The sequence below is a fragment of the Symphalangus syndactylus genome, chromosome X (assembly GCF_028878055.3).
Source record: "Symphalangus syndactylus isolate Jambi chromosome X, NHGRI_mSymSyn1-v2.1_pri, whole genome shotgun sequence".
NCBI classification, from domain to species: Eukaryota; Metazoa; Chordata; class Mammalia; order Primates; family Hylobatidae; genus Symphalangus; species Symphalangus syndactylus.
The window spans coordinates 108,750,843-108,822,931 of record NC_072447.2 but is presented as its reverse complement, the minus strand read 5'-3'; the positions used below and the strand labels follow the sequence as shown (position 1 = coordinate 108,822,931).

General features: G+C 38.4%; 1 pseudogene; it reads right to left on the bottom strand.

The window, feature by feature from the left end:
* Positions 1 to 36,611: 36,611 nt before the first annotated feature.
* LOC134735979 (large ribosomal subunit protein eL20-like) lies at positions 36,612 to 37,270 on the bottom strand (annotated as a pseudogene).
* Positions 37,271 to 72,089: the final 34,819 nt, after the last annotated feature.

The following is a 72,089-nucleotide window of genomic DNA, read 5'->3' as shown; positions in this document are numbered from 1 at the left end:
AGAGAACAGCTGATCCTGACAAAGAGATTCTACCAGCACAGTGCACCAGCTCTGCTAAGGGACAGACCGCCTCCTCGAGTGTGTACCTGACCCCCGTGCCTCCTGACTGGGAGAGACCTCCCAACAGGGGTGGACAGACACGTCATACAGGAGAGCTCCAGCTGGCATCAGGCCAGTGCCCCTCTGGGAGGGAGCTTCCAGGGGAAGGAGCAGGCAGCAATCTTTGCTGTTCTACAGCCTCCACTGGTGATATCCAGGTGAAAAGGGTCTGGAATTGACCTCCAACACTGCAATAGACCTACAGAAGAGGGGCCTGACTGTTAGAAGAACAAACAGAAAGCAATGACAAGAACAACATCAAAAGAAAAGACCCTCCCACAAATACCACATCCAAAGGTCATCAGCCTCAAGATCAAATGTAGATAAATCCACAAAGATGAGGGAAAAACAGTGCAAAAATCCTGAAAATTCCAAAAGCGAGAATGCTGCTTCTCCTCCAAATGATTGCAACACCTCTCAAGCAAGAGCTCAAAACTCGAAGGAGAATGAGATTGACGAACTGACAGAAGTAGGCTTCAGATGGTGGGTAATAATAAACTCCTCTGAGCTAAAGGAGCATGTTCTAACCCAATGCAAGGAAGCTAAGAACCTTCATAAAAAGTGATAGGAACTACTAACTAGAATAACCAGTTTAGAGAGGAACATAAATGACCTGATGAAGCTGAAAAACACAGCACGAGAACTTTGTGAAGCATGCACAAGTATCAATAGCTGAATCGATCAAGCAGAAGAAAAGATATCAGAGATTGAAGACCACCTTGCTGAAATAAGGCATGTAGACAAGATTAAAGGAAAAAAAAATGAAAAGGAATGAACAAAGCCTCCAACAAATATGGGACTATGTGAAAAGACCAAACCTGCGATTGACAGATGTACCTGAAATTAAGGGGGAGAACTGAAGCAAGTTGGAAAACATGCTTCAGGATGTTATCCAGGAGACCTTCCCCAACCTACAAGACAGGCCAACATTCAAATTCAGGAAATACAGAGAACACCACCAAGATACCCATGAGAAGATCAACCCCAAGACACATAATCATTAGATTCTCCAAGTTTGAAATGAAGGAAAAACTGTTAAGGGCAACCAGAGAGAAAGGTCAGGTCACCTACAAAGGCAAGTCCATCAGACTAACAGTGGATCTCTCAGCAGAAACCCGACAAGCCAGAAGAGAGTGGGGGACAATATTCAACATTCTTAAAGAAAAGAATTTTCAACCCAGAATTTCACATCCAGCCAAACTAGGCTTCATAAGGGAAGGAGAAATAAAATCCTTTACAGACAAGCAAATGCTGAGGGATTTTGTCACCACCAGGCCTGCCTTCCAAGAGCTCCTGAAGGAAGCACTAAATATGGAAAGGAAAAACCAATAACAGCCACAGCAAAAACACACCAAAATATAAAGACCGATGACACTATGAGGAAACTGCATCAGCTAATGTGCAAAATAACCAGCTAGCATCATGATGACAGGATCAAATTCACACATAACAATATTAACCTTAAATGTAAATGGGCTAAAAGCCCCAATTAAAAGACACAGACTGGCAAATTGTATAAAGAGTCAAGACGCATCGTTGTGCTGTACTCAGGAGACACAACTCACATGCAAAGACACACATAGGCTCAAAATAAAGGGGCGGGGGAATATTTACCAAGCAAATGGAAAGCAAAAAGAAGCAGGGGTTGCAATCTCAGTCTCTGATAAAACAGACTTTAAACCAACAAAGATCAAAAAAGACAAAGAAGGGCATTCCATAATTGTAAAGGGATCAATGCAACAAAAACAGCTAACTATCCTAAAATATATATGCACTCAATACTGGAGCACCCAGATTCATAAAACAAGTTCTTAGAGACCTACAAAGAGACTTAGACTCCCACACAATAACAGTGGGAGACTTTATGCTGGGCATGGTGCTTATGCCCATAATCCCAGCACTTTGGGAGGCTGAGGTGGGCAGATCACCTGAGGTCGGGAGTTCGAGACCAGCCTGACCAACATGGAGAAACACTATCTCTACTAAAAATACAAAAAAAAAATAATAACAACTGGGCGTGGTAGCATGTGCTGGTAATCCCAGCTACTTGGGAGGCTGAGTCAGGAGAATCGCTCGAACCTGGGAGGCAGAGGTTGCAGTGAGCCAAGATCGCACCATTGCACTCCAGCCTGGGCAACAAGAATGAAACTCTGTCTCAAAAAAAAAAAAAAAAAAAAAGTGAGAGACTTTAACACCCTGCTGTCAATATTAGATCAACGAAACAGATAATCAACAAGGATATTCAGTACTTGAACTCAGGTGTGGATCAAGTGGGCCTAGTAGACATTGACAGAACTGTCCACCCCAAATTGACAGAATACACATTCTTCTCAGTGCTGCATGGCACTTATTGTAAAATCGACCACATTATTGGAAGTAAAACACTCCTCAGCAAATGCAAAAGAACTGAAATCATAACAAACAGTCTTTCAGACCACGGTGCAATCAAATTAGAACACAGGATTAAGAAACTCACCCAAAACCACACAACTACATGGAAATTGAACAACCTGCTCCTGAATGACTCCGAGGTAAGTAACAAAATTAAGGCAGAAATCAAGAAGTAATTTGAAACCAATGAGAACAAAGAGACAATATAGCAGAATCTCTGGAACACAGCTAAAGCAGTTTTAAGAGGGAAATTTATAGCACGAAATGCCCACATCAGAAACTTGAAAAGATCACAAATCAGCACCATAACATCACAACTAAAAGAACTAGAGAAGCAAGAGCAAACAAATTCAAAAGCTAGCAGAAAACAAAAAATAACTAACATTAGAGAAGAAGTGAAGGGGATAGAGACACAAAAAAACTTCCAAAAAATCAATGATTCCAGGAGCTGGTTGTTAGAAAAAATTAACAAAATAGATACACTGCTAGCTAGACTAATAAAGAAGAAAAGAGAGAAGAATCAATAGACACAATAAAAAATGATAAAGGGTATATCACCACTGATCTCACAGAAATACAAAGTACCATCAAAGAATACTATAGAAAATCTAGAAGAAACGGATAAATTCCCAGACACATACACCCTCCCAAAACTAAACCAGGAAGAAGTCAAATCCCTGAATAAACCAATAACAAGTTCTGAAATTGAGGTAGTAATTAGTAGCCTATAAAACAAAAAAAGCCCAGGACCAGACGGGTTCACAGTCGAATTCTACCAGACGTACAAAGAGGAGCTAGTACCATTTCTTCTAAAACTACTCCAAACAATTGAAAAAGAGGGACTCCTCCATAACTCATTTTATGAGGCCAGCATCATCCTGATACCAAAACCTGGCAGAGACACAACAAAAAAAGAAAATTTCAGGCAAATATCCATGATGAACGTCGATGCAAAAATCCTCAATAAAAAATACTGGCAAACTGAATCCAGCAGCATATCAAAAAGCTTATCCACCACAATCAAGTTAACTTCATCCCTGGGATGCAAGGCTGGTTCAATATATGCAAATCAATAAACGTAATCCATCATATAAACAGAACCAATGACAAAAGCACATGATTATCTCAATAGATGCATAAAAGGCCTTCAATAAAAATCCATTCAAATTCAAATCCCTTCATACCAAAAACTCTCAATAATCTAGGTATTGATGGAACATATCTCAAAATAATAAGAGCTATTTATGATAAATCCGTAGCCAGTATCATACAGAATGAACAAAATCTAGTAGCATTCCCTTTCAAAACAGGCACAAGAGGGCCGGGCACAGTGGCTCACGCTTGTAATCCCAGCACTTTGGGAGGCTGAGGCAGGTGGATCACCTGAGGTCAGGAGTTCAAGATTAGCCTGGCCAACATGATGAAACCCCATCTCTAATAAAAATAAAAAATGAGCCGGGTGTGGTGGTGGGCACCTGTAATCCAAGCTACTCAGGAGGCAGAGGCAGGAGAATCACTTGAACCTAGGAGGCGGAGGTTGCAGTGAGCCAAGATCATGCCACTGCACTCCAGCCTGTGCCACAGAGCAAGACTCTGTCTCAAAAAAAAAAAAAAAAAAAAAAAAAAAAAGAAAGAAAGAATGAAAGAAGAAAAGAAAAGAAAAGAGGCAGAAGACAAGGATGCCCTCTCTCACTACTCCTGTTCAACATAGTATTGAAAGTTCTGGCCAGAACAATCAGGCAACAGAAAGAAATAAAGGGTATGCAAATAGGAAGAGAGGAAATCAAATTGTCTCTGTTTGCTGATTACATGATTGTATATTTAGAAAACCCCATCGTCTCAGCCCCAAAACACCATAAGCTGATAAGAAACTTCAGCAAAGTCTCAGGATACAAAATCAATGTGCAAAAATCACAAGCATTCCTACACACCAACAATAAACAAGCAGAGAGCCAAATCATGAATGCACTCCCATTCACAATTGTTACAAAGAGAGTGAAATACATAGGCATACAGCTTACAAGGGAAATGAAGGACCTCATCAAGAACTACAAACTGCTGCTCAAGGAAATAAGGGAGGACACAAACAAATGGAAAAACATTCCATGCTCATAGATAGGAAAAATCACTATCATGAAAATGGCCATACTGCCCAAAGTAATTTATAAATTCAATGCTATTCCCATCCAACTACCACTGACTTTCTTCTCAGAATAAGAAAAACTACTTTAAATTTAATATGGAACAAAAAAAGAGCTTGTATAGCCAAGAAAATTCTAAGCAAAAAGAACAAAGCTGGAGTCATCACACTACTGACTTCAAGCTATACTACAAGGCTACAGTAACCAAAACAGCAAGTAGTGGTACCAAAACAGACATCTAGACCAATGGAACAGAACAGAGACCTCAGAAACAACATCATACACTTACAACCATCTGGTCTTCGACAAACCTGACAAAAACAAGCAATGCTTAAAGGATTGCCTATTTAATAAATGGTCCTGGGAAAACTGGTTAGCCATATGTAGAAAACTAAAACTGGACCCCTTCCTTACACCTTATACAAAAATTAACTCAAGATGGGTTAAGGACTTGAATGTAAAACCCAAAACCATAAAAACCCTAGAAGAAAACCTAGGCAATACCATTCAGGACATAGGTATGGGCAAAGACTTCATAACTAACACCAAAAGCAATGGCAACGAAAGCCAAAATTGACAAACGGGATCTAATTAAACTAAAGAGCTTCTGCACAGCAAAAGAAACTAGCATCAGGGTGAACACACAACCTACAGAATGGGAGACAATTTTTACAATATACCCATTGGACAAAGGTCTAATATCCAGAATCTATAAGAAACTTAAACAAGTTTACAAGAAAAAAACAACCCCATCAAAAAGTGGGCAAAGGATATGAACAGACACTTCTCAAAAGAAGACATTTATGCAGCCAACATAAATATGAAGAAAGCTCATCATCAGTGATCATTAGAGAAATGCAAATCAAAACCACAATGAGATACCATCTCACCCCAGTCAGAATGGCCATCATTAAAAATCAGGAAACAATAGATGCTGGTGAGGCTGTGGAAAAATAGGAATGCTTTTACACTGCTAGTGGGAGTGTAAATTAGTTCAACCATTGTGGAAGACAGTGTGGTGATTCCTCAAGGATCTAGAACCAGAAATACCATTTGACCCAGAAATCCCATTACTGGCTATACACCCAAAGGAATATAAATCATTCTAGTATAAAGACACATGTACACGTGTGTTTATTGCAGCATTATTTACAATAGCAAAGACATGAAACCAACCCAAATGCCCATCAATGATAGACTGGATAAAGAAAATGTGGTACATATACACCATGGAATACTATGCAGCCATAAAAAAGAATGAGATCATGTCCTTTGCAGGGTCATGAATGAAACTGGAAGCCATCATCCTCAGCAAACTAACACAGGAACAGAAAACCAAACACCGCATGTTCTCACTCATAAGTGGCAGATGAACAATTAGAACACATGGACACAGGGAGGGGAACATCACACACTGGGGCCATTATTGGGGATGGGGGGTAAGAGGAGGGAGAGCATTAGGACAAATACCTAATGCATGTGGGGCTTAAAACCTACGTGACGGGTTGATAAGTGCAGCAAATCACCATGGAACATGTATACCTATGTAACAAACCTGCACACTCTGCACATGTATCCCAGAACTTAAAGTAAAAAAAATAAATAAAAAATAAAGAATTGTGTATATTTGAAAAAGTTATTTTAGTTCACTTGTATATAAATAATAATAGAATCAATAATATTCATAGCCAGCATATATAGGATGCATTATTTATGTTTAAACATAGCCCATAGGTCAATGTGGTTGTTTTCTTTTTTAATTTTTAATTTTTGTGGGTATATAGTAGGTGTGTATATTTATGGGGTACATGAGATATTTTGATGTAGGCATACAATGTGTAATAATCACATCAGGGTAAATGGGGTGTCCATCACCTCAAGCATTTACCCCTGGGGTTTCAAACAATCCAATTATATTCTTTGTTATTTTAAAATGTATAATTAAATTATTATCGACTATAGTCACCCTGTTATGCTATCAAATACTAGATCTTACTCATTCTTTCTGTTTTTTTTTTGTTTGTTTTTACCCATTAAACATCCCCATCTCCTCCACAGCCCCCCACTATCCTACCCAGCCTCTGGTAACCATCATTCTACTCTCTGTCTCCATGAGTTTAATTGTTTTAATTTTTAGCTCCCACAGATGAGTGAGAACATGCTGTGTCTGTCTTTCTGTGCCTGGCTTATTTCACTTAACATAATGACCTCCAGTTCCATCTATGTTGTTGCAAATGACAGAATTACTTTGTTTTTATGGCTGAATAGTACTCCATTGTGCACATGTAGAATGTGGTTGTTTCTTGATGTGGATAATAAACACTATCAAACAGAATGGATCATTCCATTAGTCCCTTTCAGCTGACCCTTTAATGTCACATGCTTGATAAACAGTGACATAGATCCGATTTAATCACCATCACAAGCAGGCCAAGCATGACTGCAACTACAATGTTACGTCTGACTGTAGAAGATGAGATCAAAGTCAGTGGAACTTAAGAAAGTTATTTTGTTTTGAAAACGTGGCTAAAATTTTACCCACAGAAGAACTTTTTCTAATGCACTGTTAACATTTTAGGTAAGGCTTCAACTGGGACAGGTGAGGGAGAGAAGAAAAGAAACAATTTTAATAATACCTTTGTATCAGTGGTACCAGTATTAGTGGCATAAATTTCTATTACATCTAAGTGGGAGATATTGAAATTTTTATTTAATTTTGTTAGTATGCTTAGCTCTGTACAAAGTTTTGAGGAACTGGGAGTATTAGGAAAAATGTAAGACACAGTCAAAAAAATTCAAATCTAAATGAAATGTCATTACAAAAATACATCAAGCAACTAGCAAGTAATGAATAAGACCAATGTGGGACATATAGTGAAGAGATAAACTTGGCCACATAGGGTGGAGCCAAGTTGTAGAGACTTAAACACCAAAGTTAAATGTTTTTTTTTTTTTCCTGATAAGATCAGTTTTTAAAATCCATTTAGTTAGCCTGGAGATACGTTTTACAAAGAAAATCACAATGCTCGAACATAGTTGTTATATAAAACAGGTAACACAGAGAATCACTGACCCTCTCTGTGTCTCCAACTTAGCGTTATTACACGGGTTTTTGAGAGTCAGTATTCAATCAAAGCCCAAAGTCATACTATAATTCAATGCCTCAGTAATGAAAACAATAGATTTTTTAAAAAGTGATTCTTAGGCCTTAGGAAAAGTATATTTATAGAATGAAGGAGTAGGAGTAAGATTAAGCTAATGTAATCAATGATCAATCTAACAATGTTTTTTTTTCTGTTTTTAAAGAAGACAAACATTGACAGGGATTGATTTTTGACTTAATTTCCCATTTTTAACAGCAAATACTAGAGCCTTGTCAGAATGAGACTGAAGACAGGTAAGTTTTCATGGAATTAAAAGATGAGAAAAGAACCAGAGGATAAATGTTTCAAAAGGAGTGAGGGGAAACACCCAAAGAAGCAGCTTGCTTTTTCTTGTTGGGTGAGGGAAGGGAATTGCAGCAATAACCACCCTTGACTACACAGACTTGATTTCATGCCTGACTAGGCATATTGACATAGTCCTGGTGGGCAAGAAGAGTACAGGTTGCATTACCCTGCATGTTGTAGATCCAAGAGCAAAATGGAAATCAATAATCAATAAGAAATTCTACCAACTCTTTGCATTCTTTATATTTTTATTCATCAAGTCTTTGTGAAGTGTTTGTTTATATCAGAGGCTATGAATGAGAATAACAACTCTCAGTGACTGCAAGTGAATCATTTGTTTGTGTGTAAAATATTTATAACTGATTTCCTCTTGTCTTTCCCACACAGTTTTGGGACCATTTTTCTCTGAAGTTTTGTGGTGGGTGTTCAGGGAATGCAAATTGACTTTATCAAGCCAATAATAATGTAGACAAAGAGCCAAAGGACAAGCTAGATAATAGAATATTAAAACTGTCCCAGAGATAAATGACCAGAAAGGGTGTGGCGTGGACAAGGATTCTGAATAGAATAGAAAAGGGACTAAGTAATATGAGAGTCCTCATTAAATCAAATCGGGAAAATTTTATAGAAGTAAGTTTCAGCAATGTATTGAATAACAAGGAGGAGTGGCATCACAAATAAGCAGAAGAAAATAGATGAAAGTTTTTATACACCAAGATAGAATCAGAACACTTTTCAATACTTCAGTAATTACTTAAGAGTTGGGGTTAGCATTAGGGAGTGGTCAGGCTGTGTCTTAAATGAACTATTTAGTTCCAGAGATAGTGACTTTGGTTTAGTTGTTGACACCAAAAGATTAGTGGTTCCTTTGTTTGGAGTAGCAAACTGAGATTCAAATAAAAAGAGTTGTAGATTATGAATAAAGAAAACCAAATGGATTACCAAAACCAACCAACCAACAAAACATAATGAATATATTTGTATAATATTAAAGAGGCCAAAGAACAAAGAGGAAAATATTTCAAAGAAAACATAGCAATGCTGATTCTTAACTGCATAGATTTCTCCTCCTTTTTACATTGATTTGGCTCTCCCAATAGTCACTTATCCTCAGTAGATAAGCCAAACCCCAGTGTGTGAAAACCTGACTTAGACAATCTTTTTTAGTAACAGAAGTCTTTATGCTCCAACTATTTAATAACTTCCCTGAATTGTCCTCAACCAATTCTTGCTATACTCTTGGCACAACTAGCCACTGCTCATGAGTCTCCTAGGGCAAACCTCTTCTGTGGGTCTCTTACAGGTTTCTGGTAGCACCATATGCACACCAGCTGCTTCTAATTAACCCAGCCAGTCTGGCTCTGAGTGGATGATTCAGAAGGTTGGCTTTAAAAAAAAAATAACCAAATGACTTTACACGAGACGAATTCAGATTTAATACAGTTAAGCAATTTCATAAAATGATTATAATTTAAATATGAAAAGATTTCTTTGTGATCTCCCTGAAAATTAGTTTCAGCATTCAAAAATAAACAGCAATACCTTTGGCAACATAGTAAGACCCGTTTCTACAAAAAATTTGTAAAAATTAGCCAGGCAGAGTGGTGCATGACTCTAGTCCCACCCACATGGGAGGCTGAGGTGGGAGGATCACTTGAGCCCAGGAGATTGAGGCTGCAGTGAGCTGTGATCACATCACTGCACTCCAGTCTGGGCAGCAGAATGAGACTCTGTTTCAAAAACAAACAAACACTTACACTGTATATTAAAATGCAAGTGAGTGCATTTTAATGCAGATGACAATGAACAATTCATAGAAATGACAGAAAAAAATGTGCAGAAGTAGTCTTCTACTCATAAAGAATATCTGATGTATATTTTCTACACAAATTATCATTCTTATAATTTTCATTTTATATATTAAAATATCCTAAGTGTAAACTTATAAAATTCAAAAGAACAAAAATGGAGTAAGATGAAACTCTCAGGGGAGCCAAAATCAACTTTTTTTCAACTGATGTTGAGCCCACGTATATAAATAGATATACCTTTAAAGCAGTGAAATCCAAAGCAGAACCAAATTAGCAAAACAGAAATTAGATTGAGGTAATAAGAAAATGCATTGTTTCTATGTTTTTAAAGGAAAGGGAAAACTGTCCTTTTTTCTGGTGAACCTCAAGAAGAAATTCTTCCCTAAGAATTAATTTCAAACTCAAATGTTCCAGTTTGAAGTTGCACTATAGTCAGAACACCTAAGGAACGGAAATTCTAACCTGTTCCTGGGAAATAAGCAATTTGCTTCATGAAAATCTGTCTAAGGTAGAGAGAAGAAAGCTGTCCATTCTATACATCATATTCTCAAAAGAAATGATGCCACCTCCTCAGGAAATACTTCCATTTTTTTTTCAATCTTCCTTCTCAGAAAGATATAGGCAAGAACAGAGCCTCAAGTTTGTAAGGAAAACCAATGTGAAAGCAGATAGAATGAAATCTCCCACAATGAACAACTGGAGTTTGAAATATCAGATATTAGCTACTTTTAATAATATTTCTGAAACATCACAATCACTGTGCCCCATAATTATGTATGATTATTTATCAAAAAATAAAATAAAAATAAAGCAAAAACAAAAAAATTAAATGGCTGTAGCGAAAATATATTTATCCTCAAAACCTTTTTTGCCCGGCAGGAATACGTATCTGTTGATTTTTACATTAGTATGACAAGAACATTTCTAAAGCAGTATGTATCCAAGACTATAAAAGCTGAGGTTCACTTGCTAATGCATGATATAGAAATTTCAAGTAACCCTGAACAGAGTAGATGGATTCCTACATAGGCAGACAAAGGAAAAGAGACACTCTTGAAAAAAAAATTAAAAACTGTTTCGTTTCAACCGCATATCTAATGGCAAGCCAATGGTATGCTTACACAAGGCTAATAGACTCCTGCGGGCTTCAGTTACATGTAAGCAGAATAGTAAGGAGAGATCAGAAAATGTGGAGAGATAAAAGTAAAGGTTTTTTAAATGTAGGAACAGTCTCAGAGTGATATTTTAATTAGATGACACATGAAGAAAGCTACCCGCAACGGCTTTTGATGAAAAGTTTGTAAAAACTATATGGACTCCCAACTAAGAAAAGCAGGACAAATTACAGATGGAAAATCCTAATCAGCGTGTGTGAAAGAGATCAGTGATCAGAATAAATGCATAATATTTAAGAATCAGTAATAATGATAGCTGTAGCCAAAGTTCATTTTATTTAAAAATTTAGCACCAACATACACTAAGAGGCAATATAATGCTGAAACTCATAGGAGATTCTAGAGTTGGATTACCTATGTGTGACTCCCTGCCCTGCTACATGTTAGCTGTGTGACCATGGGCAAGTTACTTAAAGAAACTAAAGCACAGGGAGGTTATCTGTAAAATGGAAATCATAATGATATTCTATCTCATACAGTGTTTGTAAGGATTAAATTATTTAATATGTTCAAAGGACTTAGAATAGAATCTGACAAATAATTAGCACTCAGTAAATGTTTGCTAGTTTTAAAATATTATATTTCCTTAAAATCTTTAAATTTAGTGATTTAAATTGTCCCATATTTGAAAAAAATCTTTGATAAAATACTCTTGCAGAAAAAGGCTGTTAATCAAACCACACGGCATAATGAAATAAACACTCCTAACTATAGCCTTCACTACTTATAGACAAAATACCTAAGAAGAAACATAGTTATTATTGTTTAATAATTATCTTGAAAATCAGTTCAAAGTGCTACATAACTTTCCTGTGATAGTCATTACAAGTAACTATGCTAGTAAATAAAGCAATGAGAAGGCCCTAGAGATACAAAAACAGTTTCTGACACTTCCCTTCCTCGAGAGATAAACACTCTAGATGGGAAAACAATACACACATGCATACACAATACCAGCTGCCCTGCCAAACTGGATATGAGCAGTGCAGAACTAATGTAACTTAAATTACTGTAGGAGTGTTGTCATTATCAGCAATGGAATTAGCTTTTATTAATTGCCATGTGACACTGTAACAGGACATAAAAGAATCTGTACACGTATTTTTCCTAATTTCCTCTTTATTATAGACCCATAAAATAGTCTTAAGATCCATTTGATAGAAGGAGTTGAAATCCAGAGAGATTAAGTAAATTGACGATAGTCACCTAAATAATAAATGGAAGAGCTTAAATATGAACTCTTTCTGACTCTACACTGTAACATTATGGATGTCATATATATTAACAACATGGACAAAACTGATGGCTGAATTTTCCTCGGGAAAGTTATCTGTAGGGATGCATGATAAATGCATTAAAAACTTATAAAATTTTCTTGGGGACATAAGACTGTAGCATCCATGATTTATTTCCCGGTGAAAACAATATCACACACATATATCTTGAATAAAAACACTGCTGCTTTCACCTAGTAAGATAGTGACAGGAGTGACATAACACCAAAATAATTAACAGATACCATTCTGCATACCATAGTGATATATTTCCTCAACACTGACCTTTCTCTTTTTTCTTCCTCTTTTTTGAGGAAAGCAAAAAGAGTTGAGTTGTACCTACCTGCAGGTCTAAGATTTGGTAGCCATGAATTAGCTGAATAAAACATACTTCTGAATATGTCTTACTCAGTCTTTGCCCATTCTGTGTCCCCTGATTATCCTGTCCTTTCACACTTGGTTACATCTGTTCACTGCCAAGAGTTGGATAAACCACTTTAACAACCTGTAAAGGTAGAGGATCTCCTCTATCATTCTGTTATCAGGAGACAGGACTAGTTTGCCTCATGTAGTAAAAACAGCACAGGGAGCCAGAATAAGGAATACCAGAGTTTGAATCCCAGCTCTACTCTTAACCAGCTGCATGACTGTAGGCAGATTCCTTAACCCGTGTGAGGTTCAGTTTTTCCATCTCTAAATCAGTAATAACGATGTTTGCCTCACTGGATTGTCCTAAGCATTTAACAGAATGCTATGTACAGAGTACCTGTCCATGCACTAAGTGTCAATAAGAACTGATTCACTCTTTCATCTTCTTTATGATTAGACCATGTGACAACCGGTACTTTTAATCATATAGAGCCGTATTTCAAGAGCATGACTTCACCCATTGCATATCCAAAATGCTATACATTAAAATGTCATGTTATGATGCTGTTCTTATGAATCCATTGAATGGAAGAAACAATCACATTTTATAAATGGACAAAGGTTGAATCAGATTCTTTCTTGGATAAAAACAGATTTACCAAGATGGCCGAATACAAACAGCTCTGGCTGCAGCTCCCAGTGAGACCAACATAGAAGCTGGGTGATTTCTGCATTTCCAACTAAAGTACCCAGTTCATCTCATTGGGACTGGTTAGACAGTGGGTGCAGCCCACGGAGAGCAAGCAGAAGCAGGGTGGGGTGTCACCTAACCTGGGAATCGCAAGGGGTGGGGGAACTCCCTCCCCTAGCCAAGGGAAGTCATGGGTGACCCTGCAGTGAGGGATGCTGCTATCCAGCCCAGATATTCCCATGATATCCAGCTTTTCCCATGGTCTTTGCAACCCACAGACCAGGAGATTCCCTTGGGTGCCTATACCACAAGAGCCCTGGGTTTCAAGCACAAAACTGGGCAGTCATTTGGGCAGACACTGAGCTAGCTGCAAGAGTTTTTTTTTCATACCCCAGTGGCACCTGGAACATCAGCAAGACAGAAATGTTCACTCCCCTGGAAAGGGGGCTGAAGCCAGGGAACCAAGTGGTCTTGCTCAGCAGATCCCAACCCCACAGAGCCCAGCAAGGTAAGATCCACTGGCTTGAAATTCTCACTGCCAGCACAGCAGCCTGAAGTCGACCTTGGATGCTCAAGCTTGGTTGGGAGAGGGGCGTCTGCCATTACTGAGACTTGAGTAGGCCATTCTCCCCTAACAGGGTAAACAAAGCTGCCAGGAAGTTTGGACTAAGCAGAGCCCACTGCAGTGCCACAAAGCCACTGTAGTACTGTAGTCAGACTACCTCTCTAGATTCCTCCTCTCTGGGCAGGACGTCTCTGAAAGAAAGGCAACAGCCCCAGTCAGGGACTTATAGATAAAACTCCCATCTCCCTGAGACAGAGCACCTGGGGGAGGGGGCAGCTGTGGGTGCAGCTTCAGCAGACTTAAACATTCCTGCCTGCTAGCTCTGAAGAGAACAGTGGATCTCCCAGCACAACACTCGAGCTCTGCTAAGAGACAGACTGCCTCCTCAAGTGGGTCCCTGACTCCCGTGTCTCCAGATGGTGAGACACCTCCCAACAGGGGTCGACAGACACCTCATGCAGGAGAGTCCAGTTGACATCTGGCAGGTGCCCCTTTGGGACAAAGCTTCCAGAGGAAGGAGGAGGCAGCAACCTTTGCTGTTTTGCAGCCTCCACTGGTGATATCCAGGCAAACAGGGTCTGGAATGGACCGCCAGCAAACTCCAGCAGACTTTCAGAAGAGGAGCCTCACTGTTAGAAGAAAACTAATAAACAGAAAGCAATACCATCAATATTAACAAAAAAGACAACCACGCAAAAAATCCATCCAAAGGTCACCAACAGCAAAGATGAAAGGTAGATAAATCCACGAAGAAGAGGAAAAGCCAGCATAAAAAGACTGAAAATTCAAAAAACCAAAATGCCTCTTGTCCTCCAAAGGATCACAACTCCTTGCCAGCAAGGGAATAAAACTGGACGAAAAATTAGTTTGACAAACTGACAGAAGTAGGCTTCAGAAGGTGGGTAATAACAAACTCCTCTGAGCTAAAGGAACATGTTCTAACCCAATGCAAGGAAGCTAAGAACCTTGAAAAAAGGTTAGAGTAATTGCTAACTAGAATAACCAGTTTAGAGAAGAACATAAATGACCCAGTGGAGCTGAAAAACACAGCATGAGAACTTCGTGAAGCATACACAAGTATCAATAGCCAAATTGATCAAGTGGAAGAAAAGGTACCAGAGATTGAAGATCAACTTAATGAAATAAAGTTTGAAGACAAGATTAGACGAAAAATAATGAAATGGAATGAACAAAGCCTCCAATAAATAAGGGACTATGTGAAAAGACCAAACCTACGTTTGATTGGTATACTTGAAAGTGACTGGGAGAATGGAAGCAAGTTGGAAAACACACTTCAGGATATTATCCAGGAGAACTTCCCCAACCTAACAAGACAGGCCAACATTCAAATTCAGGAAATACAGAGAAGACCACAAAGATACTCCTTGAGAAGAGCAACTCCAAGACACATAATTGTCAGATTCACCAAAGTTGAAATGAAGGAAAAAATGTCAAGAGCAACCAGAGAGAAAGGTAGGGTTACCCACAAAGGGAAGCCCATCAGACTAACAGCGGATCTCTCTGTGGAAACACTACAAGCCAGAAGAGAGTGGGGGACAATATCTAACATTCTTAAAGAAAAGTATTTTCAACCCAGAATTTCATATGCAGCCAAACTAAGCTTCATAAGGGAAGGAGAAATAAACTCCTTTACAGACAAGCAATTGCTGAGGGATTTTGTCACCACCAGGCCTGCCTTAGAAGAACTCCTGAAGGAACCACTAAATATGGAAAGGAAAAACCACTACCAGCCACTGCAAAACGAACCAAAATGTAAAGACCATCAATACTATGAAGAAACTGCATCAACTGTTGGGTAAAATAACCAGCTAGCATCATAATGACAGGATCAAATTCACACATAACAATATTAACCTTAAATGGAAACAGGCTAAATGCCCCAACTAAAAGTCACAGACTGGCAAATTGGATAAAGAGTCAAGACCCATCGTTGTGCTGTACTCAGGAGACCCATCTCATGTGCAAAGACACACATAGGCTCAAAATAAAGGGATGGAGGAAGATTTACCAAGCAAATGGAAAGCAAAAAAAAAAAAGCAGGGGTTGTAATTCTAGTCTCTAATAAAACAGACTTTCAACCAACAAAGATCAAAAAAGACAAAGAAAGGCATTCCATAATGGTAAAGGGATCAATGCAACAAGAAGAGCTAACCATCCTAAATATATATGCACCCAATACAGGAGCAGCCAAATTCATAAAGCAAGTTCTTGGAGACCTACAAAGAGACTTAGACTCCCACACAATAATAGTGGGAGAATTTAACACCCCACTGTCAATATTAGACAGATTAATGAAACAAAATTAACAAGGATATTCAGGAATTGAACTCAGCTCTGGACCAAGCCAACCTAATAGACATCCACAGCACTCTCCACCCCAAATCAACAGAATATACATTCTTCTCAGCACCACATAGCACTTATTGTAAAATTGACCATATAATTAGAAGTAAAACACTCCTCACAAATGCAAAAGAATGGAAATCATAACAAACAGTCTCTGAGACCATAGTGCAATCAAATTAGAACTCAGAATTAAAAAACTCGACACCGCACAACTAGTTGGAAACTGAACAACCTGCTCCTGAATGACTACTGGGTAAATAATGAAATTAAGGCAGAAATAAATAAGTTCTTTGAAACCAATGAGAACAAAGACACAATGCACCAGAATCTTTGGGACACAGCTAAAGTAGTGTTTAGAGGAAAATTCATAGCACTAAATTCCTACGGGAGAAAGCAGGAAAGATCTAAAATAGACACCCTAACATCACAAAAGAACTAGAGAAGCAAGAGCAAACAAATTCAAAAGCTAGCAGAAGACAAGAAAAAACTAATAAAAAACATAAAAACAAATTCTAAATAGTATCCTCAGAAACATTCCAAAGACATTTTCCTCATTAAACTAAAACTGGGTAATATGTAAAAGGCTGTGAGAGATATGGAGGAGAGTTGAGGCTTCCTTATTTTCAGTCATCCCAGCTGTTTCAGTCAAGGGCCATTTTAGGTTAGACAAAATCCATTCAACCTTCAAGCATGCATAAACATGTCAAAGAACTCAGACAAGATCAACAAAGGAGCCTCCTCAATTTGCAGTTGATTGCAGACAGATGAGTTTAGCCAAGACCATAAGAATGAACTACCTAAACTTAAACTGTACTTTCATGAGCAATATTAAATGATCATTGTTTTAAGCCTTTGGGTTTCAGGTGGTTTGTTATGCAGGATTACTGGAGCAACTGATATCTGCAACTGATAATATATTTTGTAATAGGAAATTACTAAAACTAACCAATATGACCTCCACTTCACCAGTTACGTTTATTAAATGACTTTCATTTGACCAACTAAATTTAAAAACATTATGTGATCAGCTTAAACTATGATCAAATTATGGTGCATCTAACAATGATATATTCCAGAGCACTTAGAGAAATTCATGTTGTGTTATTGTTTTGTAGCCTTAAAATGATTCCAAACACTTATATGATTTGCTACATGAGTGACATGTTTTGCTGTGATAAGCCCTCTCCCCTCAAGAATGTTAGGCCACACCTTATCAGGCCCCATATCTGAGCTATTGACCTCAACTACTGGAATCCAAAATACATATAATCCTAAAAGTTTCACAGACAGTTTGAGAACTTAGGCCCTAGCAGGGCTGCACTGTTAGTGGCCTCTCCAAGAGGGAGAGCTCATGCTGTCAGGGCCATACCTTATTTGCCTTTGAGCTAACCCCCAAAGCTTTGCCCACCAACACCAGAACAACCCTTTAGCATCTATGAACCTCTGCTGTGTCGGGTCAGATCATCTCCCCTGAGAACCCCTGGTATAAGGCACACCTCAAACTTTAATTAGACTATACTTTCCACAGAGGCCTGCTCCCATCCTAAATGAGCAACTAGACTTTAATAATTTCGGAACTCACTGTGTAGTTAATGTATTTCGTCTATAGGGTATATTCCCTATGAGACTTGTTTTTGTTATCCTCCCCATTTAAGCTTTGTGAACCAAAAGAAAAGAGAAACAAACTGTATGGCAATAAATAGTGTGATTTGAAAAAAAAGAAATAACTAAGATCAAAGCAGAACTGAATGAGGTAGAGACATGAAAAACCCTTCAAAAAATAAATTAATCCAGGAGCTGGTTTTGTGAAAATATTAACAAAATAGACCATTAGCCAGACTAATAAAGAAGAAAAGAGAGAAGAATCAAATAGACACAATAAAAAAGTATAAAGGGGAGATCACCACTGATTCCACAGAAATATAAACTACTATCAGAAAATACTATAAACACCTCTACGCAAATAAGCTAGAAAATCTAGAAGAAATGGATAAATTCCTGGAAACATACACCCTCCCAAGACTAAACCAGGAAGAAGTCAAAACCTTGAATAGACCAATAACAAGTTCTGAAATTGAGGCAGTAATTAATAGCCTACCAACCAAAAAAGCCCAGGACCAGACTAATTCAGAGCCCAATTCTACCAGAGGTACAAAGAGGAGCTGGTACCATTCCTTCTGAAAGTATTCCAAACAATTGAAAAAGAGGGACTCCTCCTTAACTCATTTTATGAGGTCAGCATCATACTGATACCAAAACCTGGCAGAGACACAACAAAACAAAATTTCAGGCCAATATCCCTGATGAACATCGATGCAAAAATCTTCAATAAAATACTGGCAAACTGAGTCCAGCAGGAGATCAAAAAGCTTATCCACTACAATCAAGTCAGCTTCATCCCTGGGATGCAAGGCTGGTTCAACATATGCAAATCAATAAATGTAATCCATCAATAAACAGAAACAATGACAAAAACCACATGATTATCTCAATTGATGCAGAAAAGGCCTTTGATAAAATTCAAATCCCTTCCTGCTAAAAACTATCAATAAACTAGGTATTGATGGAACGTATCTCAAAATAATAAGAGCTATTTATGACAAACCCATCACCAATATCATACTGAATGGGCAAAAACTGGAAGCATTCCCTTTGAAAACTGGCACAAGGAAAGGATGACCTCTCTCACCACTCCTATTCAACATAGTACTTTAAGTTCTGGCTAGGGCAATCAGGCAAGAGAAAGAAATAAACGGTATGCAAATAGGAAGAGAGGAATTCAAATTATCCCTGTTTGCAGATGACATGATTATATATTTAGAAAACACCATTGTCTCAGCCCAAAAAATCCTTAAGCTGACTAGCAACTTCAGCAAAGTCTCAGGATACAAAATCAATGTGCAAAAATCACAAGCATTCCTATACATCAGTAATAGACAAACAGAGAGCCAATCATGAATGAACTCCCATTCAAAATTGCTACAAAGAGAATAAAATACCTAGGAATACAAATTACAAGGAATGTGATGGAACTCTTCAAGGAGAACTGCAAACCATTGCTCAAGGAAATAAGAGGGGACACAAACAAATGGAAAAACATTCCATGCTCATGGACAGGAAAAATCAATATTGTGAAAATGGCCATACTGCCTAAAGTAATTTATAGATTCAATGCTATCCCCATCAAGCTAACGCTGACTTTCTGCACAAAATTTGAAAAACACTACTTTAAATTTCATACGGAACCAAAAAAGAGCCCATATAGACAAGACAATTCTAAGCAAAAAGAACAAAGCTGGAGGCATAACGCTAACTGACTTCAAAGTATACTACCAGGCTACAGTAACAAAAACAGCATGGTACTGGTACCAAAACAGATATATAGACCAAATGAAACAGAATCGAGTCCCCAGAAATAACACCACACATCTACAACCATCTGATCTTTGACAAACCTGACAAAAACAAGCAATGGGGAAAGGATTCCCTATTTAATAAATGGTGTTGTGAAAACTGGCTAGCCATATGCAGAAAACTGAAACTGGACCCCTTCCTTATACCTTATACAAAAATCAACTCAAGATGGATTGAAGATTTAAATGTAAGACCTAAAACCATAAAAACCCTAGAAAAAAACCTAGGCAATACCATTCAGGACATAGGCATGGGCAAAGACTTCATGACTAAAATACCAAAAGCAATGGCAACAAAAGTCAAAATTGACAAAATGGGATCTAATTAAACTAAAGAGCTTCTGCACAGCAAAAGAAACTAGCATCAGAGCGAACAGGCAACTTACAGAATGGGAGAAAATTTTTACAATCTATCCATCTGACAAAGGGCTAATATCCAGAATCTACAAGGAACTTAAATTTACAACAAAAAAAACAAACCACCCCATCAGAAACTGGGCAAAGGACATGAACAAACACTTTTTAAAAGAAGACATTTAAGTGTCCAACAAACATATGAAAAAAAGCTCATCATCACTGGTCATTAGAGAAATGCAAATCAAAACCACAATGAGATACCATCTCACACGAGATAGAATGGTGATCATTAAAAAGTCAGGAAACAACAGATGCTGGAGAGGATGTGGAGAAATAGGAAGGCTTTTACACTGTTGGTGGGAGTGCAAATTAGTTCAACCATTGTGGAAGACAGTGTGGCGATTCCTCAAGGATCTAGAACTAGAAATACCATTTGACACAGCAATCCCATTACTGGGTATATACCCAAAGACTGTAAATCATTCTACTACAAAGACACATACACATGTATTTTTATTGTAGCACTATTCACAATAGCACAGATTTGGAACCAACCCAAATGCTCATCAGTGATAGACTGGATAAAGAAAATGTGGCACATATACACCATGGAATATTATTCACCCATGAAAAAGAATGAGTTCATGTCCTTTGCAGAGACATGGATGAAGCTGGAAACTATCATTCTCAACAAACTAACACAGAACAGAAAACCAAACACCACATGTTCTCGCTCATAAGTGGGAGTTGAACAATGAGAACATATGGGCACAGGGAAGGAAACATCACACATCGGGGCCTGTCAAGGGGTGGGGGGCGAGGGGAGGGATAGCATTAGGAGAAATACCTGATGTAGATGACAGGTTGATGGGTTCAGCAAACCACCATGGCACATGTATACCTCTGTAACAAACCTACACATTCTGCACATGTATCGTGGAACTTAAAGTATAATAAAAAGTTAAAAAAATAGATTTACGAGCAAATAGACAAAAATTATTTGTTGTAATCACTGTGATACTTTTGCTCAGTTCTAGATACTCAGTTTCTTTGCCAGAAATTTACAAGTTGTCATATTGCTTTCAGAAGGGATATAATGCAATTGGTTATCAGAATACATAAGAATTGGAGACAAGTTAATTGGGAAACTTGGGACCTTGTTAAAATAAGTTTGTGTTGTAATTTCACTTTGATTTTTTACCAGAAAACTTTTGGACTGATACATTTTACTTATGATTATTTGTTACGGAAATAAATTAAGCACTTGCTTATAAAAAGAAACAGGCTAATAATGGAAACAAAAAAACTTATATGAGAGTATCAGAGTGTCCAAAATTGAGATTAAATATTTTACAAACATTTGCCGGTTATCACATTAGGCATTTTTACATAAGATATCTTATTTAATCACAAAAATGAGTAAGGAGAATATTATTCGTATCTTACAAAAGAGAAAACTGAAATTCAGAGATGCTAAGATATTTGTCTGTAGACATTTAGTGAGTTTCTGGCAGTGCTATAGCTTAAACCCAGAGATTCAAACATTAAGCACAGTATTCTTTTTATTCTACCACAGCTGCTATGAAAATCAGAAACGTTGTATTGAGTTAGACCTATGAGTTAGACTAGCTCTCAATGCTGGTGCTGAGGTCACAATGTAGCATGGAGGCAAGGCTCAAAACCTGCTGCTCTAGGATGAGAATTAGTCCAGGGCTCAAGAGTCAGAAGGCAAAGCTGAATCAGCAGTTGAGACAAGATAATAAATCAAGCAAGCACACACAGGTCTAAAGGCACAAAGAACAAAGTGTGACAGGCTAGACCAAGCAAAGTATGGGAACCAAAAAAGCCTAAATCCTAGAGAGTAAGGCAAATACATAGGAGTCTAGAAACTCACATAAACCAAATGGCTGGGCTCAGTACTCAGGAGAGCAGATACATGGTACCAATAACAACGGATGTTTAAAACCAGTGAAACCCACTTCCTGGCCAGGTAACTTCTTGTAAACTTTAACAACAATAAGAGACAGTTGTGGGAAAGAGTCTAATAGGTATCTCTTTCTGATACTGATCTCAAATGACAGATTGAAAATTTTAAAGCACATTCCATTTTTCATATCTAATACCAGTCAAACTTTTCTTTATATCTAGAGAACACAGGGTGGAAAACTGATCAAATATTTAGATTTCTATTGGTTGCATAAAGACCACTTCAGGAAAGATTTAAAAACACACGTTTATGGGAAATTTTGCAGGATTAAAAAAAAACCCTCATATTTATACTTAGAGATGAATAGGCAAAAAGCATTTCAAGATACTATGGACAAAATCAGCCCTCAAAAAGAGGCACTTGTTTCTAAAGGAATAATAGCCAAAAGCCTTCAGCTCATTGTATTGAGAGCATAACATCACACAAACAGTGTAAATCACAAAGCATTTTTACCGCATAATGTTATCATATGGAAGCACATTTTGCTAAGGTAAATATAATTAATGGGTACACTTCATTTCTCCTTTAAGTACACATGTTATAGGGACAACATGTACTAGGAGAGTGTTGGCTACCTGTCCAGGGATGTGCTGATCAATGAATCTCAACAGAACTAGATCTACCCAATTCTTAGAGTCATTTCTTTGAAGTACAGTTGCTAAAATAAAAGTACCTTATCTTTTCATCCATATGATAATCAAAGAAATCTCCCATCCTCCCATGATATAAAAAAAATTGGTTAGGGTAGATAGGCCAACCTAACCAAATGCTTTTCCGGACAGTTTCTGATTCAGGATAGTTTGTCTTAACAATTGTTTGACATTACAATGGGTATATTAGGATGTAAACCCATCATAAGTCAAGGAGCTCCTTATGACTTAGGATGGCGTTACAGCTTCTACTGAATGTGTATTGCTTTCCCACCATCATAAAGTGAAAAAGTCATAAATTGAACCATCATAAATTGGGAACTATCTGCTGTGTTGTAGTATGAAACACATTTTTGACTTTATATTTTCAATTTATGATTGGTTTATCTGAACATAATCCTATTGTAAATTGAGGGGCATCTGTATATGCTGGAACATGTTTTTGCCTTTGTTTAGGATAGGGCACTCTAAATGCTATCTGCTCACCAAGGCCTTTCATTCCATGAAGGCTATTGGCTCTGTGCATGCTCAGACTGTCTTTTCCACATGCAAGCCAGCTTGGGCTCTTGAGTTAATACAGTAACAACAACAACAATAAACATAACAGATACTATTCATTGAACACTTACATATGCCAGGCATTGTGCTATGTACTTTATCTCACAGAAATATAGGAAGTATCCCTGCTCCTCTATTGTACCCTGGATCCCATTCCCTCCTGTTTTCTCTTCTTTAATTTCTCCTTTTTTAGTGTATTGTCTCTATTGCAATATAAACATTCACTATAATGTTCTATATTATAAAAAATAGATCCTTCCTTGATGACTCATCCAGGCCACCATTCAATTTTTCTATGCATCTTCATAACCAAGCTTCTCAAAGGAGTCAAATTCAATTGATGTTTCTATGTCCTGATTTTACACAGTTGATTACTCTCTTCTTGAAACACTCTTCTGTCTCAATTATCATGAAAGGTAGATTTCCTTCTTACCTTCTTTCCTTATCTATTCATTTTCTTTACTGATTCCTCACCCTCTATGCCCCCGAGATTGATCCTGGGCTCTCCTCCCTTCTCTTTCTAAATTATGTTTCTTGGTTATGTCATCCAGTATCATAATCTTAAAAATCAGAATACTGACTTCTCCCAAACGTACATTCCTGGATCACAATTCTGTGATCTCCAGACACAGAACAACTGACTTTTTTTTTTTTTTTTTTTTCCAGGCGGAGTCTCACTCTGTCGCCCAGGCTGGAGTGCGGTGGTGCGATCTTGGCTCACTGCAAGCTCCGCCTCCTGGGTTCACTCCATTCTCCCGCCTCAGCCTCCCGAGTAGCTGGGACTATAGGTGCCCGCCACCACGCCTGGCTAATTTTTTGTATTTTTAGTACAGACGGGGTTTCACTGTGGTCTCAATCTCCTGACCTCATGATCCTCCCACCTCGGCCTCCCAAAGTGCTGGGATTACAGGCGTGAGCCACCGTGCCCAGCCAAAACTGACTAACTATATACTGATATTCCACAGGCATCTCACACTCAACATGTCAAAAAACAAAACTTGTTATTCACTAAACACACGCCCAAATCTATTCCTCCTTCACTTTTCCCCATCTCAATGAATGGCACTACCACAGGACCAGTTGCTCAAGCTTGAAAAATAGGAGTCATCCTTGATCCTTCCTTGTATCTCTATATATATCATCTTTTTATTAATAGTACTAACAGCATTAGTTTCAGTAATAAGAAGAGATAGTCTTTCTTAAACATTAATTAAATGTCAGACACTTTGCTTATTATTTTATCTGTATCCATTTAATCTTCATACCAAGGCTTTGAGGTAGGCACTATTATTGTTCCCATTTTATAGATAAGAAAATTGAAGTACAGAAGGTAAAGTAACTTGCCTGAAGTCATACATCTACTAAATGGTAAAGCATGGAGTTGAATCCAGCTCCAGAGCCCGTCCACTGAGCAACTACATTAGGCTGCCTTATTTCTGTTTCATTTCTAGTGTGTCTCTGCACTTAAATTTCTTGGATGGGCAGTGTTGGGGCTCAGAAAACAATACCCCAAAATTAAGGCCTCAGGAGCAGCCTCAGATACGAAAGTTTTTCTTTAACCTTCTGCTATCCTCCTTTCTCACAGTTCCATTCTCCCTCAAGGCTTGCCATAGAAACTAGAATCACCCTCCTTCAAGGCAGGTCATGGAAACCAGAATCCGTGTTCCCCCAAGCCAGCCGTAAAATCTAAAAATATTACTTTAACTTTCCCTCTGACTTTCTGTGGCAAAACCAGCCATAAAGAAATTATCTGACCTACTTTGTTTGGCTGTAGCTCATGAGACCCTTCCATTCCAGAGAGGGTCCTGCCCCATGCCCAGAAGGAAGAACCGTGTGCTCAGAGAGGACAAGAAGAATCTAGACAGACAGGACTTGCTGGGTTTCCCCACACAACCTATTCATTAAATTATACACTTTTTGTCCAATCATGTTTCTACACAGCTGTCCATACTTTGTTGAACCTAAGCATAAAAATTAACAGTTCCCCTGTATCTTTTGGTCTTCATTCTAAAGGATCCCATGTACATATGTTAAATAAATGTATATGTCTTTTCTCCTATTATCTGCTTTTTGCAAGTTGATTTCTTAGTGAAACTTCAGAGCAGCTACCAACTTACTTAGGGAAACAGCCTTCAATGAAAATCTCCCTGTGATGCAATTAACCCTCTAAGATAGGCAATACTACACATATGGAAAGTTAAGTTCAGAAAGGTTAAGTAACTGTTTAAGGTCATAAAGCCATTAAGTGTTGAGCTTAGAACCCAAACCAACTCTTCATGATTCCAGAGCCCCCAAATTTAACCACTGGGCTATACCTCCTCTTTTCTGAGTTTTCTACACTGACTGATTCAAACTGCCTATCATACATTTTTCCATCACTACATTTGACTATCAAATCATAACTAAGCATTTATTGTGCAAAGAAAACTTTGCCTCAGGATCATAAAGTCATTAGCAGTTATTCTCATTTTTTAAAGCTATGCTTCTTTTTAAGTCATTCTGAGAGAGATGAGGTCATTCTAGGAAGGAAGGACTAATCAAAGACTAAGGAGACTGATGAAAGCATTTTGTCTGAAGGGCTCACTGCATGCCTTCCTCTATGTACAATTATGGGAGTATTGATTCACTATCAGTAGGGCAGAAACTCAGGAGTTCTTTCTCCAATAATAGAAATAGAAAGCTTGTATACATGTAGTCACTTTGGGGGTGGTTAATCTAAACTCCTTTTGTAAAATAACCCAGGATAAAGAGTACAGACTATAGTCATGAATTAGAATTACACTGTAGCCCACATAAAAATTAAATCCATGGCTCTGACCAAAGCAAGTTAGGGAAAAGTCACGAGTCATATAGTATCCTCAACAAAGTTATTTTTTTTCTAAGCAGGCCACATGTCAGAGCACTGAAGCATCAGAAGTGGAATTAGAAATAGAATATAAATTAAAGAGGTTCTAGGGAATTGGCTACAGGGAACTGTAAAAATATTATCTTTAAACTTAAATTTTAACTAGCATGGAATGAAATATTTTAGAAGTCTTCCTAAACAGATTTTTTGCCCCAAAACTGTATATATACTGTGATTGACTCTATGTATTTTATTAAATTATCAAAAACACGTATGATGTCAGTAGAGGTACAAAGGGAAAAGGCTAGGAACCAAAAAAAAAAAAAAAAAAAAAATGAGGGGGGTGGAATGTGTCCCAGAATGAAACAGAAGGCTATAAAGCAGAGGGTGAAGAAAGCATTAAACAATTAGCTCTGGGAAAAGAAGGCTAAGTTTAAGATTATTCACAAAACTGTGTCCATGGACTTTATCTTATACTATGTATTAAATCACAGAACTAAACAGTACTAACTTTCACTCTAACAGAAACACATTACATGTATAAATGTATTCATATGCATTAAAAAACATAAAATTATTTTAAAGCAGCATGACTAGGCTCTCAAGCCATTTGTCTCTCATAAAATATAAATTATTTTATATCTTCAGAAGCTCATTGGCTTTCGCTCGGTGTTTCCTGCCCCGTATCTCCTATGTCACGTACATACTCTTCACCAGAGTTTGTCCAGAGTTAGTTGGTTCTTTGAAGATGGAAGGGTACCACAGTCCAAGGAATTCAGGCACCCTCAAGAAGCTGAAAAAGACAAAGAAACGAATTCTCCCCTAGAGTTTCCAGAAAAGAATGCAGCCCTGCCCACATCTTGTTTTTTTCTCAGTGATACCCATTTTGGACTCCTGGTTTCCAGTGCTGTAAAATAATAAATGTGTGTTGTGTTAACCACCAAGATTGTTGTAATTTGTTACAACAGAAATAGAAAACAAACATAATCCCCTTTCCCTATCCCAATTATTTGCTTTCTTAGATTTTTCTTTTTTCTCCACTATTGAACTCCTACATCTTCAACAGAGAATACTAGCAACTCCATCTCTCATCTTTGTTATACAAGCACAGGCTGCCAAGACCAAAGAATGTCTTCTTCACATACTGCTCCCTGCTCCGCACTTGCCATTTATTTGCAGCAATTCAAAGATCTGATGAAGTTAATTTGAGGCCTCAAGTGACATCTGTCCCTTTCATTTATACCATCTTCCTACTTCCCTATATTGCTGTCCTCCCCTATTATTGTCCTCTCTTCCTCCTGGGCTGCTTCAGAGGGCATAAGAACCAAAAAGAACTCATTAAGAACATTTCTTGGCTCTCACTTTCTTTGATGTAGAAATAAGGCAAGGGCATTCTTGTATAATGCAGACTGCCACACAAAGGAGCAGAATTTGACACAAAGAAATAGATGTTTCATCTAAAGCCATGCCTACATACAGGTCTACCAGTAGAAAGACAACTGAGGGAGGGTGACAATAGAATCATTGTCAAAAATTCTACTGTCTTTTAATAATCAAATAAATGGTAGTGGGAATCTAAAAGTCTTCCTCTATGTTAGATTGCTTTGTACAATAAAGTGGCAGGTCTCGTTAAATCAGTCAAATATCCATTGAATGGCTAAACTGCATGCCTGCAATTTTGATCATCTCTAAGATAATAAGATATAAGTATGGTTATAGTCCCTTTCCCAAGAGAATTTCAAATCCTGTTAGGGAAACAAAATCAATAAATACTAAATATTCAGAAACTAATTCAATACAACAAACCATCAAGAGGCAAATCATATGGTTCTTATTCACAGTGGGGATGTATGATACAGTTCAGAGAAAGGTCAGATTAGTAAAGGCCAGAGTAAGTGGAGAAAACTTCTTAAATAGGTATCCAGGTAAGAAAGCCAGTTTTTCTTTGCCATTGACTTGATTCCTTCAGCACAAATACTATTTGTGAAGGAGGATAAAGATGTCTGCAGAGGTGCATTCCTGGGTCAGGGCTAGCCTATCTGAGTACAGCTCCTCTTTCCCCGTTACTGAGAATAGGGTCCTTACCCCTGGTACCCATGCTCAGAGAGATGGCTAGGATAACTGAATAAAAGAGATGGAACAAATGGAAAAAGGCAGTAGGGGAAAAAACAGTCTAAATAAAGAAAAACTAGAAAGACCAAGGAGGAAGGAAGTGACATCCACCGACCTTCAAAATGACAATTACGGACTCTTTGTCAAAGCTCATAGCTGAAAAGAGCTGCAAGAACTAAGCCTAATAACTCTCCAAATGCTGCTTTACTGGCATGAAGACACAGCTGCAGTTTCCTTTCTCTCTCCTGCCCTTGCCTACCAGGAGCTTAAGGAGAGTTTTGGAAAATATTTTCTGGATAGCTGGCAGCAGAGGTCACTGGCATTGGGCCCTGTTCTTCAAACCAGCAATGTTATACATAAGATAATAATAATGAAAAGAAGCTGAGTCTGATGTTATCCTAAGGAAAGGACTGAAAAAGTGACCACATTGTTGGTGGCAGCTGAAATTTACACAGATCTGGGAGGTATGCAACTCTGTGGCACAAAGCACTTGGCATATAGCAGATATTTAACATCAGCTTGTTGGAATGAATGATCAAACAAGTAACCATACATACAACACAAGCCCGAGAATATGAAGATTTTCTAATACAACATATCTAATAATATTCATAAACTTGCTTTCAATGAATGTTCAAAGCTGAGTCCCACAAAAAAAATCTTTATGCTTCTGGTGTTTGTCTACCTTTTCAGCCCCATCTGATACCACTCTCCTATTTATTCACCATGCTCCACTGATCTTCTCTCAAATCCTTAGGCATTCCTTGCTCCTTCCCTTCCCAAGACAATTGTACATGCATACTGTTTCCTAAAGCAATCCCTTCTCCCCATCCCACCACTGCTGACTAGCTCCTACTCATCCTTGAGGTCCCTGTATAAATACCACTTCCTCAGAAAGGATTTTTCAATCTCCCATATGAGGCCAGCCATAAAAGTATGAATCAGTACATCACTTACAACATTCATGTAATCAAGGAAAACAGTTGCTATTCTGAGAAGTAATCTAGTGCTCTAATAGAATATCCCCAGTTGTCACTGTTATAGTTGAGTGAATAAGCTGAAGAGAATATGGGCCCTGCTCATTGTGCTAATTCTTAATTTTTGTGCCTAGCATAGTCCAGTGACATAAGAAGAAACAATAAATTCAAACACAGTTGAAAACCAGTCATTCTCTCTTTGCTTTTTACTCTATAGTCCAAAAATCCGTCCCTTCCTTCTCTACACATCCTTCCCTCCCTCCCGAGGCAGAACATTTCCCACCACCACACTACCCTCCTCTTCTATATTGTGGCCCCATTCTACACTCAGAAAAATGAATCTGCTAACAGAATGGACACATAATTCAAACCCCATAACACTTAAATAGTGACTATAATTTTGTTTCTATTCTTCAATCCCTTCCATAGGCAAATGATCCTATGGGCCACCTATTACCAGCTTTCATCTCCAAGTCCCCTCTCCACCTGTATGCCTCCACAAAACAGACTTTACTGGATGTAGTGAGATAAGTGCTGCTGCTCTTGTTAAGGCAGAAAAAAAAAAAAAAAACCAGAACAATCTTGTCTTCATTCTTCACTAAGACCCCATCAGGAAGTCCCTGGTAATACTCTCATTGTGGTCATAGTAGGAATGACAGCATGGTCTCCATAAACATCATGACACAGAGTGGCTTTCTTTTTGTTGCATTTCAGGGAAGGTCTATGGGTCAGTTGCATTTTTTTCCCAAACCCAAGCATAATAATGAGATGGTAATACAGCATAAGTAAGTTCCCATTTTATGTCATTGACAGAAATATAGACACTGTCATATCGTAAGCACTAATAGTGTAGGACTCTGTATGCAGATCATCAGCAGGGTTTCCAGGTGTCTAGGATCACAGGTTGAAAACTACTGAATTTAGTATATTTAGTAATTCTGAATTGCTTCTTCAGGGGGTGCTGTTTGATGAGCAGAATGTTTGTCGGTTGAAATGAAATTCAAAGCCCTTTGGTGCATTTCAAGTTTCTCAGCAGGCCATTTGCATTGCCCTTCCTGCCATCATAGTAAACTCTGCATTTTTCCTCCCCAAACTCATTAACCTATGGGAGACAAGAGACATTTCTTATTAGTACAATTGCAGAACTGACAGAAAAGAGGGCCAGAATGGCACTAAGATTATATCTGAGCATAGGGCTCAGGTTCCTGCCACAAACAGCATTCAGTCTCTCAGTGATCAGATCCTTCACTGCCTGTCTGCTCTTCATTCAAAACTGTAACCAGAGACAGCAGACCTTCAATGAACTTCTAGACAAGGTCATAATTCTTCCCTTACCCAATACCCATTGTGGGACCCAGACACTGCTTCTTCTGAGTCACTCCTGATGATTCACTAAGACCCCATACACTATGTCAGCAGACTTAGATGAAAGTCTATTATCCCTTATTTCTAAAATAACTGCATCAGGTGTGTTCTCCGTCCACACCTCCCAGACATCTCCCAGACTTTGCTCCCTCAATCACCTGGTTCCTCCTTACTCTGCTTTGCAAAAATTTGTCCCTCTTTCAAAAACAGAAAAAAAAAAAGAGGGAGAAAATAGTCTTTGGCTTGATTCTGCTGCCATTTTAGAGACCAATTACTTTTCTCCTTCCACTCAATACCAAACATTAAAAAAGAAATTATCTCAATGCCTCCATCCTCTCAGCAGCACTTTCCCCTTAATCTCTTATCCTCTGGCTTCCGTAATCACCAAAGCACTGCAATTATTCCCTAATGGGTTACATGTGACCTGCTTTTTTTCACTACCTTTATTCTTGAACTCTGTAGTTTTACCTGATGTTGATCATCCCTCTTTCCTGACTCTTCCTTGTTTGTTTGTTTTGGTCACTATGCAATTCGGGGTTTTTTTTCTGTTACTTTTCTAGGCAGTTATTTGTCTCTCTACTGATTCTTTTTCTCACACTTACAGGTAGGTACTATCTAAATTTCCGTCTCCAGTCCTCTGTTGTTTTTGTCTGTAGCATTTTCTCCCCGAGGAGTGGAAAGCTATAATAAAGCCAGGGTGGCAAATTCAAATGCTTGCAAGGCCCAGGCAGATAATGTAAATAAATGTAATATGTAAATATGTAAATGTAAATAAAGAAAAAATGGGTGGGTATAAGATACAATTAGGAATAGTGGATACTGAGTATAAACTACAGTCAACACAAATTTCTAAGGGAAGAACTGCTATGCAACCTCAGACAATTCATGCCATGTGTATGTAAGTTGGCTAAATGTTGCCACCTCTTCCAATTTCTCATCAGAAACCTGAAGTCTCGATTTTTCTGTTAACTCTCCAAATTTTTAAATGTTAGCCACTGATTCAGTTTTTCAGAATGTTGTAGGCTGTATTAGTTAGGACAGGCTAGGTTATGCTGCATTGACACGTGACCCTGAGATCTTAGCTTACAACAAAAATTTTTTTGTTACGTATATCATCTCCCATCATAGGTAAGTTGTGTCTCTGTTCCATATCATGTTCAGTCTGGGGCTCAAGCTGAGAGAGCTACTTCTATCTAGAATATTGATGACCTCATGATAGAAGGAAAAGAAAATCTAGTGGATTATACACTTAAATTTTGCCTTAATGCTCATCTCAAAAATAATGCATATTACTTCTGCTCACATTTCATTGACCAAAGTAAGCCATGTGGCTAAGGTTGATGTTAAGGGGAAGGCAGGGCAGAGAGAGGCAGCAAGTATTTTTGAACAGTAATATAACCCTACTGGCCAAACATAACTATCAGTGGTCCATTACCAGTTTGCAACTTCTCATTTTCAGGTAAAAGTAAAGAACTAAGACTCAAAAGATCTGATTTATCATCACCTCTCAGGAACTATGTGAAGCCCTGGGCAATTTATATCATCTATTGGTCTTATCTGTAAAATGAGGGACCTCAAGTACATGACTTTTAAGATCCCTTTTCAGACCTAATGTCCTGAGTGTGTGAAAAGCTCTGTGAAGGTAGACCACTCTTGATGCTGAACCTCAGAACTGCTCTCACCCAAGTCCCAGTCCTACATTTTCCAAAGATTGCTTCGCATTTCTACTTAAATATCTAACTGCCAGCATTCAACAACTAATCCAAACTATTCTTCCCTCCAACATTGATTTTCTTCTGGCCAATATCTCTGGAATCATCTTTACCTCTTTTCTCTCTCCAGTCCCCCATCTCCAGCAAGATTGTCTTCTTACTTTTTCTTATATCTATCCTCTTCTTTCAAGCCTGATAACTATCAAGATTAATCATGCTCCTTATCTACTTGCACTTGAATGGCTGACTTGGCTTGCTAACTTGGCTCTTGCGACTCCTATTCCTAATGTTTTCCAGTTGTCATGTTACCACCTACTGACCTCCATCCACCTAAACCCATAACCTCAATCCTGCTCAAAAGTCTTCAATAACTCCTCACTCCCTTCAGGGGAAAGTCTAAGGTGCTTTGCCTGCCATTCAAGTGGCCTTCCACAACTGACTGTATAAATCAAAGTCTCTTAATTTCCCTGATCCTTAGTGTCCCCATTTATGAAATGGGCATAATAGCCTACTCTACCTATGTCGGAGGATTATGATATGAAAAAATGGTGATATAAAATCTAAAGGAGGCAAGATAAACTATTGTTTAAGCAACCCACAGTTTCTACCACTGCAAATGCAAATTAATGGAGTTTTATTTGGCCAAAATAAAGTTTCAGGAATGATTTTTCCTAATAAGTAAACATCTAACAATTTGCTTGCAGAGTGAGAGGTTAAACTAAATAACTTGTCTTAAAGGTTCCTTTCAACTCTGAGATTTAATTGTTGCCTCATAACTACTGCCTACATTAGAAAACTAGAGTGAAAATAACTTGTGGAAATGACAGCAATGCCTAGCAGTTAATACCATGAGTTCTGGAATCAGCCAACATTGGTCCAAATCTTGACTTCCCCACTTATTGGCTGTATGAAGTTAGATAATTGGATTAACACATAAGTGCTGTTTTTATTTAAAAACGTTTTGTTCATAAAGATAAAAAAGGGAACAAAACCAAAAGTCTATTTACATTATATAGTTGCTTTAAAAAAAAAAAGATACAGAGCCCAATGTATTAACATAGGAAAAATCTCCAAGACATGTTATTATGTGAGAGGGAAAACAGATACTATATACTATAGTGGAATCCTAGTTTTGTACATATATTTATTTATAGATGGATGGGGAAAGATCTGGAAGGATGCATGACAAAGAGTTAACCATGATCATCTGGGGGGTTGAGACTGATGGTGGGCTTGTGGAAAACAGAACAGGGATTTTTAATTCTTATACATTGCTGTACTAATTAAAATTTTTACAAGTTTGCATTATTTTATATTGAGCATTTTCAAAGGAAAAAACTCTCCTAAGAGATGTTTTGTTCTCATTTGAAGCCAAGGTCTTACTACTTCCTAATAAAGATAAACCCTATTCCAAAGCATCACCAGAGCCCTGCAGGGGTAGACCTCAAACAGGCCTATCCGACTAAATGATGTTTCCTGCAAAGTGAGCTTCCCCTCACCTATTATTCCCATAAATACTTAAGAATGTGAAAGAGTTGTGGTCATTTATTTGACCTTGGTGAGTAGGTAGATTTGTAGTCAGAGTCTGAAAAATAGTTGGGAAGTATCAGGAAAGGATTAAAGTAAAATATAGTAAAAATGGCAAAAGGACCTTCTAGACCCTGACAAAATCCTTATTTCAGGCAAGTGGTGTCACCCACAGCTGCATACCCCCAAGGAAATTTGCAGAAATCTGAGTGCCATGCTTTCACCAGGAAGCATGGTGCCCTATCTGCTGCTATACATACCATCCCTCTAGTTTCTAATCCTTTGTCATAAAAGAAACATCACCTCAAACTGTATCTGTTGGCATCTTTCTGCCATCTTATCACTATCCTGTTTTGACAAATACACAGAAATACAAGCAGCCAACAGCATTTACAGAGGACTACCTCCGGACCAGGCACTATGCTAACCCCTTTACGTGGATTATCTCAGTTAATCCTCTCAATGGCCACATGCAGAAGGTAATATCATTTTACTACCAACTTCTTTGTTGTTCTCTATTCCCTCAGGTATACCATCCTCAGGAAACTATCCCCAACCTCAGCAGCAGCAGCCAACAAAACTCCACAGAAGCTGCTTCTTTTACTGCAGTGACCAGAGAACAATGTCTTCAAGAATGCTGTAAAGCCAGCCCCATGACAAGTGTTGTACCATAAAGGAAGGGGAAGCCATTCCATGCCTTTTTCAAAATTCTCTTCATTCCAGCTTTCTCAGTCAGGTAATCTGATTCATGAATTCCAGATTTAAACGGTTGCTTAGAAACTGACAGGTTTTCAGTCTACTATAGGGGCAAAGAGAACCAACCTGCTGTCCCTACACAAGGAAGTAGTTTTTCCTGTTGACCTCTGTCAGAAGAGTGGCAGACGACCTAATAGCAGCCAGTGCAGAAGCCATCCGTTTCTGAACTGAGGAAACTCTTGAAACTGTTTCCAAATGCAATTGCATCAGGAACTAAGTCTGGCCTATATATACTCAGCTGTAAGTAGCTTTGATACAAAAGAGGGCACCTGCTTCAGAGAAATAAAACACATTCGGATAGTTGTGTATCACCTTAAAGCTTAAACAGAATTCCTATCCAGAATGTCCTTCTTTCTCTTGTCCATCTAAACTGCAAAATTTTACAAGGCCCAGGTGTAGTCTCAAAGGCTGAGTAATGTAATGAAATAGTTCTCAAACCTGGTGGCATATTAGAATCTCCTGGGAAGCTTTTAAAAGCTGCCAATGTTTAATCCTCATCCCAGATCAATTGAACCAGAATCTCTGCAGAGTCTGGCCTGGCTATCACTATTTTTTAAAAACTCCCTGGTGATTCTCATATGCAGCCAGGGTTGAGAATGACTAGTGTGGCTATTAAGAGCAAAGGCCTCTAGGTTCAAAAAGATTTGAACTAGAGTCTCTGTTTCAACAGTTTCTAGCTGTGTGACTTCTAGCAAATTAACCTCTTGGAGTCTTGGCTTCATCTGGAAAATGAGTGTAATAGTACCTACCACATAGGGTTATTTTGAGGGTTGAAGAACATAATTCATGTTCTATGCCTAGCACATAGTAAGTATGCAGTAAATGTTAACTGTTGTGATTATTATTTGTTATCAACAGCAATTATGGAAAACCTTTGATAACTACTCCCAGGCTAGGATTGCACAGTTTTCAGTGCTACAAGAACTTTAGAGATCATTTTATTCAGTGCAGAGAGGTGACATGACACACATTTCAGAAAAACAAACATTTACCAAGCCCAGGACAGTTTTAATTCTGATTCCAAGTCCAGTACTCTTTCCACTACACTCATTTCACTTCAATAAATGTACTGAACACTATGTGTCCAATTCTAAGGTAGGTTCTTGGGACAGAAAGATAAATTAATATCAAATTGCCCCTACCCTTGAAGGTCTCAGTCTGGTAGAGGAATCCAATGTGTAAGTGAATAATTATAGGGAATAATAAACCCATTTATGCCTGAGGTTGCAATTTAATTCTTCAATCAGACCGTGGTGATGACCTTGAGCAGTAGGATATAAATAATTCCCACATGCTTAGCGTTCCAATAATGGAACACTAGGCATTAACATGTGCTTTTATACTCTCAGTGAGTCTAAGATTCTATGGGCTTATGAGAGGTAATGTGATTAACTCTGGGTGGGCTGATGAAGATTGCACTGAATAGGCAATGACTGTATCTCAAAAGAGAAATAGGAATTTTACAGATGGAGAGGGATGTATACACTGGACATTTTAGGCAGAGAAAACAGCAGGAGAAAAAGGCACTATATTAGCATGCCTCTCAGCTCTATCTTCTTGCAACCTCTAGAACGCTTGTCTGTGCCATTCATTTGTCAAATAATAATGTTTTGTCTCATGACACCTCTTCTATTATTGCCTTGAACTATTTATCTCCTGTGTTACCTAATTTTTCAGGTCTTGTCACTCCAACTAGAATTTAAGTTTGAAAGAAGAAAACCCAGTTTAATAGATCATCATATCTCCCACAGTGCTTTGCACAAGGTCTTAGAGTGGTTGATTAATGAATACTTGACTTATTGTAAAAGGAGGAAAGCAGAATAATCTTGAACATATCCTAAATTTACCACTCATCATCAGAGCCTCCTGTGAAATAAAGTTTGTTCACTGTCTCCTCCTGATTATGTCAGGATCATCAAAAAGAGTCTTTGAGTTCCTTCTCTGTGTCCACTACAATAAAGACTATTGTGGTATACTAAGGTCATCAGATGTCCCACATGGTATCAACTCTTTGCATATTTCAACACCATGTCCTGGGCATTTTCTTTAGCACCTGGAAGTTTTTGGGTTTATTTGGGCAGACCAGGAGTGAGAGGGCCCTACACCTAAAAGAAGGTGTTGGGCTGGGCATCTTGGTGGTGAAGTGTGGCTTGTGCTGACAATGCAGGATGCGGTGGGACAGCACAAACTTGATCTTGGAGTTGTGGAACTGTTTGATTGCTGGCACCTGCTGGCCGAGATCCCTTCTACCTTCACAATCTGGATCCAGTGGGCCCAACCACATTGCTGGGCACCCATTTCTCTGTAGTACTGGGTGACAGCACCCCCAGTGGCCAAGTCCAGGTATTCCTGGTACATGTTATGGGTGCCACTGCATGAGTTGTGGTGCAGCCACAAGCTGAAGTTCTTCACCTGCAGACAGAATTGCTCAAATACCTACCCACACAAGACAATTTCCCCCAAAGACTTCTTCATCTTCTTTAGCTGAGATACAAAGTACCAGAAGCGGGACTTGGCAATGACATGATTAAGTGCAAAGATTTGCATGTGGTAGAGGGGAAGCATGTAGCACTTGGGAGTGGGCAGGCAGTGCCCTGCCACCTTTTACTCTTGCAGCGTGCCAGAGGCCTTCGTGGCACTCTATCTGCACTCACTGCAGCCTACAAAAGGCCATGTCATGTTTTTACTGATTAAATTATCAAAGATCTCAAAGATAAGTCTAGGTAGTCATTGCTAAAAACTGCTGATTGCAACAAGGCTGGACCAAACAGTCTGCATCCCCAAAGTTATCTAACAAGCATCAGGCACCCTGATGAAATCAGGAAGAATGGATAAACTATGGTATCATGCTCTAGCAGCATCATAAAGTTATCTTCAGACTGATTGGCCTGGGGAAACAGCAACCTAATGCTTCAGCAGGATGGAGAACAACATTTCTTACAAAAGACGGAGAGCTTGAACTGAATGAAAAGTCAGAAAGAGCAAAGGGAATTTCTTCCACTTAGAAATACCTCAAATGTTGACTTTAAGAGTGGGAAAAATATGTTCCTGCCCAGACAAATCTTAGCTGTCATTGTGCACAATCGTAAGCTCTAAGTAGTGAGAAGCTGGCACCTATTCCAATAGGGCCTGGCAGAGAAGATCTTAATCAAAGGTGATCCTTATCTGACTGATTGTTCTGGATGTTTAAAAGGTGATTCATTGCCAAACTGAGCACAGACATGTGTGGATATGAAGGTGGTTGTATTCACTTACACAAGAAATATTTGAATATTAATACATTGTTCACAGGGCAGAGATTTATAGTTCAGGCAGAAGAGTTGGTTCAGACGAAATTTTAGAGTCGGGGTAGGAGAAGGAAAAGAAGATATCCTAACAGACTTACCTCCTGCAAGGACAGCTTGTTATGAACTTAATGAATCCGTCACCTCCATTATTCTTTCCTTTCTTCCTCCCCAACAGCAGGCAACTCTTCCTATCCTTCTTTATCCCAAGTGTTTGTAAATAATTCAATGCCTTCTTATAGACACATTGAGAAGAATTAATGAGAGAATGTATGTGAAATAAGCAAACAGAAAGCTTGCTACTGTAAGTTTCCCCTAGCAACCTAATATACCGTGTGTAAAGATCTTTCACTGGGTAACCATGTGTTACGTGGCAGAATTCAGATTGACCCAGGTAGAAATGGGAGAGGTAGAACAGTCAAGCAGAAACACTTAGGGATTGATATTCTAGAGGACAGTGACTGCACAGTCAAACTTTTGCCTAGCTGCTTTAATAGAAAATAAATGAATAACCTCACAAATTATTAAAATACAACAGATAATGGGAATGGCTAAGTAACTTATACTGAATAAACAAGACGGAATATCAAACAGCCATTAAAAATTAGAAAATTGTACTATGAACAAACATAGAAAAATACTGATGTGTTAGTTGAAAAAGCAAAACACAAAGCTGTGCATACAGTGGCTGAAATGATTTAAAATTGTGCGGGCCTTCACAACAACGAAAACAATTACGTGAAATGGTGATAGTCATATAAAATTTATTAAATATATTATTTCATAGAAGTATTAACTATAAAGAAGAGTACAAATCAGTTCTATCCAGTTTTACAATGCATATTATAACTTTTCTTTGAAAGTGGACTGATTTTTCTTTCTTCTTTTATTTGTTTTGTTTTTTTTTTTGAAACGTAGTCTTGTTCTGTCACCCAGGCTGGAGTGCAGTGGCACAATCTCAGCCCACTGCAACCTCTGCCTCCCAGGTTCAAGCAATTCTCCTGCCTCAGCTTCCCGAGTAACTGAGATTACAAGCATGTGCTACCATGCCCGGCTAAATTTTGTATTTTTAGTAGAGACAGGGTTTCACCAAGTTGGCCAGGCTGGTCTCGAACTCCTGACCTCAGGTGATCCACCTGCCTTCGCCTCCCAAAGTGCTGGGATTACGGGGGTGAGCCACCGCGCCCAGCCTTGGACTGATTTTTGTGATGCTGTTTTCCTTAGGCTGATGTTAATGAGTCTGCATTCTCTGAGCCCTTACTAAGGGATGGTAGGAAGGGTAGATATGAGTGCAAAATAATTCAGGAGTGTTTTGGGTTGCAGGGCGAAGCTATTTTGAGAATAAATATTTGTTGTAAAATCTACTGGGTGGAAAATTTACAGACATATTTTTAAATGGTTATAGAGATACATTTTTTAATGCCCTATATAGGAGTGGGTGGAAATAAAAATGGAAACATGGAAGAGAAACTATAAAGAAAGGCTTGGATAGCTGTATTCTGAGTACCAATTACATGAAACTGAATTCAGCTATTCCTAGAAATAAAAATATGAAACACAATTGTTCCTTTCTCATCTAAATCAACCCTAAACTGCTACCAAACCATGTACTATTACCATAACCAAACTGTGTCAAATAATGAATGCAAACTTAAGCTTGCACTTCTAGACTAGGAAAAGATATATAACTCTAACCCTATTTACAAATACTCATGTCATCTATGAAGCTCTGGCAAGATGTTATGAGTACCACTTGCCCCTTTTCTCTTACATAAATACAAAAAAAACAAAGCAAAACAAACAAAAAACAACAACAACTAAATGCTCAAGTCGATAAGGAAGCAGATTATTAGGAAGGCACGCAACATTTATCTGAATAATGGATATAATTTAATGATACTAGCCACGATCCTCTTAATGACAACTTGCATTTACTCAGCACCTTATTCAGCAATACTTTCACTCAGTGTAAGTAGCAATCAGAGTCCAAACCCCTGAAGAAAATTATTCTATCAAAACAACTCTAAATTTCACTCCTGCCACCAATATTTTCCTATTTCAGGGGCTGTTTGCTGATCATCTTGAAGGGATTTGACTGAATAATGCAATTAGAATAAAGCAACAATGCATTTTCCCACTTTAGGCACCCAAGTCCTTCAGGAAGACATGCTCTGCTATCCTAATGAATTTTCATAGTCCTTCTCTAAAGCTAGATACACTATTGGTGTGTCTGGTTGTTCACTTGAAATCCTTAGTCACCTAGGAACAGATGAGCTGGTTGGTAGATTCCCTGGACATCTTGGCATTATTGCTCCTGCTCTTCCCTGACTAATATACTCCCACTGGCCCTGGGTTTCTCAGATTGCCCCCACTACAGCAGCCAGCCCTCCACATCATGCTCTCCTTAAGCAATACCCCATGCTCTAGAATGTCCTCTGTCTCCTTTGCTCATCAAAGCTGACCTGGCCTCCCCTCTTTCAAAGGTCTGCTCTTTGCTAGGGGATAGTGCATTAACAGACTATTCAGATAATCCAGTGCTTCACAACTTTTTAAAGTGTGAAGATCTTTCTTAAATATCAAAAAAGTTGGTCTTTTAATATCTGCTGATGAAAATGTACTACATAATGACAGAAAGTTATCATATCATTAGTCATACCTCTAAGTGAATTTGTATTTTACTAATTAATAGATTAGATTGGAAATGAATTGTACATATATACATGCTACTTCTTATTAATTCTATCTTTGAGATTTTATTTTGGCATGCACACAGTGTCACTGATCTCTTGCAACAATTTTTGGAGTATCACGGGCCTGAAGATTAGAGGTTTGCAATCACTAACATAAACCAGCTATTTATTTTTTTTAAATACCTGGCATGATAGGATGTGCTATACATACATAATCTTATTTATAGCCTCATGAGGGTGATTTCATTATCATCCCCCACTGTACAAGAAATAGAGCTCAGAGAAGTTACTTCACTTGAGCACAGTTACACAGCTAGTTATTAGGCAAAGTTGAGATTCAAACCCAAGTCTAATTACAATGTCCCTGTACTTAATCCCCAAGCCATATTGCCTGTCACTAAGTATTCTCGTAGTAAATAAGTTTCAATTTACCATTTCCTTAATCAAGTTAAATAACACATAAAGTATTTCAGGTATGATGTGAATGGTGGTGGGGGCGGGCTGTAAGCCATTGGGGGAATTAACTGGAGGTAAATCCCTGAAACCACATTTGCGTGCCAAACTACTTAGGTTCAAGAATACAATCAAGACACAGTACAATGAAACTGCTCTTAAAAAATCACTTGGATAAGTTTAGTGATCTATTGTACTTCATGGTGACCACAGTTAATAATAATATATATGTCCAAATAGCTGAAAGAATAGATTTTTAACATCCTTGCCCCGAAAAAATGATAAGTTGGTGAGGTGATGGATATGTTAATTAGCTTGATTGAATCTTTCTTCAGTGTATAGATAGATCAAAACATCACATTGTACCCCATAAATATACACAATTATTGTCCATTAAAAATAATTTAAAAATCACTTGGAGATGTACGTGTTTAGGTGATGTTTTAAATACATCAAAATGGAAACATTTAGTTCTGTTTTAATAAACAGTGAGTTGCTCAAGAGAAAACCAGTTTGTAAGAAGAGCTGGTTAATTGAGTGATAACAGGAGATCAATGGTTCTCAAAATGCGGTCTCTGGACTAGCACCTGGGAATTTGTCAGGAATACAAATTCACTGCTCCTCCTCCTGCCAAGCTCCATAACCTCCTAAGTCAGAAGTTCTAGGGATGGGTCCCAGCAATCCAGGTTTTCACAAGGCCTCCAGGTAATTCTGATACACATTGATGCTCATTGGAGAACCATCAAACTAGACAGCTATTTACCAAAGTGGCAGAGCTGGGAGGAGGCAATGAGCATACTAACAATAAAGGCAAGATTCTGGTTGGAGGAAGACTAATCCAGGCGCAGCAAGACTAGTATAATAAAATAAGTAATAGCACATAATACTATTAATTATTTGTCAAACCAGGTCATATAGACCTGGGCTTGAGACTTAGCTTGCTAGCTGTGTAATTTTAGGCGAGTAACTTAACTTCTCTGAACCTCAGTTCTCTCATCTATAAAATGAGGATAACAACAGTACCTCCTTCATAGGGTTGCCATGAGGATTAAATAAGTTGATCCATGTAAAAGACTTAGAACATATATATATAATAATAAAGGTATAACAAAATTAAGTTATAATTAGTTGGATGTCATACTTCTTCAGTTGTAGACAGCTTAGTCTAGAGGCATGTGGACATGTTTTCATTATGTCCACAAAATAAGGCTTTAAGCTACCCCTCCAGAGCAATGAAAAAGGAATGGATAGCGACCTAGTGATATTAGGAGGGACAATTAAAGGTACCCATTTGAGGGACATTGTATTTATAAGCACCCAAGCAAGTGGCTTAAAGAGGTGGCCTCAAGAAACGGCAGTGAAAGAAGATGGAAATGGGCTTGAAACTTAGTAAGTGGGCAAAAAAATAAGCTTGTAAAAATTTTTTTTTTTTTTTTTTGAGGCGGAATCTCGCTCTGTCACCCAGGCTGGAGTGCAGTGGTGCAATCTCGGCTCACTGCAAGCTCCGCCTCCCGGGTTCACGCCATTCTCCTGCCTCAGCCTCCCGAGTAGCTAGGACTACAGGCACCCGCCACCACACCCCGCTAATTTTTTTTTTTTTGTATTTTTAGTAGAGACAGGGTTTCACTGTGTTAGCCAGGATGGTCTCGATCTCCTGACCTCGTGATCCGCCCACCTCGGCCTCCCAAAGTGCTGGGATTACAGGCATGAGCCACAGCAACTGGCCTATAAGCTTGTAAATTTAAACAGAACCATGCTTGTGATCCTTAGGGCACTTTAAATTGACCAGCTGTTCTCTAGGTTGCGGATACCTATAATTATACTTAGACTGACTCTGGCAATGCAGGTGGAGCCCCCCTTAACCAAAAGACAGCCTCCTGAATGCCTTAGAGTCTTAGCTGATACATTATTCAGATATAGAATTTTGAGATTTCTTGAAATGCCATTTTCCACTTAGAAAACAGAGTCTGACTTTAAATATTTTAAATCTAAATCATCGACTCTGGAGTTGAACAGACGGAAATTCATATCCCACATCTGCCTCTTACTAGGTCTGTGACCTTGCGTGATTTACATAATCTCTAGCTCTCAGTTCCCTGGGCTCTAAAATGAAGAATCATTCAATCTATCTTGCTGGGTCATTGTTATGCCTAGAAGTAACAAGAGAAAGCGCTTAGTGCAGTGGCTGGCCCATACTGAGCGTGCAATAAGTGTTGACCGCTTTCATTGTTTGCCTATCTCCTAATGAAGATGTTGTTGAATCACTGTAATGTTTTAATAATTTTTTGGACAGAAAACATCACTGCCCTGATTGTGTCTTTGTCTTAGCACAGTGATTTTAATTTTGGAGAAGGCTAACTAGCAATACTGAATTCTCTAACTTGAGGCTTTGTTGTCTGGCATAGCAATCTGAACTATGCAGGTATTTGAGAATGAATCTACCTCTTAAAGGCCTTAAAGGGTAATAGTGATTGGCATTATATGAAAAGGGGGCTTCCAAAAGGAAATAAGTTTATGAAATGCTAGATTAAACAAAGTTAAATAGATTCCTTTACTGTTAAACTGCTCAAAGCTTTTGGTATCCTAATATGCACAACACATTTCCTAGAGGGAATCATAGCATGAATCATTTCCCAATTTATTTGACCATAGAAGCCCTTTTCTGAAAACAAACAAAAACCACCTACAGAGATTAGTATTGCACAGAACACACTTTAAAAATACTGTTCTTATCATTCCAACCATTCTTTCAGTAGCACAGAGGGAAATCAAAAGAGGCAGAGCTCCCACAAATCAGATATCTCCCTTTGTCAGGTAGATTAAATTGCCTTGTACCAAATCACAGAGAAGTACAAACTCTTCCGGACATACCGTAATTCTGTCATAGCAAACATTACTTTGGGGGGGCTGAAGAGATCATTACAACTTAGGTAGCAGGATTTGCTAAATGGTACTTGGTCTTTTGGAGAGATAAAGGATTTTAAGTTATCTGTATGGGAGAGAAGAAATGGGAAGAACAATGCCAGACGTGGTGGCTCACACCTATAATCCCAGCACTTTGGGAGGCCGAGGTGGGTGGGATCACCTGAGGTCAGGAGTTCGAGACCAACTTGACCAAAATGGTGAAACCCTATCTTTACAAAAAATACAAAATTTAGTTGGGCGTGGTGGCAGGTGACTGTACTCTCAGCTACTCGGGGGGCTGAGGTAGGAGAATCACTTGAACACAGGAGGTGGAGATTGCAGTGAGCTGAGATCACACCATTGCACTCTAGCCTGGGCAACAAGAGCGAAACTCCATCTCAAAAAACAAACAAACAAACAAACACTCTTTTCCCTTAGGCTTTTGCATTCCTGGCTTTACCCTAAACCAGGAATTTCTTTGTGAGGACTTCTTCCCCTTGTTGTCTCTTTTTGCATAGCAGTGCTAGCCTAGGACTGGCAAAGGAGTCACCATAGCTGGGTTCAGATATCAACCATTTTTACTGAAAGAATGGGAGTACCATTTTCCCCATCACCGCACAATGCATAGATCGGGGCGCAGGAACTTTCTTTACCCTTTGGGCCAGCCCATGAATGTTTTCCCTTCAGCCACTTGAGCCCTTCCAGAAAGGTCCAGAGTCTCTCTACCACCGCCAACCCTCCTGTTTTGTATTATTACCTACTTTTTCCTCATAGCATCTCATATCCATTGTCTCCTTAGGGAGACAATGCCAAAGAACTTGCTCCTGAAGAGCTCCAAAGATATTTAACAATAATGATACCTGACAATACCTTTAGTTTGTATGTCTCTTTTGTTTACATGTTTCGACGGGTTTTAAAACACCCATTTTTATGTTGCATTCTTAAAATATCTCTGTGAAACAGCTAGGGCAGGTGTTGTTACCCTCATTTTGTAGACAGAGAAAATAAAACAAAAAGTGAAACAAGTTTCTCAAGGTTACTCAGCCAGTTAATGTCAGGGATGAAATTAGAACCATAGTCCACAAATTCCCAGCCTAATTCCTTGCAAATGCCACAAGGACTAGCCTTGTTCTAATGGAAGTGAGATCTATAGCTGAGGTTAGCAGTAACAGAGAGAGATAGGAATTCAAAGACCTTCCCTGGCATGGTTCTCATATGGGGTAGACTTTTTCATTAGTCTTTTGTTGGGGTTATCTGCCTGGATTTGAACCTACTGTAGGAACTTCAGATTGTCATCTGTTTCAATACCATTTGTCCATATAAGTCAGTGAGGATCCTGAAGATGACATCCTTGTGTCTGGAAAGACAAGGATTTAGCAGGTTCCTTACAGACAGGAGCAACTTGTTCACACAAATTATTCATGCAGACTAAGTCCCAGCAGTAGGAGCAGAAGTGTGTCTGAGTCCCCAGTGTAACAAAAATAATTTTACAGCAAACTTATACATACCTCATCACCTAAGGAGGGAATTTACACTCCAGGAGAGATTCAATTAACAGAATAGTTCCTCAAGGTGGGGTCCTAAAAAGCTACAGTTGCCCCCTTTTCTAACAACTTGATCCATCACTTTTTATTGCTAATGTTTGTACATTATGAAAGGAAAAAAAGACACACAAAAATAGCTTGAGATTTTGAGGAATTGAGATTTGCAGACCAAGAAAATGAAGCTGAAGTTAAAAAAAAAAAAAAAAAAAAAAAAAAAAAGGAAGGGAGAGGGGGATAGAAGTCTTGCTTCAAAGATTATTTTTCCTTCATGAAAACAAATGGTTTCTTCTCAGCTCCACTCTGCTGAAACTGAATCTTTCCTCAGAGTTGACTTGCTCCTAAATCTAGTGCTGAGATCAAATTAAACCTGTTTTTACACAATTCCATCAGCTCAGAATATGTGCTATGCAGCTCTGATGTTAGCCAGTCTGAGAAGGCATAAAGGCACAAAAGAACATATTTTCCCCTCTACCCACCATTCTCCAGGCCAGAATGCTAAACTATTCGACTCCAAAGAAGGGAACTTGGCTTCCAAATCTTCTTCTGTAAACTGCTTTATACTTTCCTATGAGGTAGGTTTATCTGGAAAGACTGGCGGGAAAATAAAGGCCATGTTTTTATCAAGCCCCAGAGCTATTCCACACTCAGCAACATTTGGAGGTTCATAAAAAATGGCCCCACAGAAAAGCCTAATAATTAATACACATATTGTATATGCTGAAAACCTGAATAAAGAGGAAGGGGAACATGGTTACAGAGAAACTACTCTAATGCAATTAAAAGCATCTCACTTCAAGTCCCTTCACCTGTTTTAAGCTATAAGGGAAAGCATGCATTAACTGTTACCACTGGGAAAATCTTTTGTACTATCAACACTTCCATCCACCTAATTCCCTCATGAAATACTACTTACAAATAGACACATATTTATGGAAACATGAAATTTTGATATCAAGGACAGCATAAATCCCTCCACACATATCAAAACATAGCTTGTTCTTTTGAAAACTGTTCTCCCACTAAGTTCACCTATTTCCATAATATCATGTACCAAAATCTGTATCCCCAAGGTGTAGGCATCTAAATATTTACCATATTATGAACTCCATCACCTATCTTCCTCCCTGAGGAGTCACTGTGGAATAGGAAATCAACAAAGTGAGTTAGTGGTAGATGTAGGAGCACTGCTTATCTAATTAACCACCAAACTGGTAGAAAAAAAAAATGAATTGGAAAGGGAAAGTTAGAGCAAAAAGAGAGTACTGAAGCCTGCTCCCAAAAGCTACTATCTTGTCATCACAGGAAGTTTACTTCTTGATCCCTCCCTCCTCCAAACTCCAGCACCACTTAAATGCTATGCCATACTTGCAACATGTCTGTATCATAGTGCGTTATTCTCTGAAGATACCAGGCACTTCCATGTGACCTCCTGTACAGAGCTGCAAACTCCTGAAAAGTACACAATGTTTCTGTATGCTTTCACATATCCCCTATGCTACATGAGAAGTGGGCAGTAAACACTTGGTAATATCATATTCCTCCTCTAATACTTTTTGAGCTTGTAAAGAAGTTAATACATTCATCCTTGGTAGAACTTTACCAGACACAGTTGGAATTCAGGTGAGTTTGTCAACGGCTGATGACCCACCAAGAATTTTACAGAGTCCCTGAAATATTTTTCAGCACTGAAACCAAGTAGCAGCTCCAAGACAAATCCCCATTTTGTTGATTAGCGGTAGCAGGAGGGGTGGCCAAGAACACCAAACTGGAAAACAGTAGATTTACCTCAGAGTTACAGTGGTACCATTAACCAGTAAGGTGCTCATGGTAAGTTACTGACACTGAGTTTCCACATCCTTATAATGGTGATGGTGCAGGAGGATAATTAATAGGTGCTGTTTCGAAAATCCAAATATAGGATATTACTTTCCCTCTACTCCAATTCACTAGAAACTCACTGATCTAATATATGTTGTCACTAAGAGATTCTGGTTAGAAAAACTATAATTTCTACCATCCAACTGTGCCACCTACCCAAATAGCAGTCAGAGAACCTAAATGGCAATTAATTTGCTTCTATAAGTGAGGTCTTGCAAATACAACCCAATTATCATGAGAAAAACACATCATCAACAACAAACATTGCTTGTATACTTTGAGTAGACTACAAATAAGTACATGATTTCTACCTTGATCCTCTTTCCTTTCTCTACAGAACACTTATTTATTCAACAATTATATCCTAAACATGTATTGTGTTCCAGGTCCCGTGCTATCCACTAGTGATATAATGGTGAAGAGGAATGACATGCACTCTGCCCCCATTCTTCTTAACTTAGAATCTAGAGGCAGAAAAGCAGATTCTCAGCCTCTCAATGGGCTTATGGAGAAAATATATCACTTAGTTCACTCCCAAGTTGAATTATGAACGAGAAAATCAAATTGAAATATGAAAACAATGGCAGTCTACTGCCTGAGCCACAAAAGAAGCCCATATATGACCTTAACTGCTGGACCAACAGAATTCTTGAGTGGCCATTCTTGTGGTGACCTCAGTTCCCCAGCTGGAAAATGTTAAGTGTAAAATATAACCTCCAATAATTCTGAATAAAGAACTGAAGTCTTAACACCAACATTTAATGGGACAATGAGCTTTCAAACTTTTAATAAATTTTGACCAAGAGAAATAATACAAGACAGCTTAGTAATAGTTACTTTCTGGTCTTGCTGCTTTTGGGTATTTATTTATCAACAGCTGGAAATCAATTTTAAAAGCCCCTAATACTTCAAATATCTTAAGAATTTTATTTTCCTTTCTCTTTGCAGGAGTTTGGATTTGTCCCTTAAATAAATTCAAATAAAATGAAGATTCAGCAATCTGATTACTATGACCAGGCCCCAAATCATCAATTTTATTCTAATAACTTCAGGACTCTTTGCTGAACCTCCACAACTGTCAGCCACCCTTTGTTTATATGGCTACACTTATCCCCTTTTCAATCCCATGATCTACTTTCTATGCATTTTTGCTTTGTCTCTCCTAATACACAACTAAAAATGGCGATGAAAGTGCTCTGAAAGCCATAAATGCTATAACAATGTTAGTGATATGTTCCCTTACTCTATATTTCTCAGAGTCTTCAATGCACCTTGTGGCTTCCTTAGACAGGGCTGCATTTCCCAAACTTATTGGACCTCAGAATCCTCTTCCTCATGCCCCTATCTCCACCCAGAGCATATTGAGGGACTTGTGTCAAGTGGAATACACTTTGGGAAACCTTACTCTAGACAGTGAAGCAATCTGGGGTCTATCCTGCCCTTGCTACTAATTAGATATGTTACTTTGGGGAAAAATCACATAGTATCATTGTGCCCCAATCATTTTTATAAAAATGAGACACTTGAATCATCTTACTGGAGTAAGATCTGCTATTTATGAAGTAGCAGAGCATGTGAATAACTTTCTGTTAGGCTAGTCCCTTCCTCTTTCTGAACCTCAGTTTCCTCCCCTCTAAAAGAGGCAATAGTTCTAAAGTAAAGGTTTGAGTAAAACTCAAAGATACTATGATAAGCTGTCTTCTAGGACCATAGGGGCCTTCCTAATTGTTCTGACTTGATAGACTATATGAAGCAACTCACCTTCTTACCATCCACAGAACAATTTCTAGCAACAGCAGACCAATAACAGATCAAGTAGCCCCGAGAAGGCATAAAAAAAATAAAAAAATAAGAGTGATCCAGGAGAAAAAAACCCAAAGTCAAATCAGTTAGGAACTGTTTAGAGATACGGCTCTTAACACTCAAATACATTAGTTCTGTGGTCTCTTTTAGAGGGGAGGAAACTGAGGTTCAGTAAGAGGAAGGGACTAGCCTAAGGTCACACAGAAAGTTATTCACATGTTCTGCTACTTCACACAAAATTATTCTGAAATATAATAAGAGACTTTCAATTCTCTCCCCATCACTGCATTTATGAACATTTATATATACCCACTCTAGTTTAATGCTGGGAAACTAAGGGAGCACCTCATTTGACAAAGATCATCATTTCTCCTGGTGTTCTGATTCTGAGTAGAAATCAGAGCCAGAGAGGGACACTCCTTGCCATGGGTATATGTGTGTGTTTGCACACATACATAAGTGTATCTATATCTGTTGCTATTTTCCCTCTCATTGTTGGTTCAAATTCAGCTCACAAAGCCCAGCACTGGAGAGGAAGTTCTGTTCTGCTTATTTAGGAATGAACAAAATGCAAGGACATCTTTGCCCAGAACTCCTAAATTTAAAGATTCACAGCTGCTTGGGACTCCTCTGGCTCTCTGCTTATCCACTAGGCTGCTACTTCTTCCTTCATTGGTTGTTTCTCCCTGGGCCTTGAGGTAAAGAGATGGGGGAGGGGTGGGGGTGGAGAGAGGAGGGAGAGGGAAGGGAAGGGCAGTGAAGGGAAGGGCAGGGCAGGGCAGGGCAGGGCAGGCCGGGCAGAGGGAGAGAGAGAGAAGCTATTTCTTTCTCCTATACCAAAGCCTGATCAACCTTCTGGTTCAGTCTCATGACTAGCTGTGTAGCCTTTCTAAACCTCAGTTTCCCTGATTGTAAAATGGGAATGCTAGTAGTACCCATCTCATAGGGTTGTTATGAGGATTATATGAGTTAATATTTACAAAGTACTTAGAGCAGTGACTGGCACGTGGTCATTATGCAATAAATTGTGACCATGGGCTTCCTTCTGTACTTTCACACACTGGTGCTGGAGTGGAAATCAGCACTGTCTTGTGGAGGATCATTTTTTTTTATAGGAATCACAAGTTCCTAAAATGTGAATTACATTTCTAGAAATTTCTCCTAATAAACCACTGTGAAAAAGGTAACAGGAAGAGACAAAAGGAGACATACCAAAATGTTAACAGATGTTATCTCTGATATGAGGGGGAAAATTATAATAGGTTATTTTTATGGTTTATTTATACTTTTCTGTACTGCTTGAAGGTTTTTTTTAGGGTGAACAGATATTACTTTTATAATAACAAAAAATAAAAAGCAGTTTTCTTTGTGAAAAAGAAATGTTTAACAAATCCATCCATTCCCCAAATTACCTGTCCCAGTAATTTTCTTGTAACCATTCACCATTCTGGGAGAAAATGGCAGAACCCACTCTATAAGGCTGGCTTCTGCTTATCGCAACAAAATTCTTATAGTGGTTCTCATCACCCTTTATGCTCTTTGGTCTCTCTTTAAAAAGGAGGGTGAGGGCATGAAGAACAAAAAGACGCCAAGTTGAAAAATGACTACATTGAGCCAATGGCACAGACCAAAGCATTCCAGAAAAATAGCCATGCAGATGAATACTCTATCACAAATAGATACTCTCTCCCAGCATCCATCTTTTTCTTCTCCTCACCCAAACTGCTCCCTGGCTAAGTTAATATCCCAGCATCAGCATTAACTCTCCTAGCTTTGGTCAGGTTGTGTCACAACCCTAGATTTATTTAAACGTAGTTTTTTTGTATTTATTATTGAATTACAGCTTGATAAGGGAGACCAATGCATGTATGCAGCACCGTAAAAATTCTGCAGAGCGCAAGCTTCCCCAGCCTGTTGTGTCCTTCAGACAACAGTGACAAATCAAGCAGTCTGTGGACAGCTCCTCCTGGTGACATGAGTTACCTCACCAACTATAAGCAGAGAGCTTATTAGAAAACACAAACCATTGCCCTGGGCTGGAACAGAAGGCAATTTTCAATTCATTTATAGCCCATGCCACTCACTTGTTTAACCTCAGCTCTTACGGGGATGGCCTTGCAAATACAACCCCTCTTGGCCACATAAATTAGTAACTGTTAAAGATAGGCTCATAGCCAGTGAATTTTGGATATTTCAGCTCTGTTTGTTTTTTATTGAAACTAGAATTTCTTACTTCCAATTTACATGCGGGTCTTAAAAATGAGATTACCACAGTCATATACCAAAGTGACAGTGCAATTCATGAGGCAGATTTCTCCCTTATGGTAACAATTTAGATATTTAGCAAATAATAGAAGAATGTAGCTTGAGTGGTTATATTTTCTCACATTTCATTCCAGAAGTCATCAGTCTAGCTATCAATTGGTGATCCATTTTCAAATATATTCCACTGCAGGCAAGTAACAAATGCATATACTGTATAAGCTAGAGACTTAACTTATCCCATTGACAGGGGATAACAATTTCTAAACACATCAAGCAGAGTCAGATTTATATTTCCACAGAAAACCAACTACCTCATGTTCTCATTTATAAGTGGGAACTAAACATTGGGTGCTCATGGGCATAAATATGGCAAAATAGACACTGGAGACTACTTGAAGGAAGAGGGAGGGATGAGGGCAAGAGTTGAAAAACTAACTGTTGGATACCATGCTCCCTACATTGGTAACGGGATCGTTTGTATTCCAAACTTCAGCATCATGCAATATGCCCCAAGTAACAAACCTGCACATGTACCCCCTGAATCTTAAAAGTTGAAATGATTTTTTAAAAAGATTTGTGGTTCCAATTTTAACAATTTTTACTTGCTACAGTGAGATTGGAAAAGGTGTCTAAAGAAAAGCTGAGAAGAAAGGCGGCTTTTATTGAGCCACTTAATATATGCTTCATGCATTTACATATATTATCTAATTTACTTCTCACAATAGCATAAAGAAACTATTATTATTATTTTCAGTTTAACAGAGGAGGGGATTAGAACTCAGAGGCATTCCCTATGTTGCCTAACGGGGCACAACACTAAGAATCAAGAGCCAGAAATCAAATACAGGCTTTTCTTACATTATAACCCCAGGATCTTTCCAAGATTGCAAGTAATTACAATGATGATAATGTTATTAATAAAAATTACTGGTTCATGTGCATGCCTTTTGCATCATTTAAGTAAGCCCTATTAAGTTTGGAGGTCTCACCTGCCTAGGGAAAATCACAGGCTGAGTGAAAGCTCTTGGTAATCTTTACTTCAAAACCAAACTGATTCAATATACCAGAAACTTCAAATATTCAGAACCCAATGAACCAGTATTATTATCAAATAGCTGCTATTTGCCCCACAACCTGCTTTCAGGAGAAAGTAACTTCCTTCTCAGTACTTTGCATATAGTTGATTAATACTTTGCATATAATTGATGCTGAACCAATGATTCTAATTAGTTGTTATGTATAGTACTAAGTCCAAAAACTCTCAGAGAAATGCTCTAGGCTTTACCTGTATATTCTTCCCCAAAGGCAGGCCCACTTTAGAGAAGTTTGCTCAAGTTACTTGCCCAATGTCTCTCTGAAATTCATAAATGCAGCTGAGGACTTTGTCTCCTAAGCCCAAGGCTGACTGTACATCTAGGTGGAGCAGACTATGCCTAACTGTTATGATGTCAGATCTGCTAAGCAGACTAATGCCAGGACTTTTCTTCCATGCAAAGTACCCCAGACTGCACATTGATGCCTACATTTCTACATAGCCCTGAATTGGTGAAAGCCTTTAATCACTTCTTCATCCTTGTGTAAAACTCTTCTTTTTCCAAAATCGTCCCCTCTGTTCCACCATACTCTCTCCCTCCTTGTCACAGCCATCTACTGATTTCTAGTCAGCTCCAAGATGCATTGAGGACCATTACACCTGGCTTATAGGCCTCCTTTCCACTCAGTCCTGACATAATCTTTCATGGCTTTAAAACCCACATGAATCAAACTTCTAACATCCTTGTCCAGTGATTCTGAACCTTGGCTCTGTGCATCTAAAACTCCTTTGGAACTTATTTAAATATATATATATATACATATACATATATATATCCCTTTTCTGAAACCTACTTAGAGCTCCTGAATCAGAATCTCCTAGGGCAAGATTTCATGCTGCAATTTTGAAAGCTCTCTAGTTGATTTTAATGTATGCCCAAGTTTAAGAACAACTGTGCTAGCCTCACAGGTTCTTGAGCTACATGACTCAGTGGGCTTCCCCTTACTGTACCCGGTCATTCCCACATGTAAGTGTACCACAGAATCATCAGGAATTGTTCAGTCTTTTAAATCTGAAATGTAAATCTCCTCTTCTCTGACAATAATCTCCCAGCATTCTAGCTCCCTCACTCTCTTAACTCCCGCATCATCTGTTCTTCATTCTTGACATCTGTAGACTCACCGACTCATCACTTCAACCATGCCTTGGCTGATACACCCAAACTCCTGCATTCTCTTATCTGGGGCTACAAAGAAAAGACTTAGCCCATTACCTCCAGAGGTACAGAGTATCAGGGGCGAGCCAGAAATGTAAACACATAATCACAGTACTACATGGAAAGTGTCACCTCTCAAAGAAGTCTTCCCTATAAGATAGCACCTTCTGTCATTTTCCAGCTTCTTAATCTATTTTCCTTCCTACTTTTAACAACCTGACATTTTATTCCATATCCATTTATCTATTAGTTTCATGTCTATCTCCATACTAGAAAGTAAAATCCAAGAGGGGCAGAACTTTGTTTTGTTCACTGCTCTGTTCCCAGTGCTGAAAATGTTGCCTGGCACAAAGTGGGTACTCAAACTGTTGTTAAGTGAATGAAAAGAATAAATAAGTGCCATTACTGAGATACACAAAAAAAGTACAAAGGAAGGAGAGGGACCTATCCAACATAGGGATATGAGAGAGAGAATATGAATGAGAATGAGAATGAATGAGAGAGGGAATTCTTACTCATCCTGCGAGGCAACATAGGGCACATAACCTTCATGGTCTGGGTTAAGTTCCCCTCTGGGTTTCCTTAGCACCTCAAATCTTATATTTTTATGGCATTTCATTTGTCTGTCTCTTTCCCCTAGCATATTTGATACCTATGAGAGTAGCTACTGTATTTTTAATCTATTAATATATCCGAAATGCCTAGCATAGTGGCAGTCACAAAACAATGTGCAATAAGTGTTTGTTGCCTGAAAATAATAAACAAGTGATTATCTTTACAAAGAGTATTAGTCCAGAAGGGGTTAAGTTGTTAAGCTATTAGCAGCCCTGCATTCTACATTGCCCAGCTTATATGACCTTGGGCAGGTTGCTTAGTCTCTCAGAGCCTGAGTTTCCACCTTCCTCACAGAGGTTCTATAGGAATTTAATGAGATAATATATGTACATGCAATATATGCACAATATTTGGCTTAGCACCTGGCATATGATAGGTTTTAACTATATGATAATTTCTATATTAGAAGCCATGTACAACAGTGGGAATGAAGCAGTTTGGAACAGATATAGATTGAGGAAGGAAGAGAGGATATGAGATCACTGGGTAGCTTACTGAGGTACCTCCGAGAGTGGCCAAAATCCAGGGATGCCAATAATGTTGACCCCACCTCAATCTTTGCACCACACTTACCAGTGCCTGAGCTGAAAGGCTCTGAGGATTACAAACAGGCAAGGGCATATAATGACTGTCAAAAGGGAAAAGCAAAAAGAAAAACAGCTTAGGGTTGGCACTGACCTTGAACCAGGTCATCTGTGGATAAAAGAACTAAAAGTATTTCCTTAAGAACCTGACACAAGTGCAGTATTAATGGGCTGCTTCTGAAGAGCAGATGTCAAAGTGAATGCCCTCTGTTCCTGGTGGGTTTGAAGTGAACAAATTGTAGTGCATTCTGATGAGGAGCTAAGCCAGTCAGGGCCTCATATCGAATGCTTGAGAATCCCAAGTGACAAATCACACTAAGCAACATGGAAGCATGCATGACATTTGCTTCTGCAAAATAAGCAAACCTCTCTCAGAGATAGCATCAAGCTAGTTTCTGAGTAGTTTGCTTTGCCACAGTTGCTTCTTAGATTCATCTTTCCTTTTGAAAGAGATAAGAGGTAAGTGCTATATAGCAGCTGCAACAAGGTAGAACTGCTGAGCTATAGGAAGGGGCACCTTATAAAGTCAATGGCATTTAAAATGCTAGCAGTGGGGGTTGATAAGGGGTAAAAAGGAGTTAGGACTGCAAAACTAAAGGTAGATGCAAGGTCAGAAAACTGAGAGCAGAAGGAAGACTCTGAATAAGGAGGGAGAAGATAGACAGTGCCCAACTATCTTACAATACTTGAAATAACCTTCCCACACCAGAGAAAACACCGACATAGGCTAAATTAACATGGGGGTGTTATACCTGGAAATTATAATTGAAGTGAAAATGGCCTGTCTTAGGACTTGTTTTTATATTACTTGATGGCTATTATCTGATTATTTTCAAGTCTAAAATACTTCACACTTCAAAAAAAGAGAGGCCAGGCATGGCATGGCAACTCAAGCCTATAATCCCAGCACTTTGGGAGGCCAAGGCACAAGGATCGCTTGAGTCCAGGAATTTGAGACCAGTCTGGGCAAAATAGAGAAATCCAGTGTCTCTACCAATTTTTTTTTTAATTACTCAGATGTGGCAGTGCACGCCAGTGGTCCCAGCTACTTGGGAGGCTGAGGTGGGAGGATCACTTGAGCCTGGGAGGTTGAGGTTGCAGTGAGCTGTGATTGCACCACTGCACTCCAGCCTGGGCAACAGAGTGAGACTCTGTTTCAAAAGAACAAAAGAAAGAGCGATAATCCTTGAAGTCCAGAGCACCTCCTCCACCTCTAGCATAGTGCTGGACATAAAAAAAATGCCTGATAAATAAGCTGATTTGTCAACATAAATATTGAGTTTCCTTTTTTTGTCCTCTTCCTCTTTCTCACAACTTCTTCTCCTGCCTCTGCTCTGGTTACTGCTTAGCCCTTCTGGGAGTCTTCAGGGATAAGAGGTTTTTGAGCACAGTTACAGATGTTTAGAGATTTTTCACTAGATAAAGATGTCAAAGAAGATATAAAAAGAAATACTAGATAACTCTACAGTAAAGAAAAAGACTGAAAACCCCAGCATACATACTTAAAGAGATAGTATTCAAAGGACAGATCTCAGTGGAGGAGATCAGAAAATACATGAAGGGTTATGTGTGGATAATCCTAGTGTCTACCTTCTACTGAGAAGCTTCCACCAGCATTAACTATATATTGAACATGTTTACAGTCTTTACATTCATTTTATCATCATCACATCTCTGCAAGGCAAGCATTATTATTCCCATCATACAAATGAGGAGACTAGCAATAGCCTCTGTCCTGTCTCTTGTTACTTTATATTCACACTGTCTCTTGTTACTTTATATTCTAGGAGAGAAGAAACAATAAGAAAAATAAACTGGCCTGAATATCAGATATTACCTACCTCAGAATGCAAACTGTAGAAGAAAACTCTGCCTCACCTCCTCTTAATTTCAAACACATCTGTCTAGAGACAAACTCAGCCAAAAAATGTGGAATATCCCCATTATAATACAACCCACTGCTGCATGAAGCTAAGAGTAGCACAATTGCAAACACATCATTTGAAATACAATCAATATAAGATTATGCAGTAAAGTTATCCCAAGAAGTACATGTGCATCTTGCCACCCAGTTTCAGCATGAAATTCCATTGTAAATCAAACCTAACTTACAGTGACTAAAACAGGGACTGTATTAGGCAAGATTCCTAGGAATTATTGGCAGCTGGGGGAGGGAGTAACTCAGTAAATAGAGCAGGGTTAGAACTTGGGTCTTCGGGCAATATTAAAGTATCAACCAGAGTTTGGCTGTTACAGGGTTAACTCCTTCAAAATCTTTTCAAAACTGGCCAGATCTAGTTGGAATGGTTCAAATACAATTGTCCATCCTTGCCAAGAAAGATTCCCATTAAATGCAAGAGGATAAAATTTGCTGGTTGTAGCATGTTTTCTTCTGAGCAGATTAAGAGCTGTTCAATAGAAGTATAATAGAATGTGTAAATCTAGTATGACTTGGGAGCAGTGTATCTGACATTGAAGATACAGAGCTGTCAAAGTGGAGATAACCTGTACATTGAGCAGTGGAAATTCTGGTAGAGATAATGCATCTGCTGACAATATTTGAGTAATAAAAACAGATTTAAGCCAAAATAAAATACCAAATACCTCATAAAAACAGCCACCAGCAGCCACCCTTTCAGCATAAGTTAGAAATTCAATAGAGATCATTGCCAATTAAAAAGGCAGCTGTATTGAGATAAATAAAAATGAATTCTAAAATTGGTCTTGTGATGGGAAAGCAGGTAAGCAGAATACCTTCCTGTTCCCTTGGGCTAAGACAAGAGTCGGTTGGTGTGGATTCTGGTTTATAGAGATAAACCTGGGCAACTGGGATGGTTTCTACATCTAGAAACTGGTCACTTTCAGCGATCTGTTTGCAGAGAAAACACTTCTCACTAACTTTGAAGAAAATGTCTAACATGCCATCCTAAAGTTCTGGAGAACCAGAGGGATACTTGTCAAGTCTACCACCTCTAAATTTCTCCTCCTATCAGATTACATAAAGTACCTACCTGCCCACCCACTCACATCTACATTCAAATGAGAACTCACATAGAGAAACATTTTCTACTGCTTCTATGTTAACATTCTTTGATTTCCTCCACAATCCAATTCTTTGGGTGGCTTTTAAAAATTCTCTTAAAGAAGTATTTGCACTTGCATCAAACTGTGGAGGAACTTTTAATGCCCAAATCCCAGAATTAAATTTTCCTAAAGCCCAGAAAAGCTACTACTACTCCTAGAACACTCTTTAACCACATATTCTCCTGTGAGGTCAAGAACTCTCTTCTGTAAATCCACAGACTCTAAGACCACTATGGGAGAGCATCTATACAACATTTATATTTGCAACTCAAACAGGGTTGCTATAAACCATGGAACCTATCTCCAACCCTTTGCCTCAGCAACAGTTAACCTGTATATTTACACACACTGAGACACAGACGTGAGAAAATCTGAGAATGATCACATCTAAATCATTGCTGATATTTCCAGGGGGCAACATTCTCCTTTCTAGTTGAGTAAGGTGCTCAGCAAAGAAAATGCTGAGCTAATGAATATTTACAAGAATAAAAGAAAGGGATTAACTTGATGGTTCAGGTTATCAATATTGTAATGGTAACAACTGAAAAAATGACTGCAGACAGAACAAAAGTTTGACTACTGTATAAATACTAAAATAATCAATGTCCCCTAAACCTAACTTCTCAGGAAGGGATATAAAACTAAGTGAATATTAGCATGAATATTAAGTCAACACAGGTACTATTTAAAGCTCCCATCCCTGAACCTTTATACATTACTTGCAATGTCCAGAGTATCTGACACCAGACTATTCTCTTTTCTACAGAAGATAGTCTCCTACTGATGCCCTCTGCTTGACTTTTTGTATTCTGGAAGGGGATGATGATAAATAACACCAGACATTATGGTGGTACGGTGGACTACCGGTTGCCTCTTAAAATTTGTTCTCTCCTCCTTCCTTTCAGTAATAGAAGCCCCTCCCAAGTTCTGTGTCTTCATGCATCTGAGCTGCCATAACAAAATACCACCGACAGGGTAATGTATACACAGTCGAAATTTATTGCTCACAGTTCTGGAGGCTGAGAAATCCAAGATCAAGGTGCCAGCAGATTCAGTGTCTGGTGAGGGCTTGCCCTCTGCTTCAGAGATGGAGCCTTCTTGCTGTATCCTCACATGGCAGAAGGGGCAAGGGTGCTCCCTTGAACCTCTTTTATAAGGGCACTAATCCCACTTGTGAGGTTGGAGCCCTCATAACTTAATCAATTCTCAAATGCCCCCACTTCTTAATATTATCTTATTTGGTATTAGGTTCCAACATGTGGATTTTGGGGGAAAACCAACATTTGGACCACAGCATTCTGGCTAGACACATGCCTGCCTATTTAGAGAATACATTTGCCAGTTTTCTTGCAGCTACGTGTGACTATGTGACTAGCCAAAAGGATATAAGCAGAATTGATGTGTGCATCTTCTGCTTCACATTCTTAGAAATGAAAATACTTGACCTCCATAACCTCTCTTTCTTCTTTCCTTCCCATGGCCTGGGATGCAGATGCAACAGTGATCCAGTTTTAACTATGCAGATGAGGGGAATTCCTAAGTCATGGTGGAGTCATAAGATGGAAGGCACCTGGGCCCCTAAGTGATCTCATAGATCAGAGCTACTCTATACAGACTGTGAAATCAAAGAGAAAGAAATTTCTGTATTATTTAAACCACTAAATTTTGGGGTCTCCAAGTTACAGTAACTTAGCCAATACACTAGCTAATATCAGTTAACTGTTTAAAAACATCTGCTTCAAAGTCAGATGGACATGTTTTGAATCTCAGCTTCCATATCACTAGCTGCAGGCCTTCAGGAGAGTTTCTTAAGCACCATGAACCCCAATTTCCTCATCTGTAAAGTGGAGCTAAAAATATACTAGGAATACTATAAAAATAGTGCATGCAAAACACTGTAATACAATGTCTGCCTCACATTAAGTGCTTAATAATTGTTACCCGTAGCTATATAAGGTGTGGCTCAATGAGGTTTAAAAAAATGAAAAAAGTCAATTAAAGCAGTAAATAGGAGCCTCTCTGACTAACAACAACAACAACAACAAAAAAAAACCAAAACTAAGTAAAGTAGCAAGCTTTGCTTTGAGGTTTCCTACTACACTATTTTTGGGAAACTTCTCAAGGGACTCCATTTCATTTTGACACATTGCAAATGATATAGAAGTTCTGTTAATTTGAATTCTGATAGAATAAGAAACTCTAAAAGAAAGAATGATTCTGTTCATACCAAATAGGCTTCCTTAGAATATACAAATAATAAGAAGTCAGTGAAGCACTGACCTATTTGGATGGCAAATTATTAGCACAGGTAAATAGTTTCCAAAATACCTGGAAGATAAAAATGTACCAAAGAAGCAACCCAACAGAGGTCTGCTTCTCCAAAGGTCAAGCCCTTGTCAGAATATAAAATTCATGGCAGATGGAGAAAACTAGGAACATGTTGTCAGCTGGGATCGAATTGGCTATATTATTATTTTTTATTTTTGCCAATTTCCAATGCTCTATAGAAATAGAGAGGGAGAACATCAAGTCTTAGAAATGAAATGGTGTTACAAGTAATCTGCAACAAAAATACACAACCACTGCCTAGTGAGACCTGTTGGAACACGGCAGCCCACAGAGCCTAAATAATACTACAAGAATACCATGGCTGAAACTGACACCCCCTTCCTAGTCATTCTGGCAATTAGCTTACTCAGTCCTTGCATATGGGGCCATATTTCTGTGACAGAGAGATATCAGAGTAACAAACTCTAGCTTGATCTGTGTCCTGTGATTACAGAGACACCAGTGTTACCCTGGATTTGTAAAAGTGGCTTTTACTTTTCAGAGGCTATCGCTGGCAATTGTCCACACAGCTGAATAAACAGATATGGCTTAGGTATCCCCAGAAATAACATAAGGTAAGCAATTCTGCAATGTGTAAGTACTGTTTTTCTTAGGATTTGTTTGATATTCATTTTTTGGGTGTTTTTTTAATCCACCTATATATCCCTACCTGAATTTGTTTCTTGGCCTGTGGACTATACTTTACATCCAATTAATCTGTACTAATTATAGGGAGAAGAACACCTTTATCCTCATTTTGAAATGAAAAAATCATTTTTATCAATTTCATTTAGTCTTCTTTCATATTGAAGATATAGGAGTTGCTGAGACATCAGGGGCCAAATATTTTCTTCCAGGGGTTTCCTTAACAACCATCTAACTCTTCTCCCTCTGAACCAACTTTAGTTATTTTTTTTTTCTGGTACTGTACTTCCCCACCCCCACTTTGTACCTCCCATGTTGCAGACCACATTTTTCTGCCTTCACATCATTGCTCACATTTTTAACCCACCACTCATTAAGCCAACAAACAAACAAACAGTTGGGTTAGAAGCAAGAGTTATGGAATAAGACAAATGTGACCTGGTCCCTAATTTTTCCTGTATTATCTTGGACAAGCTATGTAACTTCCTTGTCCCTAGTTCCGTCCTTTGTAAAATGGAGATGATAATAACAGTACCTACTTCATTGGGTTGTTGAGAGGATTAAGTGAGACATTACGTATACAGCGCCAAGCACTATGTCAGGCTTCATTATTCTAGACATTCCATTCTTTGTAAATATTCTGAAAAAGCAGGATGCCCTAGGCACTATTCAAACCCCTAATCCCCATTAGTGGTAGAATGCTACTATGTTTCATCTTGTGTACCTCTTTTCTATCTATTCTTTCTTCCTAGGTCTTATTCCTGCTAGACCCAATTACATCTGATAGTTCCCCTCAGTGGTGAGGAGGCTGGTTGTACCCGGAAGACGATGAAAACATCAGCCTGCTCAGTGTGGAGATGCTGCACTTAGTGCTTCCAAGCACATGAACCCAGACCATCAGATGGTTCCTAGAAGGGAAGCTGAAAGCTAGGAACACTTAAAGCCTCCCTATAATTTTCTTCCTCATCTTCAAATTCTGTCAAAAAACACTTTTCTATCTATTATATCTTCCTAATAACAAGTTATGAGCTATATGTCTAAGCTCAGTTCTGCCACTAGTACTTTAGATGTATCAGTTGGGTGGTTTCATCCTTTAAAAAGGGAGAAGAAATCAATGGAAATTAGAAGATAAGTGGTTTGAGAGAGGGTATAAAGGAAGAGAAGGGTTATGTTAGGATGGGTTATAATTATCATCTCTAGGGACACTCCCTGGCATCCATTTGTCCCCTGAGCTGCCTGCTTGCTTCACAGGGACAAATTTTTCTCTCCTGAGAAGACATTTGGGCAATTTGAAACTTGGTTTGAAGGCATCTGGTCACTTGAGTTCATGGATAAGGAAGTGATTTTTAGGCAAGGTAGCCCCAGTCTACTTGCTTAGTAAGTAAAAATCCAAGGTAGCCCCAGTCTACCTGCTTAGTAAGTAAAAATCTATTTTAATTGGCTGGTAAAAATTATATATATATACATATATATATCAAATAATAATCATATATATCTCAAATTTTATGTATATATTATTTGAGACAGGATCTCACTCTGTCATCCAGGCTGGAATGCAGTGGCAGGATCACAGCCCACTGCAGCCTTGACATCCCAGACTCAAGCGATCCTCCTGCCTCAACCTCCCTAGTAGCTGGGTACTACAGGTGTGTGCAAAGTTTTATATTTAAAAAAAGAAAAAATTAAATATTTAGGAAGTATCTTGGAGATAATTCTTATGAATCAGAGATCTGCTCGATGGGAAGCCAATACGAATTCATTCATTTACTTACTCTTTACTTTTCTCTCTTTTGATTGCATAGAAATTCTTTTCTGAATTAAAGATCTCCGAGGGGCTAATACCTAGAATGTGTAAAGAACTCATCTAACTCAACAACAAAAATCAAACAACTTGATTATAAAATGGGCAAACAAACATATCTCCAAAGAAGATATACAAATGGCCAAAATGCACATGAAAAGATGCTTAATATTACTAATCATTAGGGAAATGCTAATGATATAATACCTCATACCCATTAGGATAGTTATTATCAAAAATAAAAAAAAACAAGTGTTGGCAATAATATGTACAAACTGGAACCCTTGTGCATTGCTGGTAAGAATGTAAAATGGTATAGCTGCTATAGAAAATAGTATGGCAGTTTCTCAAAATATTAAAAGTAGAATTACCATATGATGCAGCAACTCCACTTCTTGGTATAGCTCCAAAAGAATTGAAAGCAGACCAGTAAGTTGGGAGGCCAAGGTGCATGGATCACTTGAGGCCACGAGTTTGAGGCCAGCCTGGCCAACATGGTAAAACGTCGCCTCTACTAAAAATACAAAAAAAAAAAATTGGCTGGGCTTGGTGGCGGAAGCCTGTAATCCCAGCTACTCAGGAGGCTGAGGCACAAGAATTGCTTGAACCGGGGAGGCAGAGGTTGCAGTGAGGTGAGATTACACTACTGCATTCCAGCCTGGGCGACAGAGGGAGACTCTGTCTCAAAATAATAATAATAATAATAATAATAATAATAATAATAATAATAGAAAGCAGAGTCTCAAAGAGGTATCTGTACACCCATATTCATAGCAGTGCTGTTCACAATAACCAAGGAGTGGAAGCAACCCAAGTGTTCATCCACAGATGAATGAATGAGCAAAATGTGGTATATAAATGCAACGAGATATCACTTAGCTTTAAAAAGGAAGAAATTTGGACACCTGGTACGATATTGATAAACCTTGATGCTGTTAAGTGAAATAAGTTAGTCACAAAAGGATAAATATTGTATGATCCCACTTATATGACGTACCTAGAGTAGTCATATTTATAGAAACAGAAAGTAGAATGGTAGCTACCAGTGGGTAGGGGGAGGGTGGATAGTGACTTATTTCTTAGTGGATATAGAGTTTCAGTTTAGCAAGATTAAAAGAGTTCTGGAGATGGATGGCAGTGATGGTTGTACAACAGTGTGAATGTACTTAATGCCACTGAACTGCATCCTTAAAAACAGTTAAGATGGTAAATTTTATGTTATGTGTATTTTACCATAATCTTTAAAATGTCAAGGTCATAAAAAAATAAGAAAAGTCTGAGAAGTCAGCACAGCAAAAGGATCCTATGTAGACACGATGGTTAAATGAAATGTATTATCCTGGATGTAATTCTGGAACAGAAAAAGAGCGTTAGGTAAAAACTAAAGAAATCTAAATTATATGCAGAATTTGCTCAATGACAATGCATAAATATTGGTTCATTAATATATTCTACAAATATACCATATTATGTAAGATATTAACAACAGGAAAAAGTGGGTGTAGGGTATATGGGAACTCTGTACTATCTTAATCGTTCTATAAATCTAAAACTATTGTAAAACAAAGTTTATTTTTGTAAGTACCATTTGCCCTGGTTTTCAGGAAGTGACCTATTTAAAACAAACTCCAATTACAGCTCTATAGCTGACATTCCAATTGTTATTCGTCCTGCTCACTTAGAACCTCTGAGGAGCTTTCATGTGCTTCACTGATCACTTCTTTAATCTAACTAATCCTGAGTTCATCCATGTGAGGCCATGGCAAGCAGCATTACAGAATTATCCTCTTTTTTAGACAAGGAGACTGAGGCACAGAAAGCTTAAGGGTTGGTCCAAGGTCAAACATCTAACTTAGTGTCAAAGCCAAGAGAGTAACATTGTCTTCATTTTCCAGCTTAGCATCCAAAGGCATTTTTTCCCTAATGAGCCTTTCATGATGCACAAGTACAATTGGATGTCTTCAAGACTTCAGTAATGTGGCCCAAGCTTAGTTATATCTCTGTAAATAGTGAAGATGCAATTGTTCCTTCTATGCACTGCTGCAAGGATCCTCCAAATTTGTGCCCTGATATTTTGCCTACCCCCAATATTCTTTGTTCCCCAGTTATTATGTTCCTATACATTATAATTGCTCACAAAACGTGTCCATCAAATGAATAAGGGAATATGTATATGTAAGAATAAATAAATGAGTAAGTTGTCAAGGAAAAGGGACATCAATGGACTCCACTGGGAATGACTCTTGCTCCCAAGTTCACATGGCAGCCAGACAAATGGTAGAATACCTCTTCTCTCAGCATCCCAATCCTCCCCCATATACCCATTACTGTGATCAACCAAATTATTTTCTAAGCATTATCTCTCCCCACTTCTTGCCTCCCCACCCCACTTACCCTCTCTCTCTCTTTTTTTTCATAAACCCTTTTACTTATGGAATGTCTTGGAAAACATGGCTTAACTAACTATATGAGCTGTTTACACATGTTATGTTTTTGCTATTACACATGCCAGGATTCCCTTGTATGGCCTTCAAAACACAAGTGCTTCTTCGAACGCAGGTGCTTTGCTAATTGTAAATTGAACTTTTTCCCCATTAACGCATTATAATTGCAGAGATGGTTCATCTTCATTTTGCAATTGACATTAGTTTAAATATTTGACCTTTGTTTCCTTGCTATTCATCTCACCAGAGTTCATAATCTGTTAAAGCCAACATTTAAAAGCAGCAGATGCATTCCATATTTTAACAAATCTCCCTCAACAAAACCCTTCAGAAATGCAACCAATCACCCCATTTGTTTTATTAAATTTGGATTTTAAATGGCCGATTTTTCAAAATGTAGGCACATCTATATTCTGTGAACCATAACAGACTGTATTTCCCTACTACTATTTTTATGTTCCCTTTGATTCAAACATTTTAAAATTCCAAAACGCAACTCCCGTGTGTGTTTTAATGGCCGCTGATTATTTGATCATCTACAGCTATAAGCTCTTTTTCTATTCTAAAGCACCATCCACCCTGATTGTAGACAGCTTGTAAGATAGCTGAAGTAAACAAGTATCTGGGTAGTATTAATACCCAGCTGTTGGAAAGTAGCTTTAAGATGGTAAGGTATTTTGAAATTATAATTTGCACATCTTCACAACTGAGCACTAACTTTTATGCTTAATTCAGAATGAATGCCCAGGCAGAGGTCTTCTTCCTCCAGGGCACCTAGAAGACTGCTGACACTCGGTGCACATTAAAAGTCATTTCACTAGCAATGCAGTGATGGAGTAGGAAGACTGGCAGTTTCATGGTGGGAGTGTGTGAAACTTCTAGCATGCCTGGTAAAAGAACATAATAGAGCATAATAAGGGAGAGGGTTGATGTGTCATATTTTATCAGAAGAGAAAGCTGATTACTACACCACACATCTTAGTAATTTACAGATTTTTCCCCATTTCTCGTTCAAATTACATAATTTCATTTGCCTTCTATTCTGCACAATACACTTACCTATTATTTGCAAATGAAATAAATACCCAGTCACATATCAATGAATATGTAAATTTTGCTGCCTCGATCCCACCACTCTTCTGCTTCCTATCAAAGTGGCACATTTCAGATTTTGCCCTCCTTGGGGATAGAGATCACGTCTCTGGTATATCATTTGTGCTGCACTTGTACTCTGCAGGAGGCACAAACACGCATTCAGATAATGTGGTTTGGATTCTAAGGAGAAGCTAAATCCACATTCTATCATTCAGACATAGATCTAGGCACTGGTATCATTTCTAATTAGGAGTATCAGCCCTTTAATTGCTGTTTCAGTGACCCAAGTACTACTACTTAGTCATGCACAAAACTTTCTTCCACTATAAATCCCTATTACAATTTCCAGTAGCTACATAAGACACTCAAAACTCAAGGACTCTTAAAGAATATATCTCATGTTATTTTCTTTGCCTGCAATGGCCTTCTCCACTTCGCTGCCTAGTATTGACATGATAGAGCAGAGTTCAAGTCTCATATCCTAGTTAGATGTCTCTTGGATGTGTTCCCATTACCCTGGGAAGTGTTCCTTGTATTGGAATAATCCCCCACCTCATTGTGAACTTCAGAGTTGAATGATCATTCAACTCTGAATGTCGTGTCTGGCACAGTGCCTGGCATAATGCATCACTAAATAAACGTGAAATAAACTACCATTTAAAGAGAAAAAATATGCCTCACTTCTACCCATTCTGTTAATTCAGGCCAAAGCACCTGAATATGTTTGTTCACTCTGTCTCTTTCTCTCCTTCCATGTTGAAAGATTTGGCACTACGGGTAGTTATACAAAGCACATGCCTTCCCCTAAGATTGCACAGGGATGATCAAATGGATTCTTCTAGTTCCAAGTGACAGAAAACAGAACCCTTAAGTGGCTTAAGCAAAACGATAAGTTATTGGATCACATAATGAAAAATTCCAGTTAAATAGGTCTGATTCGATGGCTAAAGATCTCATCCCTCATTCTTTCAATTTAACCTCTGCTCTCATCCATTTCAGAGTTGTCTTTCATGGTCACATGATGGCTGTAGCAACTCCAGAAGTTATATTTACATAACTCCAAGTTTATTGACAACAGCAAGAACTTCTTTCCCAGGTGTGTCCACTGAAGTTACATTGTATCTCTTTTGCGCTAACTGGCTAATGTGCCCACCCTTAAATTAATCATCGAAGCCTATGGAAATGCAAGGCTCTAATTGGCTTAGGCCTACTTCATGTGCCTATGATAAGCACGTGGGCTGGGTGAGGGAAGCGGTGATCTACAAAGGAAATAAAAGTGTGGTTTAAAAAAGAAAGGTGAATAGATTCTGGGTAGCAAAATAATCAATGTTCAATTAATATATACAAATAAGTTTACCGACAATTTCAATAAAAAGCATGATTCCAAACTAAAATAACTGAATGGAACTACACTATAACAATATTATTATATAGATTTAGAAGGGGAGAGGTACACACATTAAGCTGTTTTCTTGATTTCATAGATCCAAATATGTTTTACTTTTCAAAGACTAAAAAATTCTACTTTAGCCAGGTGTGGTGACTCATGCCTGTAATCCCAGCACTTTGGGAGGCTGAGGCAGGAGGACTACTTGAGCCAGGAGTTCAAGATTAGCCTGGGCAACACAATGAGACCCTGTCTCTACAAAAATTTAAAAGTCAACCAGGTGTGATGACACATACCTGTAGCCCCAGCTACTTGGGAGGCTGAGGTGGGAGGATCACTGGAGCCCAGGAAGTTGAGGCTGCAGTGAGCTGTGTGTGTGCCACTGAACTCCAGCCTGGGCAACAGAGCAAGACCTTGTCTCAAAAAAAAGAAAAAGAAAAAGAAAATTGTACTTCCTGTGGTACCCTGAAGTATTTTTACAATGTCTTCATAATGGATGTGAGAAAGGCAGGGTTAAGTCTCCCTAAGTCAAAAACTCTAATAAGAAATGATCTATTAACTTACCCAATAACACAAGTGGAATGAACTTGGCTTAAATATCAAAATACACAGAAGATTTCCCATTTGTCTGTAGTCTAGAGGGTATGATTTTATATGACTTTAGACAATTTAATATATACATAGGATTTTATAGACAAACTAAGAATTATACATCTCTGTGCTTTAAACATGTGGAAATTGTAGCAAAGATGGATCATACAAACTGGTCTAACACTCAGATTACCTTTAACAAGGCAATATTGATCTCTATCCAATAAATAACCAAATAACCGATAGCTTTATCTATTGAATTTTGGTACTAACTTTTATATAAAGGCTTTAAGTCTGAGCCAAATAAATTTCCATTGTTAAAACCACTGTATCGATGAATATATCTGAGTGGTTTAACAAAAAACCACTTGTTAAAAGATAGGGTGGAAATACGTAAAGCACATAGGGAAAACAAATTGTAATACTGCCTTAACTTAGTAAATTGTATTTTTGCCACATTGAAATAATCATGCATATAAATATGAATGTGCAAATGCAATAGGAGGGCTACTATTGCAACAATTAATATTATCCTTATTCATCAGTAATAATCTGGCTCATAATGCCTCCAAAACAGCAGTTAAAACCTCATCCTGAAAGAATGGCTAAAGTCCATAGGAATACCTGTGCATAAAATGAAACTTGAAACTGTATATTTTAGCCCATCCCTCTTATACTACATATGGGAAACTGAGGTCCAGACCATCTAATAGACTCTTCTAGGGTCACACAAAGTATAACTCCTAGGTCAGTAGTCTTCAAAATGGGGATATATGTACCCTGTGGTTATAAAAGGACATCCATAGAGTGCAGGAAGAAAATATTTAGTGTCCATAACATTTTTGTGTTTTATTATGTACATAATATGCATGCAGAAGTTTGTGCACTCAAAAGTTTTTTTCTGATCATTATGCCCAATCAAAATCTACTGTCTTAAAATCATAACTCAGCCATGGACCAGACTTTCCCTCACCACCCTTCTGGCCCTTTCTCCAATCCAGCAATTTGTGCTACTGAGCACAAGCAGCCCTGCCCATCAGCTGAATATATACTCTCTCTCTCTCAGCTGCGGACTGGAAATCAAAATTATTTCACCTGAGATTGTTAAGTTTTTATTTCCTTATGTGCCTGCTTCAAAATATCATCATTCTTTCTTGAAGCACACAGATTAAAAAGAAGAAAAAAAACAACTATTATGGTAACACTGCTTCTTCTGCTGCTGATCGTCAGAGAAAATAAGAACTTTTAATAAAATATAAGCAAAAAATACTTCTCACACCTTATCTAATACAAAATACAAAATCACCTTTGAGGATTTTTTTGAAAGAGATATACAGTCAGTATCTGACAGGCTAATTGAGTTATCAGCCTCAAAGTCTGAAGAGTAAATCAATTATCACATATACTTTATTCTGCAGCCTATAAAACAATAAATAACACTGGGGCCACCCCCTACTGGGCTTCTGCCCAACATCCCTGATGCTGACACTCTGCTGGAGGGGAGATATGGCTGGTAAAATAGAAGGTATGTGGGAGTAAAGCTATGCTGATTACAACTTAGGTTTAAAAGTTAAATTTAGGAGATCCAACAGCCCAGAGTTCCTTAAGGTTGCAGCATTTTTGATATGAAAAACCTAAAGACAGAGTAGAAAGAAGCAGGGATCATGGGGATATTGTATTTTCTCCCTAGGTTTTAAAAAGAAGCTCAAAATATACATGATCCTTTTCAGAACATTTTCCTTGGAATTTATGGGAAATAGACTATCTTTGAATGAGTTATCTGGGCGTTTTAGAAGTATTCACTCCCTTGGATGGTCATCAAAATAAGTGAATCTCCACTGGGGCCTATTGGAAGGTGGGAGGTGGGAGGAAGGAGAAGATCAGGAAAAACAACTAATGGGTACTAGGCTTAATACTTGGGTGATGAAATAATCTGTACAAGAAACCCCCATGACACAAGTTTACCTATGTAACGAACCTGCACATATACACCTGAACTTAACATAAAAGTTAAAAAACAAGTGAGTCTCTTCAACGAATTCCTCTCTATAACAGAATGCAGTCCAGCATAATAGTTAAGGCACAGGTTTTGGAGTCAGACTCTCGCTTTAAATCATGGCTCTGACACCTACTAGTTGTATTACTTTAGACAAATTAGTTAAGTTCTCTAAATCTCAGTTTCCATATCCATAAAATGGAGATCATAATACAATCTAATACAGTTGCCATGATATTTAAATTATATTATAGATGTTACCTGACAAAGAACAAATACTTAATTGTAGTTGCTATGATGATGATGGGGGTGGCAGTTGTGGTGGTGGTGATGAACATTATATCAAGCTTCCTGGGGATATATGTTGCAAACTAAAACACAGGATGACTTACATCTCCCGTTCTTTTGAGTTATTCTTACTTAGCCTTATCATTCACTGAATATAATATGTAGCAACCTGTACACAGAATCATACTGTGCTATAAAAATGTTTGTTGTGCTATTATTAACTTTCTAAAACATGGCTTGGAATGTGGAAAAAGGGCTAAGATTATTCTGGGAGCAGGCAGAAATGGAGAAAACAGGGACCCCCTGAATTCAAAAGGTCACCAATTAAACCTAGGTTGGAGGAGGAGGTGATCAAAGCCTAACTCACCTTTTTTGCCTCAAGGTAGATAGGCCTAGGACAAAAAAAAATCCTAGATGTCCTGATAATCAGGGAATACATTTATGTGACTTACTAAAACGAAAGGAAAAAACTGGGCATTAATGACACAGCATGTGTCCAAATCTTTCTGTGAAAGTGGCAACACTAGAGAAATACCAGCTGATAACATGATTGGCTTCACCAAGTTAACAGCTGAGGCAGTTCTAAGATGCAAATAGAAACCAAGCCATGATGCTTGGGTTTAGTGACAACCCTTTAAGAAGGCTTAAGAAAAACCCCCGAATCTGGGAACGATTATGCAAACTAGGTACTTAGCATTGTGCCTATACATCATAATGCAGATTCACAGTTGTGAATACACATCTGGACAACATAAATGTGATTCCAGCCAATCTCTAAGGGAACTATTATATCAAGGCAAGTGCCAGCTGAACACGTTTGAAGCCTACAAAACTTCTCATTTTAAGACAAATAGCCGGTTGCAGACCACATGGATATAAACCTACATGACATATATTTCATAATTACTGCTACTTTGTCAGAGAAGACTTTTCTACGTGTAGCAAAAACCCAAAATTTACTATATTCTTTTACATTCATTAAATGTGTATGATCTTTTCTGTAGAGGTTAGGTAATGTTAGTAATTTCCCAACAAATTAATTACCCAACATGGCTCTTCCTTGTCTTATTAAGTGACCTTAGAAAACTGGTCCCTGACATTCTTTTAGCCCATACATATATATTTGCTGGATTAAGCACAACAATGTTACAACATCAATGGCCAGTGTCATCTTCAACAAAAGGCAAGGAATATGAAGCCCTCTGAACCAATCAGGTCAACTATTTGAGGTACACAATATACAAGATGCTATGTTGAGAGATCTAAAGACATCCTAGACTGTGATTAAAATAAAATAAATGATAAGGGGCCCATAGAAAATTAGCCCTGGAAGGAACTTTAGGGAATATCTAGTTCAATCCCCTCATTTGTTTAACCTGCTCATTTTATGGATGAATAAACTAAGGCTCAGAGAAGAAAAACCACTTGCCAATGTCATACAATTGGTGAGTGGCAGTACCAGGGCAAAGATTTGGGTGTCTTGATTCTCATGTTACTACTTTTCCTACTATACCACAGTATGCTCAGCAACCCTGGTAGGAAAGAAGAAGAATGAATTCCTCAGGAAAGC